The sequence below is a fragment of the Malania oleifera genome, chromosome 12, assembly GCF_029873635.1.
Source record: "Malania oleifera isolate guangnan ecotype guangnan chromosome 12, ASM2987363v1, whole genome shotgun sequence".
NCBI lineage: Eukaryota > Viridiplantae > Streptophyta > Magnoliopsida > Santalales > Ximeniaceae > Malania > Malania oleifera.
Window position 1 is genome coordinate 77,643,201 of NC_080428.1, and position 71,932 is coordinate 77,715,132.

Genomic DNA, 71,932 nt, shown 5'->3' on the forward strand with positions numbered 1-71,932 from the left:
GTATTTTTTTTTTTTTTTTAGAAAACTGAAGATAAGTTTATGAATTTTTTAAAATTTAATGAGAGATTATATGATTTTTAAAATTTTATGAGATTTTTTTTGTGTATTTAATTTTTTCGAGTTGAAGGTCTGCAGTGTGCAATTACTCCGTTGTTAATGCATGCATAAATCGGAACTCGTATGTTCTAAAGAAATGTCAGCCTCATGTATCCTTGCACTTTCCCTAAACGGTGACCCTCCTCAACTTCGAACAGTTCTTCTCTAAAGCTCCTGCAGTTCCATCAATATATTATATCAGTGCCCCCACCCCCTCAAATTTAATAAAAAAAAAATCCGACCCATAATTTTCTGGAAGAAAAATTCATTAAAAAGTTGGGCCAACAATGGCTTCTGTAGCACCGCTACACGAAGCCTTTCTTCCGTATAATTAATGCACACATACATCCAGATGGGATGATTTTATCTTCCTTCTTCACTAGACCTAGAACCTAGCAGCAGTCATTGATTAATTGTCATGGAGGAAATGTACGGCCTGCGTTGCACGAGGGGCGAGTACTACTCGCCGGAGAATCTGCTTCCGCCGCCGCCGCCGCCGCCGCCGTCGACGTCGGAGGATTATTCTTACGCCTATGCGGCGGGACCGTTTCGGCTTCCCATGTTGGGATCGGAGCAGGAGACTGCGCTGCTGTCGGCGGCGGCCTTGTCCAAAGCTGAGGCGACAGATTCCGCCAATATCAACGTCGCACCGCAACTTATTCAACGACCGGAAGATGAAGAAGAAGAAGAAAAAGAAGAGGAAGAAGAAAATCGTATGTGGAGCAGTAGTAGTGCTACTGCGACTACTACGGTGATCAAAGCCAGGATCGCCTCTCATCCTTGCTATCCCAGATTGCTCCAAGCGTACATAGATTGTCAGAAGGTCAAACAGTACTACATGCATTAATTTCTCTTTCTGCCGCAAATTAAACCCAACCAAATTATGCAACGATGAACTATGTAATTATTAATTAGGAGATAAAACTTGTATTGTGTTTTGGGTTTTCTCTTTTTAGTGTTTTCATGGATCTTCGTTGTATTACGTACGTGGCTATCTGGAAGATGAAGAGTTCTGATATATTGTATTGGCGTTACTCATTTTGTGTGAAGATCAGTTGATGGATCGGAAGAATTTATTTCAAGATTTTGAAGTTAATAGTTCTAATTAATTAATTAATCAGAATTCTGTTTTTCTGATGGTTCATTAGAGAACTGCACCACATATATATGCGTAGTTACCCACTGCTCGTTTTAGGTTCTCTTTTTTGTTTATTTATTGATTTAATTTGTTTTGGGCAATGAAGGTGGGGGCGCCGCCGGAGGTTGCCTGTGTGTTAGATGAAATCCGGCGACAGTGCGATCTTCGTAAGACAGATACTTCTGTTACCACGTGCTTGGGATTGGATCCCGACCTCGACCACTTCATGGTCTCTCTCTCTCTCTCTCTCTCTCTCTCTCTCTCTCTCTCTCTCTCTCTTGTTCTTAACTTTTTGAATTTCCCGAATATTAATTGATCGCTTTTTTTATTTCCCTGTATAAATAGGAAATGTTCTGTGAGGTGTTGGTGAAATATAAATCAGATCTAGAGAGGCCTTTGGACGAAGCAACCACCTTCTTTAATAATATCCAAATTCAGCTGCGTAACCTCTGCAACAATGGTGCCTCCACTGCAACCCCTTCTGGTCAGTCTCTCTCTCTCTCTCTCTCTCTCTCTCTCTCATCTCCATGATTGATATAATTTATTATATATATATATATAACTTATCTTTTATCTCTTTAGGTTGTCTTTGATTGTTGTGCTCTGTATGTGTGTTATATGTATATATAGAGCTATATATATAATTTTTTTTTTGTTTCCTTTGGGTTATTGGAACTTGGAAAGCCGCAGAAAAAAAAATTGTATGGGGAGAAGGACTTTGAAGGTAGACAGAAAAAAAAAAAAAAAAAAAAAAAACACACTGATTGCATCAAAGAGAGGAAAATAATGAAAGAGAATCCCTCATTTCCTGCCATAACAATCATCTTAACCTCTCTCTCTCTCTCCCCCAGCTAGTTCTAGACTACCCAGTAGAACAAACGAAGGATTTGGATGCATGTGTCAATTATAACACAAACCCTACAAGGATCAAAATATTCAAAGCCCTAGAAAGTAACAATCGATATATGTATGGCCTAGTCTTGGATTAGTGCACTAGCTAGTGTTTCCTCAGCCGGCTGCTTGCACCAAGTATAAACAGCCCCCTTCTGCTTCAGTTGGAGAATGAATAATTCGGCAAATAATATCTGCAGAACTAGAGGATTTCAAGTCTTAGTGGTTAGCTTGCTCGGAGGGAAGGCAAGAGCCCAACAAAAGGAAAATTCGAAACAACACATGGAACTTAATTAATTACAAGAGTACTATTGATGGGGTTCATTCCCCTTTCATGTGGGTGATTTGTTTTTGTTTCTTCTGTTTGCTTCCTCTTATGCCCTTTTTAGAACATCATTGGAGATTTCAACTCTGATGTTCGCAGTGTGGTGGCAATTGCAATTTTTCTTGTAATTTGCAGTGGCATATGATAAATGTTTTTTTTTTTCCTTCTTTGAGATATCGAGTAAACCAGAGTTTAATATATTATGAGCAACCCCAGATATATAAAATTAATGGCCCTGCCTACCTAATTCCTGAAGTTCGGAATGCTGGGTTTTACACACTTCCCATATGTCAATACTCTGCAAGTGCAACATGAGCATGTTCGTATATAGTATTTGTGCAGTTTAAACGAATTGAACCGTATAATGCTTCAGTTCCCTTCTCCGTTTGGCAATATTCAATTACGTTACGTGCAAGTCTTGCCTTATATAGTAATCTTAGATTCAGATCAAGGCCTGTTTCCATGGGAATTCTGATTGTATATTTGTATTAAGACAAATTTTCCTTTTTGATCAATTAAATCTCATATGGGTAAGATTTGCTTGCATTTTCTTGCTCATGTTATTTCTTTTTCTTGTAGTTAATCTTGATCCCTTCTATTCCTTTTCTTTCTTTTGAGTGCGATGGTTGAAAATTTTGGCTTGAAAAAAATGGAAGTATAATTTAAACCTTTCAAACAACAGATTCTACCTTAGTTTTGGACTTCGTGGTGACTTGTGATTTGTGATGACTTGTGATTTGTGAAATAGTAGTTCTATTATTAGCTCGCATTGTCATGATATATGGTTTCTTTCCACATTGTAACATCCTTCGGCTATTTGTTTGCATTGTTTCGAACATATTGTCGTACAATTACATGGCCTTGATTAGAACGATACGGTATATACACAAATTTTCTTATATTTAACTTTTTACCCTTTTAACATTTTTCGTATATTTTCCCCTGTTATATGTTGATTTTTCCTTTTACATAATCGGTTAAGCCATTTGGGTAAAACTTAACAGGCCTGCCTCTTCTTTCTCTACTTAAACCAATGTTTAATCTCAACCTATTGATGTATGTATTTTTAATCTACCTATTTTAGGTCTATTTTGAACATTTGAGCCATGTCCAAATTATATATATATATATATATATGTGTGTGTGTGTGTGTGTGTGTGATGGAGTTTGCTTTTTTATCCCGTCTAGTTAGAGGCATGATATGCCTTGAAAAGATTAGTTTTCCTAATTTAAAAGTCTAATGTGTCGTTTTGTCTTCGTTTTGTTTTATTACGTTTCGGTTTTATCTGTTTGTAGTAGTTTTGCTGGAACCACGGTATTCCTCCGCCATAAGTGAGGGGTTTTCTAATAAAGAAAGGAGATGCCGCCCTCTTTTACCCCCCCAAAAAAAATGTTTGTGTGATTGTAATACTAATGACCTCCAACAATGACCACCCTAGCTACTTTATAACTGTGTATCAAGTCATGTGAGGATGTTAATTGGTTATTAGGTTGCTGGGTTTTGAACTTTTGGAGACGTCGAGGATCTGGTCACATTTGCCCAAAGAATTTTTCTCTCGAAGATATATCTTCTTGAAAGTTGCTTCGAGTAATTCTGAGTTTCTTTCTTGAAAAATTTAATAATAAAAGCTGAATCAAATGCCATGAATGCAATAGTTCCTTAGCATTACATTTCACTAACAACAATATATAGGTTTTCTTATGAATATATCACTATAAGCTCTTAAGTAGAGAACTTATCGAGGTGCATGGTGCCTGCCATGGCTGCTTATTAAATAATGGACGAAAACAACCATCATGGAGACCATGTACTAATGGAATATGTTGGGACTTGCTGCTTAGACTGCTGCCATTTACATACTTGACAGACAATATTAATCAAATTAAGTGATGAGTAAGGTTGCAGAGAGCATGTAGTATAAATATTTTGTGTATATATTGTTTTTATTTGAAAGGACAGATAAACTTTTCTTGAGGTGATTCTATTGTTAAGTTCTTAACCCTCCTTTTAAGAACAAAGATTTCGTAGAAACACTATCTTTTTGACATTATATATATATATATATATATCTATATATATCTATATATATATATATATATATGTACTAAAAGAGGGCGGCACCTCCTTTTATTTATTAATTTACCCTCATTTTTGACGAAAGAATACCGTGGTTACAAGACAAACAAAAGGGAGATTACAGATAATGAAGTTAAAACTCTCCCAAAAACAATACCAATAATCAACCAAATTAGGACAACAAATTTAAACAATGCTAACTAAGGAATAAGTCTAAACAGATCTAGATAAAATTTCAAAAAAACCTTTACCTAAATTAAAATCCACCAAACAAAATTAGAGAGTTGCAGTGTATATATATATATATATATATATATATTCACGTGCTTGTCTGCCATTGGATGTTCTTATTAGGTCTTTTGCTTTTCTTTAACTAAGATCTGTTGATTCTGTTGACTAACCAGCTTCATCACATTGTTCCTCCCCCAATTGATGCATTGCTCGTTGCATTGCCTGACCTCCTTCATCTATATTAATAAAATGTATATATTAATAAAATGTATCCATGGCTATGAGATGGTTTTGCTAAGTGGGGAAATTTATTGCTGTAGTTTTGAAATTTATGTAGCATATGTATATATTGTCAGGTTTGTGACATTGTGATTTGTATATGCGAAGTAATATTTGCTTTATGTATATTGGTATTTTTTTTCACTGCATAAATTTGCCCCTATCATGTTCTATTTATAATTCACTCCTTGTTAGAGAATGGTTATTGCCCATATATACATAGACTTGTGCTTTGCTTGAATCTTGCGAGAATTCAAAATTGAAACCTCTGACACAAAGGTTTGAAGCTTCTAACCTCATATGTCTCCGAAACATTCAACAGTATTGTAACCTGTTGTTCTATTTTTTATTTTATTTTTTTCCTTTTTTGATTATTAGTTGGGAACGCAAGCCCCACATTGAATCTTAGGCTCTTAAATTTAAAATAATTATTAGGCACACTGTACGTATTCACATTGAATCTTTCTATCAGCAAGCTCACTTTTTTTTTTCATCAGTGGATACTTGGTGCACCTTTTATATATATAGTTTAAAACCTTTATTGAAGCGTTAATGGTCTTCCGCAGAAATGAATTCTTAGATCTATCCATATATGGATTGTTGACCACCTTTGAATGTTTTTCTTTCATCAGTGGGTTGTGTTTTGACATTTTATTCCTTTAAATATAGTCATAGCAGTGTTTAGCCTGTAATTATATATTAATCTTTGTATCATATTCACTTCATTACATCTTTAAAATATTTATATACAAATCATAAATTTTAATGAAAAAAATTGTTTAACTGATCATATATACAGCAATTCCCGAACATTTTTTAGAACAAAAAGTTTCAAATTAATTATAAAGAATAATTTTTTTTAATATATATATATATATATATATATATAAACGCTTTTTAGGGTTCCTATTAATTAAGTGGGAGTTTTAGAGGGGGGGGGGGAAGGGGAGGTTGCAGTTCTGCCTGTTTTGTTCAGGTCAGAAATCAGAGAGAGGCACGCCCGCGGTTGTCGCCGTGAATTAATGATGTGAGCCTGTCGCTGCCGGTCCTCTCTCTCTCTCTCTCTCTCTCTCTCTCTCTGCCACGCAATGTCACTGAGCTGCTAGTTTCTTCTGCTCTGCCCCGCCCAGTGTTACGTCAATGTCAGTTTTCAATTCAAAATGAAGTATATGTATATTTTTGTATGTTCAGTAGGTTAGTGTATATATATATATATATATATATATTTGTACGTATAGCTGTAACCTAACGTAGCTGGGTTTCTTCATTGGGGTGCAATCGAATCCTATTGAAACAATGGGTGCTGTGATTTGATTTGGCTCATCTCAAATTTGATGATTTTATGTAATTGCCGGAGGCAAGCTTGGCAGGATTGCGTGTTCTTAAAATACAAAATGTATATAAAATATAAGGTAAATGATACTGATGCCTTTGAAATTTGGTAAAAGCGTAGCATAAGGTTTCAAAAATTTGAAGTACAAAATTTCATAATTTTTTTAATATTTAATTTTTAAGATGCTTATATTATTTAAAAAATTTATCTTTTTGTATATTATATGAGTAGGTATGTATTTTTTTTATTAAATTTTGGATAAGAGGATTTCCTGAAATTTTAAGAGGATAAGTTCTGTTGAGGCGCTCAAGTTGGACTTTAAAATGTGCTAAAATCTAAGTAACTTTCAAGCTTTATTTTGAGTTTGTGCATAATTAATTGATTGAGCAATTAGTTGAATAGGGAAATGAATAGTTTTGGACCTTTCTCTACTATGTTTGTGTTATTTTCTCATGTGATGTGGTTTGGATCTCTTTACTTTTGATTGGACATGTTATGGGCAGTCATGATTGTACCTTTCTCTACTTTTGTAGAAAAATTTTGAGCTCAAAATTTTAAATTCTTTAACCCTTTGACATGTCCTTCAAAGTCTATAAAAGGGTAATGATTAAAAAGCAAAGTTGATTTAGGGCTTGTTTGTTGTGGGAAAGGAGGGAGTATAAGACGAATATTAATCAAATTTACTAATTATCTTAGTTGCTAAGAATATTTTTACATTTCAATTATCTTAGCAATGGCGGATGAGGGTTTCGTAGTATATCCATTTAATCACAGAGGGCTCGTGGGTGGGAAGAAAGAGAGTTTTGCTTTGACGGGTGTGCCGGTGGGTTCATGGCAGTGTGCATTTGTGAATGTGTGCCTTTATTATCAGTTTGATTTGATGGCCATACGTCCCATCTGCCGGTTGGTGTTGCATCCATCAACCCATCTAATCTGCTGTGCTCTGTTCTGATTCGAATTGCGTGAAGCATCGATGAAAGTAAATCTCCCATAGTAAATTTCTGTCACTGCCCGCTTTGTAATCTCTTGCCTTACCTACGCACCACCACCCACCCCTGTCCGCTGAATTCTCTCGTTTGTAGGCTATGTTTGAGTTGGGAATTTTGTGAAAAAGAAAAAAAGATGGATTATTTCTTTTAATTATTTTTCCTCTGCACCAAATATGACTATGAATCAAAATTTTTTGAAATGCCCTTGATAGTTGTGGATTTTCAATTTTAATGGTTTGTTCATTGGTTTATTATGTATTTTCTTTTTTGTTTCCCTGTTAAATGTTGACAACCAAATTAGGGTTTCATATTTTCTTTCGTTTCGTTCATATTGTTCAAGTTCAAACAAAGCTTAGGCTGTTTGGAACTCTAAAATATTTAGGAAAGGAAAGGAAAATTAATAGCTTAATTAGACTTTACAAATTTTCTTTTATATTTAACCTTTTCAGCCCAAAATATTTTCTTTTAGACCCGGTTTGGAGCATAGAAAATCTTAGGCAAAGGAAAGAAAAATGTTAAGGAATTTGCTTTTTCATGTGTGGTTATCGGTGAATGTAAGAAAAAAAACAAAAGATATTCCAAATCAATGAACGAAAATAAGATTTTAGGCACTATTTACATTTGAGTTTAAGCTTAGAAAATCTAGGCAAAGGAAAGAAAAATATTAAAGAATTTGCTTTTTTCCATGTGGTTATCAATGAATGTAAGAAAAAAAACAAAAGATATTCCAAATCAATGAACAAAAATAAGATTCTAGGCACCATTAACCTTTGATTTTTCTTGATTTCTAACCACATTAAATAAATTTTTGTTTTCAATAGTATTTGGTATAAAGAGAAAATATAGTAGAAAATAAATTTCTTTATTATTTTCCCTGTCTTTACTTTTTCCAATCAAAATCCTCAGCCCAAGCTGACCCTTAAAGCACTGGTTAAATAGTTAAGCTGATGGCAATATAGAAAAATGTTACATATTCTGTAATTACCTATATTTCCATATGGCCATATCCTACTAATTACTACCTATATGTTTTTCTAACAATCTTGAGTTTGGTTAATTGCTGAATCAAAACTAAGTCAGCTTTGATTTGCATGATATGGTTTAGTACTCCCTCAATTTAGAGCATGAAGATTGAGAATGGTCAACTTGCAAACTGTTCTTGACAAATAGATTTGGTGAAGACATTGGCAACCTAATGTTCTGTGGAGTTTTTAGTATCATAGGGCTGAGCCTGATATAACATTTTGACGAACAATGTGACAATCAAGTTCAATGTGCTTTGTTTGCTCTTAAGATTGGCATCATTGCATCAATGCTAATACAGCCAAGTGGTAACAAAACAAAGGCTAAGAGAGCAGATGACCATTATGTTTCCCTTGTTTGTCACAGCCATAGCTCTATACTTGTTGATGCAGAAACTGGCTCAGGTGCGTCCTTGCCCCACTCTCGTGATTTGTAGCAAGCCTTGTGCTATGTGTGCTGCGGTAACAGGCAGTTATCCTACCGTCAATTGATCTCACCGTCATTCATGGGGTAAGTGTGAGTTTGCATGTGCTTCTCACTATTCCATGAAATGGCCGCCTGAATGAAAGAGCATGTAACTGCACTTGAGCTCAGAGTCATCGAGAGCTTTTGACATCAAGAAAAATCTCTTGACTGGGCATGACCTTTAGATATTAAAGAAGTCAGTGCACATCATTGAAGTGGGCGACAATGATGTTGCATAAACTGGCTAAGGAAATTGTTACTGTGAGCAAGGCCAAGTAATAGAAAAACAGATTAAGCAGCCAATGTGACTTCGGTGGATATTGGTTCTGGTAAAGATCCCTGTGTGGCTTTTGAATTTCTAATTTTGTTCCAAGGAAAAGTCAGCCAAACATGCACCAAGGAAGCCAGAATCAGCCAGGATATCAAGAAAATCCTTACTATATTTCGACTTGCCAGGGTCCTTGATATGAAACTCAGCATGCACACAATACTTCAGTTGCTGAATGGCAGCCGCCAGCTGTACCATTGCTTGTGATTACAAGGTCATCAACATACATGACAGCACGATTAGAAGTTGTGCATACCAGAGAGTGTATTGAACATTAGAAGAGTAAAAATCTGCAAAAAGTAATGTAGTGGAAAATTTTGCAAACCATTGTGAAGAAGCCTCCTTTAGGTCATGACTTAGGGACTTGTAGACTAGGTTCTCCCCTTTTTGCCTATATCCACAAGGAAGACATGTTTCATGAAGGTGAATATGTAAAAAAAGGCGTTATGAAAATTAAATCTGCCTTACCATGACGACAGCTATTAAGAACCTAACAGTAGCAACTCTTGCCATAGTAGCAAAATATCATGGTCCAAGCTGTCAATTTATCTGTAGCCTTTCACTAATAGACGAGGTTTGCAATGTTAAAGCTTGATATACATTGTTGACAGCCTAATAGGTTAAATTTTTAGGTAAAATGGTAATCTAATATGGTATTAGAGCTGGTTTACGGGAGGTCTTGGGTTCTAGTCTTTTTGGCGTTTATTACATTGATGTTTATAAAAATTTTGTATTCCCTCTATTGGGTGTTATTTATCATTTGTTTATCTCTCCATGTGTTGTTGGGTTGCACGTGTGGGGGAGTATTTGAGCTTGATATTTGTTGGTCTATAACCTAAAAGCTTTTAGGTTAAGTGGTAATCTAACAACTCCCGTGAGGTACTGTTTTGATCTTCTTAACCCATTTCAAACTAATGGGGTTTCGTTAGGTGCCAAAGGAATCAGATACCAACTTTGATTCCCCTCAAGAGCTAGTAACTAACCATGCATGGCTTTACATTACTCTGTTGATTTCATGGCCGTGGTAAAGGTATGAGGCTCAATTTCAACATGGGAGGATAAAAATCTAAATGTGAGGCAGAAACATGGGTATAAGAGAGAGGTAAAGACGAATGGGGAAGCTGTAGCAGGCCTTGGAGGCAAGGGTTTAAATTGGTTAAAGACTGATCCTCACTTCATCATCAGGGGCCATGTATCATACTTGTAGCTAGGACACTCCACAGCCAATAGAGGACTGGATGTTTCCATTGAAAGACCCTTGGAAGTGCTTCTAAGTTGAGGAAGGATACCATCTATGAAATTGAATCTGTTCTTAAAATCTAGGGCCTCGCAAACTGTCTATTCCAGGTAGGAATGTGGGATAATTGTGTCCAACCAAGGCCAATGTGACATAAATGGCACTAGGGTTATCAGAATGATGCAAAGACAGTGGAGAAGGGTCATAATCATGGGAGGATACTTCAGACATGGGAAAAGGAAGGAGCAAAGGGATCAGTTTTGGATATACCATGTTAAATAGGCTTAATGGCAGAAGCACATATTCATTAATGGTAATACATAATATTGAACTTTTCATGTATGACACCTTCAAATACTACAAGAAAAACCTTGACTAATATCTTGAAAATATTATTAGCTAAGCAGATTTTTCAAGATCTTCAACTTATGAGTTTGCATGATTTGATTTGCTTGATATGCTCTAAGTGAAAGAGTTGATGGGAAGGGAGTCTACTTGAGACAGTTGATGGATAGTGCTGTATTTTAAATGTACACAAAAAAGTGCGAGGAATGAGTCACTGAATTTTATGTTTGCTGCCCTTTGAGGTTGCTGAGTCGATAATTCGTCTACCTATCCCCCAGAAAAGGAGTTTGCTGTGAAACTGAATACTATGTGTGTGCACATGCCTCAGCTTGAAGTAAAATAACAAAAAAAAAAAAAAATGGTTACTCTGTTTGTACAATATATTGAGACTGACAAATGACCCTTTGGATGATTTGAAAGTAATTTTTTTTCTTCTGTCTTGAAGTTTTCCTCCTTATGAGTCAGAAACTAAACTTGTTTTTCTTCAAAATTACATTGTGCAATTGCATGGCCAGATGAAGGTGCTGCTGTGTCATCTGATGAGGAATTTAGCGGAGTAGAGAAAGAGGTGCTTCAGTCTCAAACAAGGGATGAACATGGAGATCTTAAAGATAGACTTTTACGTAGATATGGCAGTCATATAGGTTCGTTGAAGCTGGAATTTTCGAAGAAGAGGAAGAAAGGAAAGCTACCGAGAGAGGCAAGGCAAAGACTGCTCGATTGGTGGAATGTTCACCACAAATGGCCGTATCCATCGGTAAATCTCTCTTCCTGTCAATTTATGTGTGCTCATAAACCAAACAATTACCTGTTAGCGAAGATTACACTGTTTCTTGTTTGACAGAAGTTGTTGGCTTTTGACCTAATACGATTGTCTTGTGTTTTACTTGGTTTGCCTCAATTTCAGTTTAAAATTGCAGAAAGACATGTTTTGAATATTATAAGTGGCAAAATATTGCTGAGAGCCTGAGTAGGAGTGGGGAAAGTGATCTACTCTGAGCAAAGTGCCAGTTTTTGAAGTCATGAAAATGACAAACTTTTTTTTTTTTTGTAATTAAAGGAGGGCGACACCTTCATTTATTTATTGATATACTCTCACTTTTGGCGGAGGAATAACGTGGTTACAAGTCAAACATTGGGAGATTACAGATAAAAAAAAAGATTAAAGACCTCCCAAAAACAACACCAACAACCAATCAAGATATGATTACAAATGCTAAATACTAAGAAAACAGATGGGCTAATTTCTGAATTTTAGTCAAGTTGTTCTGAGGGAGCTTATGTGTAAGCTATGCGAATTGCATATTAGATATGTTAGAATTCTTGAGGTGCAAGTGTGCAAGGGTTTTAATCTTTAACAAAGCTTTGGGATGACAATCTGCTTTTTCTGTGTCACACAGGAAGCTGATAAAATTGCGCTTGTGGAATCAACAGGCTTAGATCACAAGCAAATTAACAATTGGTTCATCAATCAACGGAAGCGTCACTGGAAGCCAGCAGAGAGCTTGCAGTTTTCTGTCATGGATATATAATATAATCTTTCTAGATAATTTGATGCCCATTGTTAGCAACTTAATTGTACATTCTGAAGTGCTATTGCTTCATGTAGGTTTATTCTGGATTGGTAAGTCTGAACTGTAGTTGCAGCTAATAACAGAACTCGAATAGTTTTGAGCTAATAACTTCTTTATATTTGTGGTATTAGAAGCAATGTTCTATCTATAACATTAGTTTTTCAAATTGTCAATCATATTGATTCTCCCACCAACATTGGTGAAGATACAGTTGTAAATGATTCTACTTGAGTTTAGATGAAGTGCTAGACTCATTTGTTGGAGAGACATTATAGTCTCTTACAATTCTACATGTCTATCTTAGAGATGTGCACCTAACACCCAAATGTTTTAGGGATAGACGGCAAACTTCAGTAGCAGACACACCAACCTCCTTAGACATTGGTAATTTGGTATGACTAGAGCCCTCAATAATATTGTTTGGGAACATATATTTTGAGATTTGAATTTGAATGCATAAATTTATAAGAAAGTTAATATAATTTTTTACTCTATTTTAGATTAGTTTATGCAATTTTGAATTCAAGAATTTAATTTCACTCAGAAAACGTGATCCTAACATTATACCTTGTGGATTTCCTCAACAAGGTATGTGCCTTTGTGGTGTTGAATGTTTGTTGTATGGTAACGAATACTTGGATAGTTAGAGTTAATTTTTGGTTTAGTTGTGTAAGACGAGGCCTTACAATTAGGTATTTTGGTAGGTTTCATACTTAGTCTCATCATTTGGAGACTTTAGATTTGTCGATGTTGAGTTAGGATGGAATCAATTCATGATTCAGTGAGAACTGTGTGATTTAATATTAAATATTGGTTAAGATTCATTTCGGACAAATTAACTAAATGTGTACCTGCTTCTTGCACAAATATTGCAATCTCTCGTGTTTTGGATATTCAAGTTAAAAATGTGAGGGTTCGTCTTCCTCGTGTAGTCAAATAGTGTAAACCTAGGATAGGTTGGGTTAAGTTGAATGTGGATGGAAGTTGTAGAGGTAACCCAGGTAATTGTGGTGGTGGAGGCGTGTTAAGAGATGAAGGAGGATTATTTAAAATAATTTTTTCCTCATTATTGGGTTATGAAATCAATAATATGGTTGAATTGAAAACGATTATTATAGGGATTAATCTATGCAAAGTTTCGGATTTGATCAAGTGAAGATTGCATGTGACTCAGCTTTGTTGGTTTAGTAGATTAATTCTGGGAAGTGTTCGACTTGAAACTTATGGGAATTGTGGGAAGAACTTGTGTTAGCATTAAGAGGCATACATCACAAATTGAAACATGTTTATAGGGAGGCGAATCAAAGTGCAGATTTCTTTACCAAGTAAGGTGAATTTGGTGTATCTTGATCATATAGTTGCAAAGATGAACTTCCAAAGCAAGTCAGGGGAATGATTTGATTGGATTTGTTGGGATTTCCTTTCTTGTGCTTGTGATGCTTTGTGCTGGTGTTTGTGAAGGTTTAAGTGGTTGGTTTATTGCTCGAAATTTTTAAGAGTTTTGTTTGTATTCTACTTATAGTTGTTTAGTTCTTATTTATTTGTTTGGTTGTTGGTCATTGGTTTATTAGTTTTGAATAAGTTGGTTAAGTCAGTTTTAAATTCTTAGGGTTTGATTTTATTTTTCACAGGTCTCAAGTTGGAGTCACGGTATTCCTCCGCTATAAGTGAGAGGTTTGCTAATAAAGATAGGAGGTGCTGTCCTCTTTTTCCAAAAAAAAAAAGAAGGTATGTGCCTTTGTGACTTTTCTACCGGACTCTTTCATTGCTTATCATCAACTTAAGGAATGATGGATCATGAACGGTTTTCCCAATGTGTGAGGATACCTAAAAATTGATACTTAAAAATTAAAACTAAAGCTTGTTGACATCCTTGATTTATGTGAACAATCTTATAGCATCAACATAAAATAGTAATTTCAATCAATTAATTTACTTGACAAACTTTGTTCTCTTATTCCTCTTAATTTAGAGAGGAATTGATTGTGAGAGGAAGAGAGGAAAAATCCTTCTCTTTGTAATTTAAAAAAAAAATATTTTCTTTAAAAAAAGAAGCAAAAAAAGATTTTCAAGCCACCTATGTTTCCTCCTTTCTTTCTTTATTATTCTTTCTATCCAACCAAACGCATATTAGGCAATTACACTTAGGACAAAAGACACTCATCTTTTATGAAATTTGGTAGAAAGGTAAACACATTTTTAAAATTTCAAAAATGTCACAACTCTAATTTTAAAGATATTACAACCACCTCGAGTTTCCCCAAAAAAAAAAAAAATTCTATATTGGATATGGAGTATTTACTTTTTATACCCGACACCGTAAACAATCAACAGCGACAAACGGATCCATCCCTTCCCGTTACATGCTTGGGTTTGGCCGTTCGGGTCGGATCGTTTAGCTGAGCCGCATAGTTACGGACGCCCGTAAGGACTTCTGCAACCATTTTATGGCTATCGTCCTTCTCCTTCCCTCCGTTTCCTTATCCTCTGGTTGGCGCCTCCCCATTTCCGGTACCGGATACTCGCGGGTCCGATGCGCTGCTAATGAACGCCAGGCGCTTTTTAGCCGAATTGCCCCCGTCTACGACAACGTATTCCCTCCTCCTCCTCCATCCTCCCTGTACCTCTGATAGTTCATAATGTTAACCTTTTTGATCTCGACACTTTGTAGTTAAACGATGTGTTGAGTTTGGGGCAGCACCGGATATGGAAACGGATGTCTGTGTCTTGGAGTGGGTAATTGAGTACTTCATTCTTCGTTCTTTTTTCTTTTTTTCTTTTTCTTCATATTACTTATTGTTAAATGTGATATTTTTTGCATTTTAGAGCGAAGAAGAGTGATTGCGTGTTGGATTTGTGTTGTGGAAGCGGGGATTTGGCGTTTCTTTTGTCTGAGAAAGTCGGGTTTGACGGCAAGGTTTGTGATAAATGATGTTATATGCTCAGCTTTGTTTAACATTTGTTTATTTTTGTAGTTAGTGGTTGCATTGTGTTTCACTATTGTTTGTTAGGTTTGTCTGTCTTCTGATTTATCTGTTGCAAAATTCGTTTACCAGACATTTCTTTTTCCTTTCACAAGATTGATGATAAGAGGGATTCCTGCAATGATCTATTTCAGCTTTCAGAAAAACTCTTTTGCCATTTTTTAAGAACCAACCTTATTGTATTGTCTGCTATTGCATTTAGAAAAGAGATTCCCCAATTTTGGTGCCCACTTTTTTGTTTTTCAAAAAATTCCTGCAAAAATATTGGTTGAAATGAGAATGTAGGAAAATGTTTTGTATCACATAACTAATCTATAACTACTTATAACTAACACATACATGTCCCATTACTAACTAATTCTAATCTCTAACAAGAGAAAATTTACTATTACTTCACTATACTTGCCTAGTGGATTAGAGAGTGAGCAAGAGAAAAATAATTTAATTAAATTGCAAGAACAGATAAAAGTAAAAAAAATTATAAATAACTTTAATAAAAATTGAATTAATATATATTATACGGCTATTGCATGTGTTTGAAGGCTAGTCTCCAAGAAAAATAACCCTGTAAATGAAAGGTACTTTAGACATTAAAGTAAATAAACAAGTTTCTTTGCTTTATCTTAACTTCACATTTTTGCATACATATTGCCCATAGCTTTTGCACGCATGGTATGCGAACTATTGAATAAATAAATTAGGTTATTTGAAATATTTATTTATTTCTCTTTAGTGATTTTTGCGTGTATTTTCCACTACCCTCTCTTTGGGTGGGTGGTCTTTACCAATAAACAAGCTTTAGATACTACTGTTAGATTACCACTTTATTCAAAAGTTTAAGCTAGTAGGTTGTGGGCTAACAATGCATATCAAGCTTTAACTCTCTCCCGCATGTGCAGCATGATAACATGGAGAGATAAACATGCGATAAATAACACCAATTATAGGGAATACAATAATTTTTTAAACACCGCATGATAAATGTTGGCAATGAGACTAGAACCTTGAACCTCTTGGTAACTAGTTTTGATGCCATGTTAGGCTACCAATTTACCCAAAAGTTTAAGCTATTAGGTTATGGGCCAACAATGTATATCAAACTTTAACAACTACAAACGGTATTAAATCCCATAGTTTAGTTTGACATGATGACATGCTTAATGGCATTTGGCATGACTAGAATGAGCTAGGCTAGTGTTTTTGATATGATAAAATATAAATCATGACTGTTTTATTTTCGTGTTTTTTATTGTGACAACTTGTAGGTGATGGGTCTTGATTTCTCAAAGGAGCAGTTGTTGATTGCTTCATCTCGACAACATAGTCTCTCAAAAGATTGCTACAAGAACATTGAGTGAGCATTGGTAAATTGTGTGGCTAATTAATATAATAATGGGCATATAATATTAGTTAAGAATTTGGAAAGATTTCTTGTGCTCAATATTTTACTTATATTTTTAGTGTCACTTGGAACTATTTGCTTTAAGCTTTTTCTGGTAGCATTGTGTTATAATTTTAGTAGACCGACAAATGGAGGTAGTAATTTATGCAATGCATTTCAGGTGGGTTGAAGGTGATGCAACTGATTTGCCATACTCTGATTGCTTTTTTGATGCTATTACGATTGGTTATGGGCTACGAAATGTGGTGCATAAACGTAAAGCCATGCAGGAGGTTCTTCGAGTACTAAAACCAGGTTCTCGTCTCTTTCTCTTTGAAAATAAGAAGTCTGGTTAAACCATAGATGTAATTTGAGTAGTATTTCTCATTCTTGCTGAGGTTTTCAGGTGCAAAAGTATCTATCCTTGACTTCAATAAAAGTTCCCAATCATTAACTGCCTCAATTCAGGTACTGGTTCTGAGATATCAGTTATGGTTTAAGTCAACATTTTGTCTCATATATGAATCAAGTCAACATTTACATGGTATTCAAAACCTTAAAAGTTTGATGGAAATTTGCAAGTCTCTTATGCATGCAATGTGATTTAAATTTGTTCATGCATTCTTACTTTAAACTTCACTCATATAATATGAAGCATCGAATGGTATTTCTTGTTCTTTATGAATACTAAAACATTCATTTTGGTATGTGATGGGGTTGCGTCAATAACTTGATTGAAATTTTCTGAATGTTTCCCTTGCAAGGAATGGATGATTGATAATGTTGTTGTTCCAGTGGCAACTATTTACAGCCTTGCAAAGGAGTATGAATATTTGAAAAGCTCAATCCAAGAATTCTTAACAGGTGCGCTCCATGTTCTTTCCAGTGTATGGATTGTTCACACACTGTAGAATAATCAAAGAGCAATGTCCAATTTTAGCATAATATTGTTATGATTCAAGTTTTATTGATGTGCTCATTCGCATGGTGCCCTCATTTCTCATAGTAAGCTCCTTCTTTGTTAACTATGTTCTTTTTCAGGCCCTTCACTTTTTATAGCCAAAAGAAGGATAAAATTCTGTTTGCATTAATATGTGTAAAAAACGGTGAAAGTTCTGGAAATGGCATTGCTCTGGAATTATGCTTTCTAACTAAATATCATTTAAAAAATAGAAAGCATTAGATGTCCTAGTCCTACAGATTTCAATAACAGTTATTGGGTAATTAAAAATGGATGGTTCTGATACAGGAAAAGAATTGGAGAGGCTAGCTTTAGAAATTGGATTTTCTGATGCCAAACATTATGAGATTGCTGGAGGCCTCATGGGTAACTTAGTAGCGACATGCTAGATGGGATCTGCGTAATCCTGGAAAGTTTGTCAGTACCTACTTGGGCCTGTCCTTGTTGAGAATGATATATGTTAAATTTAACAGCAAAATGTATGCCTGGATAGCCTAGCCTTGATGTTCTTTGTATTCTATTGAAGTTAATGAGTCTGAATATAATGTTCTTTAAGTAATATCATACAAGCTTTACTTTCCTTTTCTGCCTCTGCATATGTGTGTGCACGCATGTGGTCACTTGTCTGTGTGTGCATGTTTCTGCAGAGAGACTTGTAGGTCATTTCAAGATTCAAAATTTCAAACAGATATCAACTTAAATAGCTTCTCTCTCCTGTGCATGTAGTGCGCACATGCACATGTGCTGCAGAGCCTTGTAGGTGCATTCTATAATAAGTTTTCCTCTTTCAATGAATTGTTGGTTATTTCAAGATGTAAACAAATATCAACATTTTTATCTTATTTCTTTTTGACTGAATACACTGCACTCTGTTGAGTTCTATAGATATTAACTGGTTCAATTGGCAGGTAAGTTTTTAGCGACTATGAAAAATTTAATAGGTGCATAACTAAATAAATCCTTGGATAATCTATGTTCTTGTCTCATATGCGCTAAATGCTCTCTCAAGATATGCTTTGTTGGAACTAGCTCTGAGTCTTTAAATAATTTTATTTTCAATTTGAGATCGTAGCGAGATTTTTTGAATTAATTTTGGACCTTATTACTGCTCTCCCAGTTTCCTAATTTATTCCGTTTCGCACGCACAGCTCGCAGGTCTTCTTTTTCATATATTTTATGCAAGTTGTTTATGCTTTGTTGGAACTAGCTCAGAGTCTTCAAATAATTTTATTTTTAATCTGAGATCCTAGCTAGATTTTTCAAATTAATTTTGGACCTTATTATTGTTCCCAGTTTTCTAATTTATTCTTGCATTCTGTTTTGCACAGCTTGCAGGTCTTTTTTTTCATATATTTTATGCAAGTTGTTTATGAAAGATATTCTGTTTAAATTAATTGTTGGCTGAAAAATTAAAATTTATCCATTCATGGGAGACCAATCTTTAGCTGGTAGACAGTGGTAAGGATTTGAATGAAAAATCTTAAATATGTATGATAAAAATTTGCTTTTGGAAAATGGGGACAAGTTCTGAGTTGAGCGACAAAATGGTCAAAATTCATGTTTTGGGGAAAGAGGGAAAATAGTCCAAAGGAGTACGAATACGTGTTTCTAATAAAAATTTGACCCATGAGAATTCAAAAAGCTAAGTCCCAAACTTTAGCCGGTTCTGGGGTGCATGTGTTTGTCTCTATTTTTTTTTTTTTTTTTGGTTTGCTGAAAAAATGAGATACCTACTCCAAACCCATTTCCCCCCTAATAAAATGAAATAAAATGTTTTTTTTTTTTTTTAATTTTTTTTTTCAGAGAGCTTCCGCATCATGATTCTGCTGCTGACCCTAAACATAAAAATTGTTATTTTGTGGGACATAGCAACACTTGAGATTCGAATATTCTATGTTGGCCACACTTTTAACTTCATCTGGGGTAAAATGAACTATGGGAGATGGTTGCATTTGAAGTACATGCTGTTGCATTGAGGGGGAAACATAGGTTGTCACTAGCGTCATAAAATTGCATGGTCTCCTCACCCATGAAGGGAGGTTTCATGGGTGTTGGTAATTCATCCTTCTTGTTCCTCAACATATGTAGTGCCTTGGACATTGTTGGTCTCAATGATGGAGTCTCCTGGATGCACAGAAGTCCTATTTGCACCACCCTCAAAATCTCATTCGTAGTATAGCTGCCTGGAAGATCCTGCAACATTAGGTTTGGGTCAAATACTTCCTCTGCCGTATGCTGTTGAAAATGTTGCCACACCTGTTCACCCAACATAATAAGACCAGGGAATTGTAAGATTATGCTGATTGAAATGTCTGAAAAGATGCAAAGTTTTATGAAACTGACAATTGTGATTAGGCTTTCTTCAAAGTTTTCCCTCCTATTGTTCTGCCTTCCTGTAATTATCTCCAACAGAAGCACACCAAAACCATAGACATCCGCCCTCTCAGTTAACTGGCCATAGGCTATGTACTCTGGAGCCATATACCCTCTGCAGATTTGTAGATAGAAACCTGAGTGAAATGTCATTTAAGGTTCATGTTTTGATTTGGGTGTTCTATACGACACTGCCATGTAATTGTAAATGTACAAAATTATGAAGCTTAAAGCTTCCTGTAATTTAATCAGTTCTATTCTAAAAGAGAGAAAGGTGAAGAAAGAGGGACACTCACAGAGTTCCTGCAATGGCAGTGTTGATGTGGCTCTCATCTGCTTTGAAAGATCTGGCTAGCCCAAAATCTGCAATTTTAGCACAGAATCTTGAATCCAGTAAAATATTACTTGCTTTAATATCTCTGTGAATGATTCTAATATTGGAATTCTCGTGGAGGTGGACCAAGCCTTCCGCTGTCCCAATGATAATCTTATGCCTCTTCTCCCAGTTTAGTGTTTTACCTCTGTTTGGGTCTGTCATGTACATTGAACGAATTAAAAGAAATTACTTGCATTGAGATTGCAAAACATTCTTGTATTGCTTAGAACTCTTGTCCGGACACATTATTGGAACTCAAAATTTAAAACTGCTGTGTAATTACCAAAGATGAAGCGGTCAAGACTTTGGTTAGGTAGGAATTCATAGACAAGAAGGCTTTCAGGTCCCGAACAGCTGCATCCCAATAATCTGACCAAATTATTGTGTTGCACGCTACTTATGATGTTAATTTCATTGTAGAAATTTTGTGCTCTGTGCTTGTTGTTAAAGAACAATCTCTTCACAGCTATCTCTCTCCCATCTGCAAGAGCTCCCTGCAGTTGAGATGATCAGAAAAACATCAACTGCTCAGTTTCTATAATTAGTGTATGAATTATTTGCACCCTTGTGTTTAGTCCAGCATTGCATTTAAGTGGAGGTTACTTGCACCTGGTTTGGATTGAGCGATTCGGAGAAGGGGGAAAAAATGGAACTCTCCTTCCAAAGCAATAATTTGAATTGCATCTTATAGAATAAATGGAAAGTGAAGTATATTAAAACCTATTATGACTCTGTTTTCTGAGTTTCATGAAAATGGAGAGATTGGGAAAGGAGAGACAAGCTTTGTAATCAAAATTTGAAGACAGAAAAATAAAATGAAATAAAATATTACACTAAACATAAGACGAGGACTGTTAAACAGAATGAAAGGTCAGTGAAAAAATATTCTCTCTGTTCTTGTCCCATCAGCAATGAGTGTCCCTTCATTAAAGAAATTAGTGTCCTAGAATTTTCCTTCATTAAAAATAAGTCTTTAATTGTAGCTTCTATGCTCGTACTAAAAGAAGAATACCTTATACACGGTTCCAAATCCACCTTGCCCGAGCTTGTTGGCGTTGGCAAAATGTTCCGTGGCCTTCTCAATCACAGAGAATTTGAAATGTATGCTATTATTGGGGACGGTCTTAACCCATTTCTTGACATCATTTGAAGCTGTTGGGAAATCAGAAGAGGGCAGGGAAGATTAAAGAAACTCTTCACAGATGGGTTGCCTGCAAAAAGTCTTAGACGTATGCATACCTCTTCTCTTCTGCAATTTTCTCTGCTTGCAGATATAGACTGCCATAGCTGCCCCAACTCCTAAGATGGCAATAGAACTAAGAAAGGTCACGATTAATGCCATTGTCCCGCGCCCTAACCCTGTAAAAAGTCATCAATCCAAAATAAAGATCAAGCTAACTTCTTCAACATGAAAAAACTTGCTTTCTACAACACGCACAACTCTCATCCACCCAAATGAACCAAACTAACTCAAAACACTTACCCTGACCTCTGGATCGTCTCTTCCTTTGTTCTGGGTTGAGAAAATTTTTATCAGAGTACCTCAGAAAGCACCCAGCCTTCAAGGCTCGCCCCTCTGACTGCGGCAAACACCTAAAAACTGAAGCAGAAGCATTCTCTAAGCAAGCTCTGCAAGACTTCACACTCAACGTCCTCTAACACTGCACCAGAACATATGGAGATTCATTCCCCTCTGCTGGTGCCGCTGCCAAGTACCCATTATTCTCTGGCGCAGCTGCAACTGCATGGTGCACAGCCACCACCGTTGCATCCCGGAGTGCAGGGCTCATCTGGGTGTTGCCGCCACACACTGCCTTGTCCCCTCCTCCGTTGAACTCTTCAAAGAAGCTGTAATTTTCAGACCGCATGAAGCATCCGTCGAGGAAGATATAACCCCCAGTGAAAGGGAAGCATTTGGGAAGAAGTATGCGTCCCCGAGTGTAGCACAAAGTGCAATCCACTAAAGGGAGATCTCCATAGCATTGGACGAGGCTATAGGCAGTGTCCATACCGGAGCCATTGACTGCGACTCCGAAGCTGGAAGTTTGCAATTGTTGGCTGATGCTTTCCATCGTGGCTACGAAGCTTGGGACAAAGACATTGGGGTTGTGCTCTCTTTGGTGCCTGCAGGTCATTTGGACCTTTTGGGCTCTTGGGTCGGCTTCTACCATTGTTTCTGTTGACATCAACAGAGTGGTGATGGTGGCAAGAGGGAAGAGAATGGAGGGAGATGGGATTTGCCACGGTTTTTCCTTCATAATTGTTTGGGGAATTTTTAATTTCGATTGTGAGCAGGTTTCGCAGAAGGAATTCAGCAGAAAGGGACCAAGAAGCAGAACAAAATTAAGTGGCAATGAGGAGAGGAGTAGAAAAAAGGAAGCTTGAAAGAATTTGAGCTTCAATTTCGACCAGGAGATGAGAAATGTTCAGAGGGAAATCTAGCAAGGACCAAGCAAAGCATGGTAAATACCCTTAAAAGCAAATCAAGCAGTAGCTAACGAGGCACGATAAGCAATCCTGCTGGGCTGGAGTTACTAAATCAGGAAGCAAAAAAATAAAAATAAAAATAAATAAATAAATGATGATTCAAGCGTGTTGTGTTGGGAGGGAAAGACAATCCAATTCTCATTTTCCTCCACATTCATCGTTTCCTTGCACATTTTACCGAGCATTATGATATATTTTCTGGTGTGAAACCAAAGGGAAGTTAGCAATAATGGGCATTGACTCAATGACTCTGCGGCAGTGTCCTATTTGGACAGATGGGTGGTTACATGGGCCTCCCCCTCCTTCCCTTCTAAAAATCTCGTCTCCACATATGTGTGTATCTGGCAATGGCCGTGTACTCGTTCCTAATTTGAATCAAGGATTTTAATCTGTCGGTTGCGATGGCAATTCAGCAGTTAAGTGAGATTGGACAGGACAGTGAGCTCGAAAACTTGAACATTTAGTAGTAAAGTGAGTTGGGCAAGCCTGCATTTGGAAGCGTCATCATCAACTGGGCCAACCAGGATGATACCCCTGGTGTTTGGGCGCCCAAAAGTGGCTGCCTGCCTTCAATTTGAACAAGAGAAAATTTGATCCGAGTCCACAGAAGAGTAGGCCGACTGGGCCGCAAGATTTGAACCTGCAGCAATATGTTCATATGAAGCGGCTTAATCCCCGCAGGCTGTCCTTGCGACAATGCAAGAGACCCCGTGCTTGCTGCTGCAGGTTCAAATCCTGTCCAGCTGCGGCTGCAGTTCTTACTTTTTCCTTCCAAACCATTCTTTGAATTCTTCCTTATGATTGATTAAAAGTGCACCGATGGATGCAGCTGAGGTATCCTAATAGATTGGTAGACTTGAACATTGTTCCTACATCATCCGATCAATTAGATATATGTATATTTTGTGGGCTGGGACCTGGGGGTGAGGGGGCGGAGAATTAATGGCGGGGACGACTCTGCCCTAAGTTTGGCTAGCTTGCTTGGGTTCGAAGGGCCTAGGTTGGGTGATGCTCCTGGACATCAAAAAATAGAAAATATGGAATTCTAGTCATTTTTATGTGAGACCAATTTATTAGAGGGGGCCAAGAGAGTTGCAATTCATTTTTTTTATAATATTTTTTCTTGTACAGTAAAAAAAAATAGTTGTCTAGTATCTGTTATTGTTTCTTATTTTTAGCTATTTTTGAAAATAAAATCTATGATTATTAGTTGTTTTGCCAACTTGCGGCACAATATTTTAATATCCAAAATCAACTTTTATTGATTAGATTATTCATTTTATACATAATTTTTAACTAAGATTAAAATGAATTGATGTGAATATAAAATATAATTAAAATAAAAAAATTTCTGAAAATTGAAGGAAAAATTATATGAACTCCATTTGGTTTAACCCAAAAACAATAAACCATCCTATGATTTTATTATGCTTACTAATCTCTCTTATAATTTTCAAAACAATAAAAAATAGAACTTTCGAATGATTTTTTTTTTTGACAAAAATCAAAATCTTAAATATATTTGCAATTTTTCGGAGTGAAATCAAAATAGAATTTTTTGTATTTCTTGAATAAATTTGTACATGCCTATACAAACTATGTATAATACAATCTCTATTGTAAATATGGAAACAATCTCCTAAAAGAATCTCACTCAATAATATACAATAATTATCCCTAAATCTCTCCAATATACATGAAATTTCTACACTTTCCCTCAAGTTGGACCATAGATATTAATCATGTCCAACATGCAGATGAAATCATCGAAACTCTGTCGAGGTCCTTTGGTAAAGATATCTGCGGTTTGTTCCTTGGTAGGTACATACGTCATACAAATGATTCCTTCTTTAACATTTTCTTTAATGAACTGTCGGTCCACTTCTATATGTTTCGTCCTGTCATGTTGAATTAGATTGAGAGAGATACTAATGACTGCTTTGTTGTCACAGTTGAGTTTGATAGACAATTTCACAGGGATTTGTAAATCTTCCAAGAGTTCCGTAACCACAGTCCTTCACATATCCCTTGTGCAGTTGCCTTGAATTCAGCCTCTGCACTGCTTCAATCCACTACTTTCTGTTTTTTACTCCAAGTCACCAAATTTCCCCCCTACAAAGATGCAATATCCGGTGGTAGACCTTCTATCTTCTGTTGATCCTGCCCAATCTGCATATATGAAAACTTCTACTTCCTTACTTTCACACTTCTTGAAGAAGAGTCCTTTGTCTGGAGAGCCCTTGAGATACCTAAGGATCTTGTACACGACATCTAGGTGAGTCTTTTGGGTTAATGCATGTGTTGGCTTACCACACTAACTACAAATGTAATGTCGGGTTTGGTATGTGATAGATAGGTGAGTTTACCAAACAATCTTTGATACCTCTATTTTTCAATTGATATTTCGCAATCTTCAACTCTCTTTACTACTTCAATGGGGGTTTCACTGGGTTCGCATGCAAGCATGTCAGTTTCGATTAGGAGATTAAGGATATATTTTTGCTGAGAGACACTGATACCCTTTTTTGATCTGACAACTTCCATTCCTAAGAAGTATCACATTTGCCCCATAAGGGAGAAGATGACTTTCGTTCAAGGGGGAGCAATTGGAACTCACAAGTGGTGGAGCTTCCGTTTAAGGGGTAGCAGTTGGAACTCACAAGTGAGGGGGAGATTGTTGAGAATTCCACTTGTGAGTTTGTCGCATATTGGAAAAAAGTGATTAAATGATGGGCGCTTGATACACATTGGTGTGCACCAACTTGACCTAAAAGCGTAAATCTATTGAATCTTGGGCCCAACCATGTATATAAGCACCAATCATTTACTCACTTTTTTCAATGTGGGACAAACTCACAAATAGAATTTTCAACAATCTCCCCCTCACTTGTGAGTTCCAACTGCTCGCCCTTGAACGGAAGCTCCACCACTTGTGAGTTGCAATTGCTCCCCCTTGAATGGAAGTCATCTTCTCCCTCATGAGACTAATTCTCCAACAGTTTGCTCAAGTGGGCCTTACCACTGCGTCTTACGTGTTTTGGATTGTATTCCAGGTGGATCTCCAAACCAATCCTACCTCCTACGTCTTGACCCTATTTGGATCTATTTTGGCAGCTTAGATGATCCTTCTTAGTGTTGGTCACACACTCCCACACCTAGAGTTATGAACCGTCGATCTTGATACCATGAAATCAGAATAGAATTTTCTATATTTCTTGAATAAATTTGCACAAGCCAATACAAGCTACTTATAATACATTGTCTACTCTAAATATGGAAACAATCTCCTAAAAAGATCTCACTCAATAATATACAATAAATACCCCTTAAATCTCTCCAATATACACGAGATTTCTACATGGAGCCCTTAAATGAGGAGACTAGATGACTCTGCACTGCAACAAGGAGCAGAATACAAACTAGGTATACCTTCTGCCATGTTTTAGTTTGATTCAATTTTGAGGAACTAAGTCTTACATAGATTGATTATAGATGATGTTTCGTGGTGTTCTGTCATGTACATGTATACAACATTAATGAAATCCCATGACAACCATAGGTTGTATTCTTGTAAGAATTAGATGTATCACTCCTAGTGGTGCTTGTGAGACCATTGAAGTAGTCTACATACAATTTCTTCTACTAATTGGAATACTTTTGGATCTGGCACACCATGTTCGCACTTTAACAAAGCATACAAAAGGATTTTCCCCAATAAGATAACGTATTATTTTACTTCTTTTATTATTAATGACAGTAGACGAAGTTGTGATTCACTTCTTTCTTCTAGTTTGTTTTATGAACTCCTCGTGTTAATGTGTTTGGTGCTTTACAATTAAGGTCCCTGTGTCGTTAGAAGTCCTAAGCCAAAGCCTAAAGTAGAGAAGCCTATAAAAGATCCAAACTGAAAGCAGTGGAAAAGTGCAAATGCTTCCAACAAAACATCTTGGGAGAATTTTGGCCAAAATGTGCAGATTTGTTTATCCACATTAGAAATTCAGCACTAGCTCATATCGAACACTTCAAATTTATGCAAAACTCATAAACCCAAATGTACCAATAAAACTATAAATCATTACTTTGGAAATCTATGGCACTAGAGCATCATTTTCTCACATTTCCTAAAAGAAGTATAGAAGATGATGATGATGATGAGTTATACATCCTGAATAATTATTTAAATATATTTTAGTAAGTTACTCTTTAAGTTAATGGAGTGATGATTCCTCAATATTTTAGAAATTACAGGGGGTTTTAGTGATTGTAATAAAGCCACAAGGTGGCTCATTTTTTGATCTAAAAATTATAAATATAAACCAAATGGATATGTACAGCATCACTAGGCATACCCAGGAAAGGATCTACTAAGCAAACAATCAAAAAGCCTAAAACGGCTGAGAATGACTACAACTCAAAACATCAAAATTTGGGCATCCCTAGGAGCAAAAGTTAGGATGACAAAACAATCAAATAAACTCAGACAACCAAAGGGGAGCACTCCCCCAAATCAATCAGCAAGTTAAACAAGGCTAGAACAACTACTATTCAAACATTAGAGCTCATTAAACTAGATAGGGAAATTTATCGTAAACAACTCTGTAAACGTGAGATTGGACAGAAATTATGAATGACTTTGGAAGGGTAGCAACTCTTTCAAACTTCCTTTTGTTCCTAGCGTGGCAAAGGCTGTAAACCGTTATGGCAAGGCAAGCCTTCTTAGCAACAACCTAAACTCTTGTACCCCTGACCTCTTTATGCATCCACTTGAGAGCAGATTTAATTCTTGTCATGGCTCTTGAAATGCCCATCCAACCCCTAATGAAACTCCGCACACAGGAGGAAAACCCACATTTGTAAAAATAGATGGTCAATAGTTTCATTTTCTGAGTTGCAAAAAACACAAGATTAGTCCACACCATCCACCCAGAATCTATCACAAGTTAGCAGCTTTCCTTTTGCGCCAAGCCACAATATAAAGGAAGCTTTAGAAGGCAACAATTCTTCCATACTGTAGCATGCCAAGGGACTTTGTTACCGCTGTTTCTCTAGGAATGATAGGCTTTAGAGCCGTTAAACTGCTCATCTTCAGCCCATTGTCTCACTTGCTTCTTAGCCCCATCTAAATTTCCACAGTATTGCATAATCTCATTTTTTATCTCAATTATTCTTTTGAAGAGGGGTGAATCTTCATTTCTTGCAGAAGCACCCCATAAGTTGCCCCTTTTCAAATAGACATGGCTAATCCACTTGGACGACAGTGAGTCTTTTTTGATATGGATGTTCCATAGGGCCTTAGTAAGCAAAGTTTTGTTCTAGATTTACCCCCTTCATCCTTTGGCAGACAAACCTCATTCCAAGCCACTAGAGGCTCCCCCCCCCCCCCCGCGCGCGCGCGCGCGCAGCCAAAATAGGAAGGATCTACATAACTTGACCACATGAGCCAACACAGTCTTTGGAATTGGAAAAATGGCAAGCCAAAAACACTCAACTCCCTGAATAATAGAGTTAAGCAAACTCCAGTTTACCTGCATAAGATAGGGAGTGCCTCGACCAAGAACCAATAAGGCTAGAGATCTTGCTAATCAGAGGAGAGTAATGCATTGTGTTCACACGAGTGAAAACAAATGGGATGCCTAAGTACCTGAAAGGAAACTCCCCTTCTGAAAAACCTGTTAGTTCTTTAATGGCATCTAGATTTGACCCATTAACACTTGCAGCAAACATGTTAGACTTGAGGATACTTGCTTTCAGCCCAGAGCACTCAGAAAACAAGCCCAGGCAGTCCATAATTGATTCAACTGAAGAGTAGTCTCCACAAGGTGGCTTATTGTTTGTAACTTGGGCCGTTAGGGATGGGCACCAATTCACAAGGATGCTCAACTAAATCTTAGGGACAATAATGTGATTGGATCTTAACCTATGATCACTATCTTAGGCTTTTAATTTTATAGTACTTTGCTTTAGATGCGATTAGAATTGTGAATGAATTAGTTGAGTTGAACTTTATCAAATTTTATTAAAATTTTAATCAAACTCAAGCTTGAATTGAGCTAGCTTAAAGTGAGCTTGAATGCACTTGTCAAGTTTGTTCATCTATGCAAATGAATAAGCTGGATGAGCCCTTAGCCAAGCTTTTCATGAATGGTTAAAATCTCTATCCATGAGAGGCGAGAGGCTTTTAGGGTTTTGTTAGGAAAAAAGTGAAAAACAAACTCTTATTAATATTATCTTAGTATTTATTATTATTATTATTATTATTATTTGCTCTAATGACTTTGGGACTAGACCCTATCATTGAATTGGGGTTATGCTGTTTAAGCTAAGTGTATCTTCAGACATCCCCTATTTTTAGGCAAGTATGTATATTGCAATGTAGACAAGTTTATGACTGATTTTATTTTGAGCCTATTAAAGGAACCCGAACAAGCTTGTAATTGAACCATTTATTTAGGAGCTAAAACAAGTTGAATCTATTCATGTTGAGGATTGACATGTCTATCAAACAAGTTTTAAAATTAAGTTTGAGAATCGCTCATTTATACAATATATGAGTTTTTACTAAGCTAAACTCTCTAGTGAACATAAGCTGTTTGATCTATTTACAACCCTCAATATCATTAGTTAAAATCTTAGCTTCACAATTTTCAAAAAGCTGTTACAATTTTTTTAACAGTCATGTGACATTTGATTTATCTAGAATGAATTGAAAAAAAAAAAACTAAAAATTTATACAATAAAATAATAAACTCCATTTCATTCTCAAGTTATATTCATGCAATCCTCCTGCCCTTTTAATGTAGTATGACAATGACTAATCTGCTTGTTGAATATATAGTGTAAGACTGGATTAGAGCATATTTGCCGCAGATTGAAAGTCTAACATTGAATATGGAATTTTGAGGTATAACATTAGCAAGCCTTTCCACATTGTGTTAACCACTAAATTAGGTCGAATTCATAACACCTTCACTCCCCTTCAAAAAAAAAAAAAAAATATTCCATGCTGGGTATGAAGCTGCTATGTCTACCACACACTTGGTATCTTGATCTACTACGTGAAGGCACGTCTCTTCATCGGCTAAGAGAAGTGATACGTCCCCCCTATAGGTGACTAGAGTTCCACCCCCTTCATTCTTTGGCTGGCTGCTGCTTTGACCTTGATCTCTTTGAAATTTGTGGCAATTCCTCTTAAAATGTCCTGCAATGGCACAATAAAAACAAGTATATTTACCTTGTTGATTTTTGCCATCACGTGTCTGAGTCTGCCCTCTACTTTTGCATCTGCTTATGTCTCTACACGTACCTCTTGCATTTTCTTAAGCTCTTTCTTTGTTTTCGATGGCGAGAGCATGCGCCTGATCCATGTCTGCTTCCTTTCATCTGGCTTCTTCGTTGAGTAAAGCTGTAATGACTTGCTATATTTTCTATAATTAATGTAACAATCAACCTAAGCAGGGAGAAACTTAAATCATATAATCACAACCATATACATATACAATACAATACCAGAGTGCTAACGTGCTCCCGCAGTATAAATACACAGCTGTATCTCCCAAAATATACCTTATCTAAGACTAGAACTATACAAGGAAAACCTTCCCCCAAAAAAAAAAACTCACTCTAACCACAGGCAGCACTGAAACCCCTCTATCTGCGAGCCTGATCTACTCGCCTCACTAGATCACCTGAAAAGCATGAGTTAAATGAGATGAGGCGACGCTCCATAAGAAGAAACATGCTATTACTAGGGTGTAGCAAGTGAGTCATATACTTGGAGAATCTTATCGAAGTAAATATCATAATTAATGGAATTTGCAGAAAACTCACATGTCTATTACAGTATAACATACACCTAGGTTGTTTAACATAATCTGGTTTTTCTGAATAATCTGTTCATAATACTTCTAAAAATATCTTGGTAGGACTAATTTCTGAAAATCTGATCATACATATATAATAAAACTGAGAAAATTTCTTGGATGGATAACTGAAGTCATGAATTAATCCCTTATGACAGGGTTGTGCGGCCCGTAGGTAGGGCCCAACCTGGCTGGCTGATCAGGGTAAGTCAACTGAACTACGACAGTCAGATCGACCCCCTCAACCCATATATGATGGGGAGCCTGTCCACAACATAGGCACGGTCGACTTTTGAATACCACCTATTATTTGAATAGGGGTTGCACTCTGAACTGAATTTAGCTATAGTACCATGTTCTGTTGCTGAATATGATCCATCAAGGTTTGATACTATATATAAATAACTGATATTTCTCAAATACTGTTTTTACCATTATTTTGCAATAATTAAAATAACCATAACATCATATATTATGAGCTGGATAAACTGTAATAATTAGATATCTGAAATGTCATTATAGTTGGATAACTGAATTTTCCTAATTAACCGTATAAACTGAACGTTATGGTTTTGAAATAGGTACATTATCATATTCTGAAAAATACTGTAAACTTTATGTTTCTGTACGTATACTGAAAATCATCATATTCTGAAAATTATGGAAACTGTGTACTGGGAATAATAAACTCATGACACACAATTAAACATTAATATTCTCAGGCTATAAAATTGCATAAATAATCTGAATAATAATTTGTTGAAAAACATATAATTTATACTGAATCAAAGCAAGTTTGCCTAGCATAGCATATTTTCCTTACTTGATTCTGGCTAAAACCCCCTATTGTATCTAGTCTTACACCCGCAGGGCTTCCTACTCAACACCTTGAAAACCATATATTCTTGAACAAAATATTACTATTTCTACGTTTACTGCATTTCCTACAACTGCTAGAAAGCCAAATTTCAACAAAAAAACCTTACCTTGAATCTGGGATGAAATCCAACTTCATCCCACCGATGATCCGCTCCAGTAGATTTAGAGAAAACTTCCCCAAGAGCGTCGTGGTGGCCTCGGATTGTTGATCTGGCAGTTGACGGGGCCGAAATCGAGGAGAGAGAGAGGAGCCATAGGGGGGGGAAGAAAGAGAGATTTCGGGTGAAATTTCTGCGTAAAAACTGATTTTAACTTTATTTATACTGCGACCTTCGTCAATGAGCCACATCATCTCGCCGATGAGGTCACGAAGAAGGTTTGTCGACGAGCACTATCTCCTAGTTGACGAATTTCAGAATTTAGAAAACAACCTCTCGGTATCTTCTCATTGATGAAACATACCCTCGTCAATGAGACCATATGTTATCCTCGTCGACGAATCGCTTGTTTTCGTCGACAAGTCCTTGATTAAATTCCTGGGTTATTACACCTAAAGTGCAACGTCGTCAACGAAGCCTGCTGCCTCCTCCTGTTTCTATTTCTATTTTTCTCCCCCTTTATTATTTAAATACCATTATTCTCCGGGTCATTACAAAAGCATCATTGGCCAATGACATGGTAAGTCTGCCTTTAGGAGCTAAATTTCATAGGGATACTACCAGCGTCTCCTCACTATCTGGTAAAGAACTAAGCAGTAATAAGGCTTGAACTTCATCATTAAGCTTCAACTTTACGTTGATAAACTGGTTCACCAGGTTTTAAAACTCACAAGTGTGCTCGGCTAGGAAGGTTCTGCTTTTCAGCTTTATGCTTGTTAGTGGTCTCATAAGGAGGGCTTTATTTCTAGTCGTCTTGGGCTGATACATGTCCTCCAACTTTTTTCAGAGGGCATAGGCTTCGATCTCCTAGGCGACATGATGAAATACACTTTGGTCTATCCATTGTCTAATATAACCAATAGTTTTCTTATTTATTTTATCCCAATTTTTTTTTTTTAGAAATTGACTCGAATCTCTTAGCTTCATCTTCTAATGGATCTACCAGATCCTTGCAATTCAAGAAATCCTTCAACCCCGGTCTCCATGGAGTATAATTTGATGCCATCAATTTGACCATGGCTTGAGATCCTAAATCCTCCATGGAGTGGACTTGGGTTTTTGGTTCCTACTTACTCAAACGATATTATCGGAACGAAATCACACAAGACCGCCTTCATGGTTGTGTCCAGAACGACCCAAAATCTTATGAACAAGTCCAACCCGCTTAAAAACAGGCCTAAAATGGGCTTATTCGACCAAAAAAACTATTCTGGAGTGAGATGACTCAATAACGAAATATTACCTCTCTGACGAAATATTCCCTGACCGTTATGACGCCGTTTATACTGACATGGCGTTGATGACGTGGTAGTGGGACTTGCAGATGATGTGGCACTAAAGACATGGCAAGGGGGACCATGGATGATGTGGCAATTAGACCTGCGATGATGCGACACGTCTGATGTGGCACAATGACATGACAATCTTCTTTTACCTTCAACAAATAAGATTTGCAGCACGCTCAATTTGCAAAGACGGGGGAAGAAAATTGGATGTTGCAGCAGCCCATGTGGTTTCATTCGAAGTTAGTGTTTTACACCATTTTCACCGTTGTGGCCGTTTCGACACGAGCTACACGATGATATGACTGAATTGAGGTTTTGAGCAACTCGAAAAGACTTGCTGGAAACCCACAACACTGCTTTGATACCACTTGTTGGGATAACTGGGTTAGAAATCAGAGATAAAATCACACACAGAACAATGTCAAGATATATGTGGTTCGGCCAATTCCAGTCTACGTCTAGCGGAGAGATAACTACTATACGTATTTGGGAAAATACAGAGGAGGAGGAGGAGGAGACAATTCTCACTCAAACTCTCTTAACTCTCACAGCTTTCACTGCCTACACTAAACTCACTTCCCTCGACTCCTTCTTCATTGATATGATTTACATACACACACACACACATGGAGGGGGGAATAATCACTCAAGAAATCTGTCACAATCATACCTGAAATTCACTCTTGATTTAATGGAGAAAAATTCGCCAGAGTGGAGAAAACTTGAATGTCAGCTTCATATTTTCTGCCTTAATTAGGGCACCCAAATATTTGCAAACAGAAAGAGAGATTTTATTGTTTGAATAATGGGAGTAGATGAGAAGGTTATAGGATAGGAGATGAGCAACTCTTGAAAAAGGATGAAAGAACAATTCAAAGACTTAAGTAGCTGACAAGACGTAACCTTTGATTCATGTGAATGAAAGGAATTGAAATTACAAAAGGTTATCAATCTGAGAGTCAATTTTGGACCATCATTATATGAGATTCTTACCATTGCTTTTTCTTAATATCTCAACTTGTAACTAAGCTTTGTTAAGCTGTAATTGTATGATTTGTAGGGTATTTTCTATGTTGCTTCCTTTGCAGAAAGACTTAATACTTGAGTTAGCACTTATGGGGGTGATAACTTGAATCTTTGGTTTAAAATTTTTGAAATTATTTGTTATCTTATAGTGTCAACACTGATTTATCTATAATAATACCAAAAACTAAAAATTATTTTTTTTTTGAAAAAGCCAATCATTTAATCATCTAAAATAAGTAGACACATACTATTTTTATTGCGAAAGTTTGAAATATCTCAAAATTGCTTTGATAAGTTTTCATAATTTGAAACCATTTTGTAATCAATTCATTTCCAGTAGCTACGAATAAATTATCAACCAATATATATAATAAACCAACCATTCATCCAATAATCTTTCCTTTAATTTCTTATTAATTTTTTTTTTTATAACTTCATTGCAAAAGTGGCTTTTTGATTGGTGTAACAAATTATATAAATACCCCAATTTTGACCCCACGAAAGGTGATTTGAATCCCGCAAATTAGGGAACCCTTTTTGAAAAATCTATTGAATCCTGAGTTTTGATAAGTGAGTTTCAAAATTGAGTCTTTTTCAAAATAAGGCCCCGAGTCCCAATTTCAAAAATCAAGTCCTTTTTAAAAAAACAAAAACAAAAATCTAAGTACCGGTTACTTTTAATCAGTTTCTTTAACTTTCAAAATTGATTTTCTTTATTTTAAAAATTTGTCCCAGTATTTCAGAATTAAGTCCTGTCATTTTTAAAGAATTTTGAGTCCTTTCAATTTTAACTTTAGAACTAAGTTTTTCTAGCTTTGGTTGAGTTCCTTAAATTCCTTGATTGAATTCTCTTGTTTTTAAAATTGAGTTCCGGTCCTTTCAAAAAAATAAAAATAAAATTTAAGTACCCTTTTTTTTTTTACTCTTTTTTCAAGTCACTGTTTTTGGGTCTAGGTCTGCTGTTTCTCGGGAACTCAGAATTAAATTTGTTTACCGGTTAATTCTTACACGATTGGTCAACTGTAATACAGAATTTCAATCAAAATTGGAAAGCACGAGGTCACATTGTTTTTTTTTTAATTAAAAAGGAAAGGGGTATGTGCCCAAAATTTGGTATACAAAGGAATGCTGCAAGTTACATTTAACCGTAAATAAAATACAAAAAGTGCACATGCAAAAAGTTACAACTGGAAAATACAGGGAAACGAAAATATATAAATAAAAATGCAAAGATACAGGGAGATGAAAATGAAAAAAAAAAATACAAGGAAAGAAAGCATGTTGCAAGGAAATGTTGTAAAGAAGTGAAACACGGGTACATTCAATACATGAAACACATGCAAAATTACAAAAATAATAATAAATACAGGGAAACAGAAAAAATCAAAGCAGCTCCAGTTCCAGCTTGCCAGCTGGAATAGCTAGAAGTATTCCCCAAGCCAAAATCAAGATGTTAGCTAAAATTCAAAAAAGAAAAAAAGAATGCAAAATGAAATCATGTGCACAGGTAGGGAATGAAATTTGTTAAGAAAATATTCCTTATCAGCGAATCGCAGGAATAAAAGGGGAATTTTGTTAGAGGGTAACCTCGCTGGAGGGGCATTTTGGCGCCAAATAAGCTGCCCAGACTCCCTATAAATAGGGAGTCTCGCACAGTAGAAGAAGGCGCGGGTTTTTTTTTGGGGGGGGGGGGGGGGGGACAATCAGAGCTTTAGAGAATACTTTGCAGAAATTGAGAGAATGGGCAGTTAGAACTAGAGAAAAGGGAAAGCTCTGCAAAGATTATGAGAGAAAATTAGGAAAGAAGACCAATCAGAAAAGAGAGAGAGCATTCAGAATAGAAATTAAAAGAGAGAGATCAGAAGATTGCTGAGCAGTATCAGAGTACATTTAAAACACAGAAGCAGAGTAGCATTCAGAGCATTGGACATCTTCAGGATACAGATAAGACAAGCTTAGTCCCACCCACTAGAGAAGAAGACTGGAGGAGAGAAGAAGGGAAGGTAATTCGTCTCAGGTTTCAGGTTCATACTTCAACCTGAACTTAGGCGTAACAGGGATCAGACTCGAACCCAATTTTCCGAACCCGAGTTCGAACCTCTCAACCTAATCCCGAATCCACAACCTAAACAAAAAAGGACCCGGAGCCCATTCAATTTTAAAGCCTTGAAGCCCAACCCACTTTTTAAAACAAAAACCCACTTCTCATTTTTTAGATCAGGCCCGCGTTCCGTTTAAAAAGAAAACCAAAGCCCATATTTAATTCCAGAACCCCAGGCCTATCTTAAGAATTAACTCTGGGCCCGTTTTAAGATAAAGTAGCAGGCCCGTTTGAGAAAAGAAGTCCCACGCCCATTTTAAAAAAGAAGCCCCAGGCCCATTTCAAATTGACCCCAGACCTGTTTTTAAAATTGACCAAAGGCCTGCTTCCAAAATTTTTAACTGTGGGCCCATTTTTAAAACTACCCCAGGCCCATTTAAAAAAAAAAAAAAAACAACCCGAGGCCCATTTTTTTTTTATAAAATAAGCAACCCAAGGCCCATTTTCAAAATCACCCGAGGCCTAACTTATTTCAAAGCATGCTCGAAGCCCACACGTGTCCAAAAGCTGACACGTACCTGAGCCCAGGTGACTCACTCGAGTTCATCCGAGTTCGCCCATCTCCCTGGGTTGACTCTTACCTGTAGGTTTGGACGAGTTAGCTCGTCCCTAAACCTTGACTGACCCTAAACCCTAGCAGATTCACACACCAACACTTGAATCATGAACAGGAAATCCAATGCTCGAATCACAACCAACCAGCATTCAAGCAATACAGCACGCATCACATATCAATATATATATATATATATATATATATATATATATATATATATATATATATAAAAACAAAAAAAAAAAGGGGGGAGCACTTAGCCTTCTTGTTCATCATTTGACTTCCCTCGGGTCACGGTTTGAACCCACCTCCTCGATCTCGCGTGTTTAGATCACGGGCAAACTAGGAGAATCAGCTTCGCAGTAAGAGAGAGAGAGAGAGAGAGAGAGAGCTTCAAGGAAAGCTTTGAGTAGGAAGTTACGGGGAGTAGGGCTTCTGAAGGAAGAACTGACGGAAAATTTAGGGTTTCAAACAAAAAAGAAGAAGCGTTAGAAGATTACGGTTTTGGGGATTTTAGAGGAGAGCTGAGAAAAGATAAGGGGTTAGATAAGAGAGGGAGTTGTCGGTAGAGTTAGGGTTTCGGTGTTTCGGGTTGCAGAAAGCTTGAGGACTGAGAGAGGAGAGAGGGTTGCAGGGAGTGTGAGAGGCTTGAAAAGAGAAGAAAGATTACGAAGAGATGGGGATTTGTAGAGAAGAGAGGTGACCGAAGAAGGGAGACTGCAGAAACCGTAGGGTTTCTGAGAACGCTGGAAGAGGAACAGGGTGGAAGACAGACGAGAGGAAGAGAGGGATTTGAGAATGAAAGAACGAAAATAGTTGGGGGCGGGGGGGGGTGGGGAGAAGTAAAAATTCAGTTTAAGTATCATTTGTCCCGAAATCGCAGGATCGTGACACGTGGTTCCACCATGTCCGCTTATGGCAAGGTAATGCGTGGCTTCTAGATCGCCGTTTTGCATTGTGTTTTGTGTCTGCTGCTCAGATCGAAGCCACGTCATTTATCCAGGAAGTATCTGTTCTTGGCCGTCCGATCCCTGCCTCCCTGTAACGGTTGCGATGACACCGTGTCAGAAGTCCCATCCACGTACACTCACCCACCCGGCTGCCAACACGTGTCCATCTCACGTCACTATGATGTTCGGCTCGCAAGCCTAATCGCAGCCGTTGGATCGCCGGCTATGCGTCTCCATCCAAGCGGGACACGTGGCCCTTTGACTGGTTCCCTGAACCGGTTGACCCCCCTCCCCTTTGACCGGTTCTCCCATGAACTGGTTTATGCCCCTGAACCGGTTGACATTTCGAAGCGGTCATAGACCGGTACCTTGTATTTCTACCTATTTGTTTTTTTTTTTTGAAATATATTTGATTTAAAAATTCAAGAAAAGTGTGAGGAAATTACAAGAAAATTTAGAAAAATTAGAAGAAAATTCTAAAAATATTTTTGGGCTCAATTTTCATTATTTTCCTTTATTTTTGTACCATATTAGTTACTTGTCTTAAAATTTAGAAAAAAATAAGGGAAATTTATGAGAAGTTATAAAAAATTGGGAAAAATTAAAGAAAAATAAAAAAAAAATATATTGGAGACCAAAACTTTGTTTTTTTAAAAAAAAAAAAAAAAAATTTCATCTTAAGTTAGTTCAAAACCTCCCAAAATTTCTAAAAGTATTATCTAATGTTTAGAAAAATTCTATAATCTCTTTGAAACAAATCCAGGAGTTATTTTTGTAAGTATTTTCTCAATTTTCTTTCCCTATGATTTCAAAAAGGGGCATGGACTTTTTGGAGTATTTTATGCTTTTGTTCTGAGGGAATATGTATATTATGTAAATATTTGTGTGGTTTAGTGTTTTGCATGTATATGTGCATTTTTGCAATTTTTCAAAGGGAGTAATTTAAAAGACCATTAAATTTAATTTGAGTGATAATTTTCAATTAATTAGGTACCGTTTGAAAAACGGGCATGTAGGGGGTGCTAGTATTTTCCCCTCACGTAATCGAACACCCGACCTTTACTTTGGTAACGCAGACCAATTCTATCCGTAATTGGGTAGTAATCAAGTGTTCTAACCACACTCCAAAAGATTAGTGATGATTCCATCACACCATTTTTTTTCAAAACAATCAAAACCACATTTTCATTTCTTCCTCCCCGGGGCACCCTTGCTTCGCGAGGACATCGCGACAAATTGATGATAATTTTATAAGCTAATAAAATAAACAAATAAAGTAGCCCCTTGCTTCAATCCCTATAAAGCATAAACATTTACCAATAATACACATACCAACAAGATATATTAGGCAATGATATTAATTCAAGAGAATATTAAATTAAAAAGATGAATAATTTTTATTGTTACAAGTAAAGAAATGTTTGACCAAGTGCAAATTTGAATATATATATATGTTTATCAAATACATGTGTGTGTGTCTATGTGTGTGTGTGTGTGTGTGAGAGAGAGAGAGAGAGAGAGAGAGAGAGATTAATGAAGTTTCTATCATTTTTGATGGGGCAATTAATGTACCTATATTCACCTATGAAAATATTTTAGTACAAGTATAAAAAATTCATTAATTTTCAAACCATTGGTTATCAAATATATCCAACTTTATAATATTCATTGTTTAAATGTAGGGTTTTTTTCCTAAATGGACATAGGAAAAATACAAATCAAGTTTCAAACAAGGCAACAAGCCATAAAAAATGGTTAAAATCCAAAAATATATCCTCAAATGACTCAAAATTTTCTCCTTGTGCTTAAACTTTTGGGCTATGACAATCACCCAGGTAGAAGAATTATAGAATACATAAGCGTTCCAAGTAGTTTGTATGGAACTAATTGGGAAATTAAGATCCATGGTGTGCTTTTGTACGAAGGGAGGCTTGGTCTTCTTCCTTTTCTCTCAATATCTTTAGTACCTTCACCATTGCGGTCACATTGATGGGACCTCTTAGGTGCACAAAAGCCCAATGTGCACCATCCTTGAGGCTTCTTGCTTCTTTCACAACTTTAAATTTGGATCAAGAATTAAGTTCTTCTATGTTCTATTGTTGAAACTGCTTCCATGCTTGTCAATTCATTTGAAATAAAAAAGGAAGAAGAAAAAAGAAATAGAAAGGAGAAGGTTGATTATTTCATTTAATAGTTCAAGTTTAGGGTAATAGGCTAGACTGGGAGTGTGTTAAGATTAGAAGTTTAATGGTTAGAGTATCTTAAAACTTGGTATTCTAAAATCCCATTGTTGATGGTCTAATTTACCCTAATCCTTTTCAAGCTTAGATTTTATTTTATTTTTCTTGTTTTTGTTCTTTGTTCTTCTAATGTGTCTTATCCTAGAAAGTAAGCTTTGGTGTGTGTTTTTTTTTTTTTTTGTGGTTTAACCCATTTTTCAAAATTATAACAAATTTGTGTCTTTTACAAAAACAAAAAAAAAACATAAAAAAAACCATGCATAAATGGGAATTTGTGGGCCTCATGAACAGTGCTTATCAGATGGACCAATTTTTTGCCGAGTAGTGTCCGTCTTTTGTTCTCTCATGAGTATTGCTCACCAAATGAGCATTTTTGGATCTCATGAATGATGCTTATTAGACAGGCCAATTTTTGTTCAAGTTATGTCTTTCTCTTATTGCCTCATAAGCAGTGCTCATTAAATGAGATATTTTTGGATCTCATAAGTAGAGGGATCTCCATTATTCCATTGGCAAAAGAGGGATTAGAAGATCTAACTAAGGTTTCCTCTATTGATTGACTGCAAACTTCTCTCACCAATTTTCCAATTGACCAATTTTCTTGAATTTTTATTCAAATCTTGGGATCATTGCTCATTAATGTCCACACTGTTGGCTCATTCTACTTCCTTTGTCGGATTTGAAAATTTCAAATTACTTCATGTGGTACCACCACCTTACCCTTAGGTGTCGTTTCTGCTTAAACAACCCCTAGGCCATGTTCTACAAGATTTTTTGTTTTTTGTTTTTACTCTTGTTGTAACATAATGCTAAACATGTCTTCCGACCTCCTTTGGGAGGTTAGAAATTAGTCTGTTAGCTTTGGTATAATCCCAAGAAGGGGGGTGAATTGGTATTTAAAAATATTATCCCCTAAGTCAATTTACTACTGACAGTATTACACAAACCTAAGGGCAATCTAGTGCATATAAAATAGATCCATGTAAATATACAGCGGAATTTAAATTATAATAGAAATTTAACCAAACATGCACAATAAAACAAGAAAGGAGATGACACAAGAAATGTTATCAAAGTTCGACAAACAACCTACGTCTCCGCCTTGGCACACCTGCACAAGGATTACACTATAAACTCACTTAATGGGTGGAGCGGTACCGTTTACAATCAAGTCAATTAACGGAGCTGACCTCAACCTACATCTTACCAGAATGGTGCACCTAACTTTCCTAATCGAGTTTAAGCCAGTTCAGGACTATTCAACATGACTAGTCTCCCTCTTCAGGCCTGTGCTTGGAATACAACAAATTTAACCAATAATGTGCGTACACGTAAAATGTTTCTTACACTAAGCAGATATGTACCAATATAATTAACACACTACCAAATGATAAGATATTTGTGTCAAAATAATAATATCAATCACAATGCAGCAACAAAGATCTCAAGCATACTTCAAATATCCTCAACAAATATTTTTCTCACAATAAATCACAAGAGATATTTGAAGTTAATTTGTAAAATAGTATTTATCTTCAAGCACATTTTCAAATATCTTCAACAAATATTTTTCTCAAAATAAACCCCACAAGATATTTGAAATTGGTTTGTAAAAATGATTTGATCTTTGTGTCAAAATGATATTATCAATCAAAAGGTACAACAACAAAGATCTTCAACATGCAAGCAAATATTTCAAAATATTTCTCAAAGATAAGCACAAGAGATATTTGAAAATGGTTTGTAAAAAAATTATTTCACAAACAAAAAACAATACGAACTCTTGAGTATTGCAATAAATATGCAAAACTCAGAAGTTCTAAGAAGTTTTCCAACGGAAGGCTTATTTACGAAGCCCCCCTAGAAAAACTATAAGCTTACTATCGAAGAAAAATTAATTTTAATCAAAACAAGCAAGTGAGAGAGCAGTCTTACTAAGTGGTATTTGCAATAAAGATGAGTAAGAATGGGAGTATGAAGCTTGAGTATGAGAAATTGGTTTTTTGAAATTCAGAGGATATTTGCTAATTAAGTTTGCTAATCTCACACTAATTTTTGCAAATGAGGAGGGTTTTTTTTTTTTTTTTTAGAAGGGCAGCACCTCCATTTATTTATTGATAACCCTTCACTTTTGGCTGAGGAATATCGTGGTTACAAGACAATCAATGGGAGATAACAAAAAACAACACGTTAAAAACCTCCCAAAGAACAAACCCAACATTCGGCCAAAAACCGAGTTACAAGTCCAAACAAAATAAAACAAAACAGAACCTGCAAAACAAACCTCACACAACAAAACCAAAACAAAAAATAAACAACATAAAACATAAGCTAAAACCAAAAGAAAATTAGCTAAACATACCTCATATAAGCCGCAACCATCTTCTCCAATTTATATAAACCATTGCTAACTCTAGGGAGTTGACTACTATTTGTAAACAAACTATTCCTCCCCATAGCACCTTGTTGAGCTAAGGCATCTGCCACTTTGTTCCCTTCTCTATACCAATGATTTATCAAAAAATATACTCCCTCCAATAAACCAATAAGTTGCTCCCAAAAATCCCACAAATACCACAAGGAGCACTTCCTGACTCTTATCCAATTAACTACAATATTCGAATTACATTCAATATCGATATAGGTATGACCCAAATGTTTGCAAATTTTTATTCCCTCCAACACAGCTCTCAATTCAATTTTATTATTTGAACAAGAATCAAAATATTTTGGAAAACTAATCACAAAAGAACCTATATGGTTTCTAAGGATGCCGCCACCACCACCCGCCGGCCCTGGGTTCCCTAGGCTGCTTCCATCCAAGTTTAGTTTCAACCTCCCTTGCCTCGGTTTTAGCCATCTCACACTTTGCAAATGAGGGGGTATGTATAAACTTCCCCAAAATTATAACCGTTTAGGACATATTGGTCATTTTAGAAAAAGTTTAAGTGAGGGTAATAAAATTTAACAATGTTTTAACCTCGGAAAATTCGCCAACCCGAGAGGGTCGGTCGACCGTACTTAACGTTTGCTTGATTGATTTTCTTAGCTTGGTCGATTAGGAGTATTTTGAACTGAAAAAGATGGTTGACCATTTTGAGGGTTTGAAGGCGAATTTCCAAATCCGCGCGATTCGGTCGACTAGATCATTTTGAACTAGGAGGTTCGATTGACCAGGCTGTTGGGGCTTCTTTAGAGGATATTTGGTCGACCAAAGCGTTGGAGTTCATTTTCTGGTCAGTCGACCGAAGGGTCAACTTTTGATCCCAGGGAGGTTCGGTCGACCGTACACTTGGGAGAACCCCACGTGTCAGTTCGGTCGACCATAACGTTGTTTTACGTTTCTGGTCGGTCGACCGAAGGGTCAACTTGTTGACTCGGTGGGGGTTCGGTCGACCAAAGATCTCAGTGTAATTGAGTTCGATTGACCGAACATGCCATCCTTGGGCATTTCGGTCTTTTTCCCTTTATTGAATTGTCCCTAATTGTATAATGTTTATTTTCAAGATTATGGAGGAAATTTTTATGCAATATTTAGGATCCTAAGGACAATTTATGGTCTTTGTGAGTTAACCCCAAAAATTTGGCGTCGATTGACGAAGGTAGACCAAAGGGGATCTCTAAGGTCATTCAATAATCCTTTGAACTTATCTACCCTATCATGTAAGTAATGCATTAATTATTACAGACGATAATTAATATTACAGACCCTAAAAAATATGAAATATAAATTACAAAATAAACACTTTGGGTCTTCAGTTTCTTTCAAGTCCATGTGCATGCACCATATGAAATTTCTAATTGATCCTGCACACAAACTCATCGACCATTAAATACCAGAGTATTTGTCATAATCAAAATGAGATATGACCTATAAGGTCAAAATGGTCTAAAAGTACAATTTGCGACAAATTGTCTAGTGATGGGAAGTGAACCGGGGCAATTGATTCCCAACAATGAGTTTAGATATTGCATGATGCAACCATGATTCAACTTTAGAAAGAAAATTTTTCTAAGTTTCCCACATACGGTGCCAATTGTTGCTACCAAAATTCTTTCCATTAATCTCTCAGTCTTTTTAGCTTTTAATCTTACATTAGCTAATGTCGAGTTTAATGTCAGGGTCTCTTTTAAGCTATATAAGGTGTGTTATTTAACAAATGAAATATTAGGTTAACAAGATGAATAATCTTTTATTTATTACAAGTACATTTCTATCATTTTAGAGGGGGGGGGGGGGGTTGGGAATTAATGTACCTAGATACACCTTAAAAACAATAATACAAGTACTGAATTTCATTAATTTACAAACTGACCAACTTATAATAATCATACCCATACCCTAAACGGACTTACAAAAAATTAATCATCCAACAAATTAAGCTTTGAACAAGTCATCTGTGAAATGGTTAAAATCCAAAAATCTATTCTCAAATGACTCAAAATTTCCCCTTGTGCTTAAATTTCTGGGTTATGGTAGTCACCTTGGGCAAAAGGAATTGTAGGACATAGTGGCATTCGAAGTTGGCCCTATGGCATTAATTGGGAAATTAAGTTCCATGATGTACTTGTGTATGAAGGGTGGGTTGGTGGGTGTAGGGAGGTCTACCTCCTTTTTACTCAACATTTTTAGTACTTTCACCATCGTTGGTCGCATTGATGGGATCTCCTGGGTGCACAGAACCCCAATGTGCACCACCCTCAATGCTTCCTCTGTAACCTTGTCGTCCACCTGGTTCTCTCCCAACTTTAGGTTTGGATCAATAAGTTCCTCTACCTTTTGTTGTAGAAACTGTTTCCATGCCTGTCAATTCATCCCAAAAATAAAAGAAAGAAAAAGCAGAAGAGGGAAGGCCTTCAGTGTTACGAGTGAGTTTGTTTCATTTTATGGACTCAAGTTTAAAGCAATAGATTACAATTAGAATATATCATCTACAAAATCAATGCCTTAGGTAATCAAACTCAAAAATTGGAAATTTATATTGTAAAGATGGGATTTTGACTTCCAAAACCCTTCTTCAAATCCCATCTGTTGAGGCGTAATCTAATCACGCCTCAAAAGAAACAGAAGTCAAAAGATACCATCTTGTGTTCTAGTTTTCCAACATTTGTATAAGAAACTTGGAAAACATTTGTTCTAGTTCCCTAATAAATTGAAATTGCTTCATTTCTGAGCCCCCCTCATATTTGAAATTCTTCATTTAAACAAGTTTTGAATGGCTTGAAAAGGCAAAGTTTCCAAACTTACAGTTATGACTAGGCTAAATGAGAACTCTGTGGCTTGGGCCTTATTGTTCTGTCTACCCGTGACAATCTCCAACAATAGCACACCAAAACTGTATACATCTGCCTTCTCAGTTAATCGCCCATGAATTACATACTCTGGAGCCATATATCCTCTGTGGATTGTTAAAAAATCATTACACATAATATTAAACTTACGATTTTCTGTAAACTGCTTGCTTTGTAATTTGTCAAGGAAGTGGAAAGTGGACACAGAAAGGAGGAGAGCTCACAGGGTCCCTGCAATGGCGGTGCTTATGTGACTTTTATCTTCGTGGAAAGACCTGGCAAGCCCAAAGTCTGCAATTTTAGCCTGAAACTTGAAATCCAACAAGATGTTACTCACTTTAATGTCTCGGTGAATGATTTTGATGTTGGTATTCTCATGTAGGTACACCAATCCTTCTGCTATCCCTGTAATTATTTCATACCTCTTTTCCCAGTTCAAAATCTTGCCTTTGTTTGGATCTGTCACAATTACTGAATAAATTAAGATACTTCAAATGCGGAAAACCCCTTCATAATTTGTTTTGATATAGAAGGGTCAGTCACCAAAATTCTAGTAAACACTCTGCTTGGTGATGGACAGATATTTTAATTTGCAACTCAAAATTTGAAGTCGAGAGTAAAAACTTTAAAGCAATTACCAAAGAGGAAGCGATCAAGACTTTGATTAGGTATGAGCTCATAGACAAGGAGGCTTTCGGGTCCCGAGCAACTGCATCCCAATAACCTGACCAGATTTTTGTGTTCTACCCTGCTGATAATGTTAACTTCGTTGTAGAAATCTGCTGCCCTTTGTGTGTTGTTAAAGAATAGCCTCTTCACAGCAATCTCCCTTCCATCAGCAAGTACTCCCTGTGTAGAATTGGAGACAGCATGAAGACTGTTATATGTGATTAGGGTTTGAGTCACTTGCCTACTTGTGCTAATTGCACCGTTACATTTATATGCATGTAAATATATTTGATTTGCATACATATACTAGCCAACTTGCCTTGTAAACTGTTCCAAATCCACCTTGCCCGAGCTTGTTGGCATCGCTGAAAAATCCCGTGGCCTTCTCGAGTGTAGCAAATTTGAAGTTCAAGCCACTCTCTTGAAGGATCTTCGCATTCCAATAATTTGAAGCTGGAAAATTGTATGAATATATTTATATATATATATATATATATGTATATATATGAAATTTGCGAATTACATGTCAAATAATGTGCTGGCATATTTTTTGGACCGTAAAATAATGTAAAAAACAAAATTAATTTCAAGATAAATTGCGGACTAATCCATCTATTTTTAGTATTACAGAAAATAATTAGTTTTGTATTGTTATCACTTACTGTTATTATTTTTGCCGACGGTTGAGAATTTCACTTGTGAGTTTGTCCCATATTAGAAAAAGTGAGTGGATGGTGGATGCTTATATATATGGTTGGGTTCAAAACCCAATAAGCTTAAGCTTTTAGGTTAAATTGATGCCCACTCATGTATATCAAGCATATCTATGGACTCCTACAGTGTTAAGAAGTGGTATCGGAGTCAAGTTGAATAGTGCCAATATAAAGGTGTCAAGTTGATGTCTAAAAAAGATCTTATCTAAGTAAGTGCTCAAATACCATTACAACTCAGTCGTTTCCTTCTAGGTATTTCAATAAATGATCATATAAATGCTTTCAATAAAATTTTGGTTGATTTGTTAAATTTGGATGAAAAGGTGAAAGATGAGGATAAAACCTTATTGTTACTGAATTCTCTACGCGGTGATTATGAACATCTTACCACCATTTTATTGTATGGGAAAGATAAAGTTACTTTTGATGTTGTTTGTACTACATTAATTAATACTGAATGCAGAAAGAAGGATCAGAGAGTCTATAAGAAAATAGTAGAAGCACTAATAATAAGGGGACATTCTCAGAGTTGTAAACCTAAAAGGAGTAAATCTCATGGAAGACCTGCTAAAGATAAATGCACATTTTGTCATGAGAAAGGACATTGGAAGAAAGATTACCCTAAATTGCAGTAGAAGAATAAAGGCAAAGCACATTCTAATGTCAATATAGCCAAACATGATGGAAGTGAGTCAGATTTTTCTCTTATTGGAACATCTTTGACACATTACTTTGATAAGTGGATTTAAGATTCTGGTTGTTCCTATCATTACATGTGTCCTAATAGGGAATGATTTTCTAATTTTGAAAAATTAGATGGTGGGATTGTTTTTATGGGAAATGATAATACCTATAAAACAACTGGAATATGTTCAATATAGTTGAAATGTCAAGATGGAACTATTAAAACTTTGATTGATGTTAGGTATGTTCCAAGTTTAAAGAAAAATCTGATTTCATTGGATGCCTTAGAATTTAAAGGATTCATTATCATTTTGAAAAATGGAACCTTAAAGATTAAATCAGGTGCACTTGTGGTGATGAAAGGTATTAGAAAAAATAACTTGTATTATTTTCAAGCTAGTACAATTAATGGGTCAGTAGCTGTTGTTTATAAGAAAGATGCAGGTTCAGATACAGCCATATTATGACATATGTGGTTGGCACATGCAGGTGAAAAATCGTCACTACAATTGACTAAGCGAGACTCGTTAAAGGGTGCAAAGGTATGTAAGCTTGAGTTTTGTGAACATTGTATTCTAGGAAAACAAGTAAGAATGAAATTTGGCACTGCGACCCACCATACTGAAGGGATCTTAGACTACATCCACACCGATGTATGGGGGCCTACCAAAATTGCTTCATTGGGTGTTATACATTATTTTGTTACTTTTGTTGATGATTTTTTCAGAAGAGTTTGGTTGTATGTTGTGAAGAATGAAAATGAAGTGTGATATTTTTCTTAAGTGAAAAAAAAAAATGGTTGAAACTCAAACTGGCAGAAAGATCAAACAAATCAGATCAGATAATGGTGATGAATACACGAGTGATCCATTTGTGAAGGTATGTCAAGATGAAGGTGTTGCACGACACTTTACAGTTAGAAATACACCACAACAGAATGGGGTGAGAGATCACATGAATCAGACTTTGTTGGAGAAAGTTCGATGTATGTTGTCTAATGCTGAGTTAGACAAAAGGTTTTGGGCTGAGGCTGTTAGGTATGCTTGTCATCTCATTAACAGCTTACCATCATTTGTGATTGGGGGAAAAACACCCTATGAGGTATGGTCTGGAGAACCAGCTCATGATTATGATTCTTTACATGTATTTGGTACTGTTGCTTATTATCATGTTAAAAATCTAAGTTGGATCCTAGAACCAAGAAAGCAATATTTTTGGGGATTAGTGCAGGAGTCAAAGGATGCCGTCTTTGGTGTCTAGAGAAGAAAAAAATGATTTTTAAGTAGGAACTTGCGATGATGAAGAAAACAATACGCAAGGAGTCACCAATTGAAGAAGAGACTAGTAGTACTCAACAATAGGTGGAGGTTGAGACAATTTTGGTAAACCCAATGAGACATAAGACTACACGCTGTAACTCTCCAATTACATTGGAAAACAGTGTACAGTAAAAGGAGATTTCAATTCGAGAATCTTCACAACAATAAAAATCAATTGTTTTTCAGAGGCTAAGACGAGAAATTCGAAAACCTGCTCGGTATACTAACATGGTGGCCTATGCACATCCAATTGTAGATGATGATGTTCCTTGCACTTTCAAAGAAGTAATGAGGAACTCTGAATCAGACAAGTGGAAAAGAGCGATGAATGAAGAAATGCAGTCTTTTCATCAAAATCAAAGTTGGGAGCTAGCTCAGCTACCTAAGGGTAAGAAAACAGTTGGTTGCAAATGGGTTTATGTAAAGAAAGAAGGATTTACAGATGAAAATAATGTTCGCTTTAAAGCTAGATTGATAGTTAAGGGCTATGCACAGAAGGAAGGTGTAACGACCCGAATAAAAATGGTCTTTAAACAATAAAAGAAAGGGAAATGGAAGACGGAAACAGAAGGAAGCAATCGACTTCGTCGACGACATTGAACTTTGGAAGGACTAACGGAAAGGGGATTAACAGGGCTTTGTCGACGAATACAGGGGATTCGTCGACGAAGGCTCAAGAAAATTTGTCGACGAATACAGGGGACTCATCGACGAAGAAATACCAAAAAGGGATTTGAGCCGACTGAATTTTGTCAACAAAGGACTGAATTTTGTCGACGAAATTAATAAAGAATTCGTCGACGAAGGACGGACTCGTCGACGAAATCCCCTATTCTATATATATGGGAAAATCCATATTTTTAAGCTTCTCTAAGAAGCTAACTCTCTCTCTCCCCCCCCCCCCTTCGGTTCTCCCTCTTTCTTTCGTCGATTTCGAGCCAGATCTTCGCCGGATTGACAATCCGAAGTCACCACAATGCTCCTGGGGAAGTTCTCTCCAAATCTGCCAGAGCGGATCGTCGGTGAAAGTAAGGTGGAAACCATCCCAAATCCAGGGTAAGGCTTTCTACTCAATATTTGGACTTTTGACAGTTGAGAAAAGTGTTATACACGTAGAACTATCGAAGTTTAATATTGGGAATTTTCATTTCCAAGGGTGTTGAATTGGGAACGTAGGAAATCATCCCTAAGTTGAGGTAAGACTTTTAAGCCGAATTTGACTTAGTGGTAGTTATAGAAAATGTTACTGAACTTTAATACTAAGAGTTTTCATTTTCAGGATGTCGAGTTAGGAACCCTACGGGTGCGGAGCAGTTTTATTAAGGGCTTTTTAGGAATCAGGTAAGGGGATAAACTAAGCTAGTTTTGTTTTGAGAAAATGCATGTATTTATATATATATATAGCATCTGGATTCAGGAAAAATAAATATATTTATATATATATATGATTTATATTTGTAAAATACTGTGAAAATGATCGTATGTTGGATATGTGAAAATCCATTTGTGTGGAATGAGTGAAAATGTTGTGAAATATTGTTTTCTGGGAATGCGAATGATATGGATTTTTATGATGGAAAACCGGCATGCGGGGCCGAGATTTTATATGATTTGCCGGTGTACAGGCCGAGCTTTGTGTGTGATCTGCCGGCGTACGGGCCGTGCTATGTGGATGTGATTTGCTAGCGTACGGGTTGTGCTATGATTTGCTGGTGTACAGGCCGTGCTATGTGACTGTGATTTGTTGGCGTACGGGTTGTGTTATGATTTGCCGGCATACGGGCCGAGCTATGATAAAATGTGTAATACCGGCGTTCGGGCCGATGATTTTCATGATATGCGTATATATGCAAAATGATATGATTAATGTGAAAATTAACGATATGAGATATTCATGTATCACGATTTTAGTATAGGTATATGATATTAGAACCTAGTAAGTTTGGTCTAGGCTAGCACTTGCACGGTACCGTTGCTATGTGTCCATGGTCTTCGTGATCATGATATTTGTGTTAACGCCGCTGTACGGAGTAGTGTGAGATTGAATGGTCGATGTGGTTATTAAAGAAGTGTGTTGTGATCACCCCTGGTGTACAGACCAAGTCTGGCACACCCATCGGATCTATAGACTACTGTTTGACTTGACAGTGGTCGGCCAACCATTGTCAGGTCCCGCCTTTGGGCCACACAACCCAGTCATGTGGGGGTAATACATGACAACAGCCAGCTAACCTACCAGGATTGTTTTTATGTTATTATTACTATATGAGATGAGATATGTTTATGAAAATGCAATATGTTCTGCCATGATTTGATATATACATGTTTTCCTAGATTTGACAAACAGTTATTGAATATGTTATGTATGGTATATGTAGAACACAGAATACTCATCTTACCACATACTGGTATTAGTTTATTTCTCTTACTGAGAGGTGTCTCACCGCTAAATCTTATTAACTTTTCAGGAGCCCCATATAGGAGAGCGGGAAAAGCCCCACTGATGTAGTACTGTTTATCTGCCCTTTTTGAAGGATAAGTTTTTGTAGGGATAGTTAGATTTTGCGGGGAATGTCCCTAGTTATGGTTTTTTGGATGCATATACTGAGATATAGTGATTGTAGTAACTCTGGTGTTGTAATGCATGTTATGATGAGATGTATATGATTATACGCTTTCTACTGCTTAGGCTTCTGCTCTATATTCTGTTAAATCCCTGGTACCCACGGGTCCAGGTGGATGGTGACCTGCTGAGCTGGGATGTATGACGTTGATATTATTATTATAAAAAAAATATGGAAAATGAGCAGGTCGTGACAGAAGGTATTGATTATAATAAGGTATTTTCTTAAGTTGTTAAATATTCTTCCATTCGAATTTTGTTGACTTTGGTAGCATAATTTGATCTTGAACTAGTTTAGCTCGATGTAAAAACTGCATTTTTACGTGGTAATTTGGAAAAGGAAACTATATGACTCAGCCAGTTGGATTTAAGATTGCTGGAAAAGAAAATTAGGTGTGCAAATTGGGAAAATCGTTGTATGGTTTAAAACAGTCTCCAAGACAGTGGTACAAATGATTTCATTAGTTTATGATTAGTCACAAGTGTATTAGAAATAAACATGATTATTGTATTTATTTTCATAGACTGCAAAATTTATCTTTTATATATTTACTCTTGTATGTTGATGATATGTTGATAGCTTCAAAGAATAGGGAAAAAATCAACAAACTGAAAAGTCATTTAAATCAAGAGTTTGAGATGAAAAAACTTGGTGAAGCAAAGAAGATACTTGACATGGAGATATGGAGAGACAGAATGAGAGGAAGAGTCATTTTGACTCAGAAACAATATTTGAAGAAGGTAGTACAAAGTTTTGGCATGTCTGAGCAATCAAAACTAGTTAGCACTCCGTTTGCTCCTCACTTCAAACTTAGTACATCTTTATCTCCTAATTTAGACAAGGAACGTTAGTATATTTCACAAGTTCCTTATGCAAGTGTAGTTGGTAGTCTAATGTAAGCAATGGTGTAGTGGCCCGAATAATAGTAATTTTAATAATAAAAGGGAGAGAAAATAGAAACAAAAACAGAAGGAGCAAAATTTCAAAAATTGCCAGGCCGTAAGGATTTCGTCGACGAACACAGACCTTTGTCAACGAGAAAATACCGAGAGGGGTTCCGACTGCTCTGAATTTCGTCGACGAATACGAGGCTTCGTCGACGAATTTTGTGAAAGACTCGTCGACGAAGTGACGTGTCTTGTCGATGAATCTGGCTGTATATAAGGATGAAAATCGGGATATTTCTCATTCTCTCGCCGCTCTCTCTCTCTCTCTCTCTCCTACGACTCTCTCTCCCTTCTCTCTACGTTTCCGGCCCCACCAGTCATCGGATCGACGATCCGAAGCTACCACGACGCTTCTGGCGGAGTTCTCTACACATCTACCGGAGCGGATCATCGGGAAATCAGAGTTGGAAATCATCCCAAATTCAGGGTAAGGCCTTTTAGTCTCTTTTTGGCCTCATGAAAGTTATAGGAAATAATGTAGGTAGGAAAATACTGATATTTAGTTCTAACATATGTTGGTTTCAGGGTGTTTTGTAGGAAGCCCTGCGGGTATTGGGCTAGAGTATAGTAGGGTTTTTCAGAGATAAGGTAAGGGAAATATGCTATGCGAGGATATTTCTAAATATTATACAGTTTATTTATTTACGAAAATTATTTAATAAAGTATGGTGTGACTTATGAATATGTATGTAGTACGGGGATATGTTTTACGAATGCTGACTTTATGATTTTATGAATTTCAGTACCATGCTTTTACTTATTTATGTACTATGATTATGTGAACTTCAGTACCATTTTTACAGATTTTAGTACCATGATTATACAAATCTCAATACCATGATTATACGAATTTCAGTATTATAAATATGCAGTTCCATGTTATGATTATTCAGATTTTAGTACGTTTTGCAGCATCATGGTTATTTTAGTACTTCAGAATCATGGTAAATCAGATAGACATGTATATAGAAATATATTATACGATATTAGACCCTGTTGGACTTGCAGCTACAGAGCACGGTACCGTTGCTATAAATACTATGTTACTTTATCAGTGCAACCACCTATTCAGATAATACGTGGTAAAGTCGACCACCTAGGCCCTTGAAGAGGTTAAGCTCCCCATCCAGATATGGGTTGAGGTGGGCAGGTCAACTGACGGAGTTCAGTGATTTATTCCTGGTTGGCTAGTCAGGATAAATCCAGCCTACGGGCCGCACAACCTCGTCATGTGGGGCATGTCATGACACGGATAGCCATAGGGAACAATTTCAGTTATTATTACATACGTACGGATTTACAAAAACAGGGACTTTATTTATGTACACTAGAAGTATTTTGAATTATAATTATAATATTATATATTAAGCAATAGGGAAAAGGGGTGGTGTGTTTTATTATTGGTATTGTACTTTGCATTCAGCCATTCATGTGTATATGGAAACAAATTTCATGATATATATTGTAACTCATTTGCCACACACTAGTAATAGCATATTTCTTCTTACTGAGCGTTGGCTCATCCTAGTGTTAAAACATTTTTCAGGTGATCCAGGTAGGCGAGCAGATCAGGCTAGCAAATAGAGGGGCGTCTATAGTACCCTGTCAGAGAGTGAGTACCATTTTTGAGAACGTTTTTGTATAGCCCTCACCAGTTGAGGATATTTTGGGAATACAGTTATATTTGTATATATTGGAAAACATTTCAGAACTCTGGTATTGTATAAAATAGTTTATGGTTATGTTTGTATGATTTTCTGCTTCCTGCTGCTTAGGTTAATGTTATGGTATCAGAGTATGTTAATTACTACAGTGGAAAAAAAAATCAATTTAATAAGCAGGTCGTTACAAATGGTTTGTACAAGACCTAATATTTCACAAGTTGTTAGTATGGTGAGCAGGTATATGCATGATCCGAGTAAAGGACATTAGCATGCTGTGAAATGGATTTTACGATACATTATGAGTACTATTGATGTGCGTATAGTATTTGAGAAAAAATAATACTATTGATCAACATGTTATTGGATATGTGGATTTTGATTTTGCAGGTGATTTGGATTGGTCAACTATTGGATATATTTTTACATTTGCTAATAGTCCAGTGAGTTGGAGGTCTACCTTACAATCTACCATTACTTTGTCTACAATAGAAGTATAATACATGACAATTTTAGAGGTTGTTAAGGAAGCTATTTGGTTGCAGGGTTTACTTGAAAATTTAGGAGTTGTTTAGAAGTACATTCATGCGTTTTGTGATGGCCAGAGTACTATTCATTTGGCAAAGAACCAAGTGTACCATGCACGAACGAAGTACATCGACGTTCGGTTTCACTTTATACAAGATATAATTGATGAAAGCAAAATACTTTGTCGAGAAGATTGTTACAAATCCATTTACCAAGATTGTGACAACAATCAAGTTTAAACATTATTTGAACTTGATCAGTATCCTGCAAATTTGAATATTTTTGGAAAGCACCGATGATATGGAACTCCAAAGAACGTTCGTGACTAAAAAATTTGTTGAATTAATGGCCAAGGTGAAAATTTGTTGGTTTTTGTTTGTCCCACATCAATGGGAAGGCTGTTTGAAGTTTTCTTTTGTTTGTCCCACATTGGTGGGAAAGTTGTTTGAACCTGTGGGATGAAGCTATATAAAAAGCTCCCATCTCCATTTGTAATCACACCTGAAAGTTGTAATTTGTCTGGAAGTAGTGGATTGATCATCGGCACCATTAGACGTAGGTAATTATGTACTGAATCTCGTAAATTCTTGTCTTATTCTTTATTTTTGTCTTTTATTATTAGTTTGTGCATTACTTTAGTTTTGATTTTATGTATTCAATAGCAATAGTTGTAGTATTGGTGTTTGACATAAGTGCGGTGCTCGACACAACAATTGGTATTAGAGTGGACGGTTTATAACTCTGAGTGCGAGAGTGTGTGACCGAAGATGGATATGAATAAGGTCAAGACGTGGAAGGTAGGATTTGTTCAAAGGCCCATGTGGAATACAATTCGAGATACGTAAGATGCGGTCGTAAGGCTCACTTGAGCAACTGTTGGAGAATTAGTCTAATGAGGGAGAAGATGACTTCCGTTCAAAGGGGAGCAATTGGAACTCACAAGTGGGGGAGCTTCCGTTCAAGGGGGAAGCAGATGGAACTCACGAGTGAGAGATTATTGAAAATTCTACTTGTTTGTCCTATATTGAAAAAGGTGAGTGGATTACGAGTGCTTATATATATGGTTAGGTCCAAGACCCAATAAATTTAAACTTTTGAGTCAAATTGGTACTCACTTATGTATATCAAACACACCTATAAATTTTCCCTGTACTAACAAAGAATACATTAAAATGGCACGGGCAAGGCAAGAGGATACCTCTTCTTTTGCTCCGAATCCTCATTTGCTTCTTTGCATGAAGCCAAATTGCTACCACTAATATCAAGATAGTTATAGAACTCACAACAGAAATTGCTATTGCATTTATTCCTGCATAAGCAAAATCACTATTAGTATAACCCCACAAGCTAAAGGCCAAATTTAGTATCATTATAAATAATTATGAAAATAAAAAAATTAAAAACTAAAAAATTGAAAAACAACCTGACTTATAAAATTATTAAAAAAAATGAAATTTTGATTGAACTAATGCTCATTTTTATCATCAAACAACAATTAAAAATATGATTTAAATAATCAAAAATACAAAAAAAAAAAATACAAATTAAAAATGTTATCATAAAAATAAATAAATATTAAAACTATTCTACTTAATTATTATACTTAAGAAAAACTCACTCTTTAGTGCTACAAGACAATCTTATTATATATGAAAGTTGAAAAAAAAAAATACTTTTAAATGACTTGTTTTTTTAAAAATATATATATATATATATTATGAATATTTTTTATTTTAATTATATTTTTAACTCATATAACTATTATATTTCGATTTCAGAAAAAAACTGTGTGAAATAAAAATTTTTATTCACAAAAGCTAATTCTATAAAAATAAAGCGTTCTAGGGAGCTTGTTGCAAGAACGACATAACTTTATGCTTTTATCAAACACTTGGTACGAAAATGGATTATGCAAATCTTCTATCTTGGCAAAACGAAGGCACCAATCGTTTTACCTTCGAAACCACCTTTGCCCTTTTCGGCGTTGAGGAAATCTGTATCAGAGTACCTCATGAAGCAACCGGTGTTCAGAGCCCGCCCCTCCGACCACGGCAAACACCCTAATATCGACCTAGAAGCGTTCTCCAAACAGGCCCTGCAAGACTTCACGCTCAGCGATTTCCAGCAGTTCGCCAGCACATAAGCGGACTCGTTCGCCACCGCGGACGGCGACACCGCCGCCTGCGCTCGCGCATACCCGTCGTTCCCGGGCGCTGCCGCAGCCGCTTCCCGCACTGCCCTCGTCGCCGCCGCCTGGAACGCTGGGCGCTTCCGGGTCGAGTTTCCGCACACGGCGGTGTCTTGCGGCCCCGAAATCTCGTCGAAGAAGGGGTAGCGGCTGTCAGCCCGAACGAAGCAGCCGTCGAAATAGATGCGAGCGTCGAAGGTACTGAAGGAGCAGACGGGGAGAAGGGTGCGAGCCTGGGCGTAGCACATTGCGCAGTCAACGGGGGAGAGGTCGCCGTAGCATTGGAAGAGGGCGTAGCAGGGGTCGGGGCCCGATGTGCCGGTAGCTGCGACGCCAAAACCAGAGGATTGCGCTTGTTGGGTGAGTTTGGCCATGGATGCGACAAAGTTTGGGACATAGTGGCTGGAAAAGTTATGGTATACGGTGGCGCAAGTTAGGAGGACAAGTTCGGTTCTTGGGTTTCCCTGTGTTGCGTCCATGAAAAACAGAGCCACGAGGAGGAGGAGAAGTGTAGGCGGAGATGATGGGTAGGGAAATGTTAATGTCGATTTGGTCATTCTGGCTAGCTTGGGATGTTCTCTGGGCAAACCTGAAGATCTTTGGGGCTGATTAATATAATGTGCGAATCAAGCTGTGTCGCAGCTAGCTAGGGGAGGATGCGTGCATATCATATGGAAAAGGAAAATGCTGCTGTTGCCTGTTGGATGGACATGGCTCCCACCACCACCACCACAATCCAAACCAGAAGATGGAAATTAAATACTGACGTCTGTATTGACGTAATCCTCAAAAGTCAGAAGTCAAAAGTAATTTACCCACTTGGCCATAAATGATTTGGGCTGTTCCATAGCGTGTTTATTACACGCATGAATATGTATGGTCTCGTGTGAAAAATTAGAGTGCCTTTGTTGTTGTTATGCCTTCACTCAAAATAAAATCTTGCGTGCACAAAATCTCACACGTATAATAGGTTTTAAATAAATAACAATTCTAAATATGAGTCTCAAGTCAACTTTTTCCTAAAAAAAAAAAAGAAAAAAAAAAAAGAATCTCAAGTCAACAACATATTTACAATAAAAAAAGTAAAAAAAAGTCTCAAGTCAACAACATATTTATAATAACTTGCTTCAGTGCTTCAATCTATCTTGTCTAATTTTTTTCTTGTAAATCTTTTTTATCTTAAATTTTTTAATTAAGACAATCCTCTCAAGTGTTCCATTATCCCTTTCAATATTAATTATTATCAAAATATATATGGACAGTAAGTAATGAGACTTGATAATAGTGTGTTTTTTTTTTTTTTTGTATGTGCTTTTTTAAAAAAAAAAAAAATTAGAATTGACCTGAAATGTCTCCTAACATTGTCGTACGATTCTAGCAAATCTTAATGCTTGGAATATAAATTTAAAAAAAAAAAATATACTTATATGTGATGTTATAAAAATTCCCCTTAAACATTTATGATTTTAAGAATTAACTTAAGAATATAATATTATGACATTTAGTTTAGGACATTATTTATATATTCATATGAGTATGATACTTTCACGCATAACAATATTCTTTCTAAAATATTCTTAAGTTGGAATACTTATCTCGCGAATTAAAAACATAATAATCAAAAAACAACTAAGATGACATCATGAATGACTATATTTCATGTATTGTCATGATCTTGAAAATTTATTCAAACATGTTTGAAATAGGCCACAAACATGAGATGGAATTTCTAGATTTCTAAAATATAATTGTTTTATTTATTCAACCTTTTTCTTATGATTTCCATAGTTGAGAGCTAGGATACCAAATTTTGAATGGAAATGAACTATGATGAAATTAAGTACCGCTCCTAAGAAATGGATTTCAGTTATAAAACACAAGATAAGCACTAAAACAGTTATTTTGCAAACTAAATGGCATACTAGAGACTCTTCTCCCCTACTTTATAAAGTTAATGATAGAACTATCTCAGTCGCTAATTAGTTGTTAAATTTATGTACTTAGTCTAGTTAAGATATTTTTTGCTTTTTCCCTTTGCTTTTGATGATAATATTATTATTTTCACTTCAAACATTATATTTTATAAATAAATTTTTCCCATAATCATGAATAGAGTGAATATAAATGTGTACGTGCATGAATATGACCTAAATATAAGACAAGTTAAAGTAATATTAGTTAATCTGATAAAGTTTAAAAATATATGGAATATCTTTAATAAGAAGCTTTGATTAAAATCTTAACTTGTCTAATATTTAGGTGTTAACATCAATAGATTAAAATCTTAACATCTCAGTTGTCTAATTATAGAATATGAATTCAAGACTTGGGATTGGTTCTTATTGTATATCCAAGCACTATAGACTCTTCTCAACCCATCAAAATATAACAATAAAAAAAAAAGCGGGAGGAGGAAATCTTTCTTGTTATATATAGCTAATTAAGCACAATGAGTCTCTCAATTGACCATAAAAAATTAGAGAGAGAACTCCAATAATTTAATTAATAGATGTAACGACCCAGCCCTTAATACGGACCAGTACCGTTAATACAAATACAGAATACCTATACCTACTAAATATACATAGACAACCCGTCCTAAATAGGGACACACGAGTATAAATCATACATAATTTCGATGTAAATGTTGCGGAAAAATATAAACATCCATTGGAATTTCTACTAGACTCATACTAGAGTTTACTTGTCAAGTTTATAATTATAGACATTTACCTAACATGTATCCAATATTTACAAACCCCAAAAATATTTCAACTAAGTTCAATACATCATCAAAACACTTACGCAGACTATACCCAAAAATACAATATCCCGAATCCCTCTAGCTACTAGGACCGACGTCTTGATGGACCTGAAAAATAAGGTTAGATACAGGGTGAGCCACTTCTCAGTAAGGAGGAGAGATATTATAACAGAGTGTGATTGCATATGCTTATTTTGATCAAATTCAATACATATAGTACAAACATTTTCAATACTGTGTTGCAACAGGTATAATAAAGTAAATACCATAACTTTCTTCCATAAAAGTCTTTAAATCATGTATATGAATATTAGAACAACGATCAGCTTGGTGTGACATAATTATGCCTATTTTCCCCGTGGCACGGTTGTGCACTAATAACTCTAACATGTCCTGTTCGTGCAGACAATGTCGAGCGTCTATTTTATAGTTCGACTGCCTCTCCTGGTCTATTTCTTCACCAGTGATTACAAAGTTCTGCTAGCCGACTATCTCATGTACTCACACTGATTCACATGTGTGATTGCACTGTACTTACCAGCTACGGAACCGAGCCCTAGGAGTATATTTCAACCCCCGCACTCGAGTATCTTTCAACCCTTTTTACTGAAGTCTCTTTCAACTGCTTGGTAGCAAGATGTGTTTCCATTAATCATATGTACAATTTATAAAAAAAAAATGATAACCTGTGCAATTCCAGTATTTTCACAAATTCATATATCCATATCTGGTATAAATCAGCACACACTCTCTCGGTTTATCCTTTTTGCATAATTAGCACGGTATATAACCGAAACTTGTTTTTCAACATTTTCCAATATAACAATTTGAACTCCGTTCCCATAGTCCATATCAGTAATATCAAATATTCACAAGTTTATTTTCATCCACATGTCACACTAATTTAAACAAAAATCAGCTATATAGTATATAATACAATAAACATCATTTAAATAAAAAAAAAAAGGGGGATTCAGGCATCTCCTACATACATAATAATACAAATGAAGAAGTTTTAAAACATTTGAAGACCATACGCCAAAACCCGTATTTTTACCAAAAATCGTAAAATTGTAAAACTAGCATTTCTACCTGGTGGAATTTAGTAAATGAACAGTCAAAACATACATATCAATATAAACTAACTTTTTAGTGGATTTTTTTTACAAAAATATTGTTGTAAACAATTTCCCCTTACCTTAAACTCGAAACGAAATCATGTACAAAACGGTCCAAATCGATAACCCGGGATCCTCGAAACCTAAAAATCACAGAACATAACTTCTCTAAAATGTAGATTTCTACACAACTGCCTAATCAAAAATAGAATCAGATCCTTACCTCAATTTTTGGGGAAAACCCAAAAATCCTTAAAACGACGATCTGATCTGCTAAAATTGTTGAGTTTTCTCTTCTGATCCTCGCAAGAACCTCCGTTTTTAGAAACGGACGTCAAATGACAAAGAATCTTAGAGAGAGAGAGAGAGAGAGAAGAAAACCGTAGATTAGAGAGAGAGAGAGAGAGAGAGAGAGAGAGAGAGAGAGAGAGAGCTTTTGGGAGAAACTTAGTCTTTAAACAACCAAAATGGATATTTATAGGGCCTTTGACCAAGTCCAACTCATCAATAGGGCGGCATCTTCTTCGACGAGTCCGCCACACAGCTCGTCGACGAGGCCCTACCTTCGTCGCTGAGCCCTTTCCAGATATTTTTCTAACTCTCTCGGTATTCTCTTGTCGACGAGGCCCTGTGTAACGACCTCAAAATTCTATCTTATATATATATAGTAAACATTCCTATGCAGAGGAAACATATATCATGAACCATTTATACATAAACTGTACAATACCAGATTCTAGAATATACAGACCATACCAAAAATGCCACTCCAGTATCATCCATCCCAAAAACATACACAATTTTTCCAAAACTCACCCTATAACCAGGGTGACCAAACACTCTCTCTATCTGTGAGCCTAATCTGCTCGCCTATCTGGCTCACCTGAAAAATGTGAGAATAAAGGGGTGAGTCGACGCTCAGTAAATGGAAATATACTATCACTAGTGTGTGACAACTAAGTTAATGATACTTTTAAAATAATAACTATTTTGTAATGCAATAAACAATCTGTAAATCATATCTTTCAAACATATCTTTCCTTCTCAATTTAAAGTACACTGTATCATCTGTATTTTTCTACTTTTCATATTGATAATATCATACTATACTATAAAACTGTAAATATATAAATATCTGTACTTTATCCCTGGGACTCTGTACGTCATGATTTGACTCCTCATGACAGGGTTGTGCGGCCCGTAGGCGGGACTCTATCTAGTCGGCCCTCCAGATAAGTCATCATACTCTACACTACCTCAGCCCGGCCAAACTGCATCCTCTCCTAAGCTCTGGACTGGCTACTACCTCGTCAATACCGGCCCTCTCAACCCAGTGTACTGGGGAGCTGCATACTCTCCGAGCACGGCATGACGGTACCCACATACTATCTGAGATATGTGGTTGCACTCTATCTATATCTAGCAACGGTACCGTGCTCTGTAATCTGTATCTGTCTGTGTATCTTTCCTCAGGGATCTGATACTATATACATATTTACATATATATTCTTTTATTGTTTTCATCATGATTTCAAAATTACCATAAATCTATCTTTCTGTACTGTAAATACTATATCTCTGTGTACTATATCTGTAGCATCTTGATGCTACCTCTGTATATCTATCTGTGTACTCTGTATATATATAAACTCTGTCTGTATGTTTTGTATGTTATGGTAATAGGAAAACATGACATTCTGCAACTCTGTAATACTGTTCTGTATGAAGCTGTAATATAAATACTTATCTGAGTAACTGTATACATGTATCTGTGTAAAACTGTGATATGAATACTGATCTAAGTAACTGTATACATGTATTTGTATATATGTATATATTTGTTTCATGAACTATTCATATAAAAAGTGTATATGCATGTATATTTCTCTGTGAATGTAAATCTATATCTGTATAATCTCATATGCTGGAAAACTATATCAAATGTATATACTATTTATATCGTTGTACTCAGTATAGTATGATATTTCACAAAAACTGTATAAATTCCTTCTTCACATAAAAGTCTACTTAGGCCACACAAACATTTATGCTCATTTTCTATAAAAACTATATAATAACTGGCATGAAAATATGTTTATGAAATCTCTATTAACTCTATAAAAACTCCTAGCATAGCATATTTTCCTACCTCAACTTTGAAAAGCCTTTATAAAAATCTGGCTCTATACCCAGAGGATTCCTAACCCAACATCCTGAAAACACAATATCCCAGAACAAAATATTATTATTTTTCCACCTACGTCATTTCTTATAACTACCCTAAAGCCAGAAACTCAATAAAAGGCCTTACCTAGAATTTGGGATGAAATCCAACTTCGTTTTCTTGACAATCTGCTCTAGCAGATTTGTGGAGAACTTCGTCAGGAGCGTCGTGGTAGCTTCGGATTATCGATCCGGCGACCGGTGGGGCCGAAAATGAAGAGAGAAGGGAGAGAAAGTCGTAGGGAGAGAGAGAGAGAGAGAGGAGAGAGAGATTTCGTAAAAATGAAAATTTTCCCCGGATTCCGTATATATATAACAGGGGATTTCGTTGACGAGACCTTGTGTTCGTCGATGAGTCCTTCACAAATTTCGTCGACGAGACCCTGTATTCGTCGACGAAATTCAAGCTTCCTTAGAACCCATCTCGGTATTTTCTCGTCGACGAAGCCCTGTGTTCCTCGACGAAATTCTAAAGGCCTTCGTCAATGAGACCCTATGTTCGTCGACGAAGCTTGGCAATTTTTTTTTTGAGATTATTTTTATTTAATATTATCTCCAAAATGCAATGTCGTCGACGAATGTGGAGCGTTCGTCGACGAAGTCTACGACCTCCTTTTGTTTCTGTATCTATTTTCCTCTCTCTTTAATACTTGAATATCAATATTTTTATGGGTCTAACGACCCGGATTTTAAATGAAATTTAAATGATAAAAGAAAAGGGAAATGGAAGTTGGGAAAGAAGGGAAGCTGCCAAGCTTCGTCGACGAACACAGGGTTTCTTTGACGAAGGCTTAAGAGAATTCGTCGACGAACACAGGGCTTCGTCGATGAGAAAATACCGAGAGGGGTTCTGAGGTAGCCTGAATTTCGTCGACGAATACAGGGCCTCGTCGACGAAATTTGTGAAGGACTTGTCGACGAAGAATGGGCTCGTCGACGAAATCCTCTGTTTTATATATATGAAATCCGAATTTTAAAGCTTCTTAAAGAAGCCAACTCTCCCTCTCTCTCCCCTTCGGCTCTCTCTCTCTATCTCGCTCATCATTTTTGGGCTATTTTTACTCCGGATCGACGATCCGAAGTCACCACGACGCTCCTGGCGGAGTTCTCTTCAAATCTGCTGGAGCGGATCGTGGGAGAAAGCTAGTTGGCAATCATCGCAGAGTTGAGGTAAGGCTTTTTAAGCCATATTTGGAGTTTTGATAGTTGAGAAAAGTATTCTACGCATTAAAATATTAAAGTTTAATATTAGGAGTTTTTGTTATCAGGGGGTTGATTGGGAACATTGGGAATCATCCCTGAGTTGTGATAAGGTTTTTAAGCCAAATTTGACTTAATCGTAGTTATAAGAAATGTTATACACGTTGAAATACTAAAGTCTAATTCTGTGAGTTTTCATTTTCAGGGTGTTGAGTTAGGAACCCTGCGGGGGCGGGGAAGACTTCCTTAGGGGCTTTGCAGGAGTCAGGTAAGGGGATAAACTAAGCTAGTACTGTTTTGGAAAATGCTTATATACATATAGTTATCATCTGATTTATGGAAAATGTATACGTATATATGCTTTATATTTGCAAATTACTGTGAAAATGATCGTATGATTGAATACGTAGAAAATTTGTTTAGTGTGGCACGAGTATAAAAATGTTGTGAAATACTGTTTTCTGGGAATGTGGGTGATATGAATTTTATGATGGAAAATCGGTGTATGGGCCGAGATATTTTGTATATTTATGATTTGCCAGCATACGGGCTGAGCTATGTGATTTGCCGGTGTACGGGCTGAGCTATGTGATTTACCGGCATACGGGCCGAGCTATATGATTTGCCGGCGTACGAGCCGAGCTATGTGATTTGCCAACGTATGGGCTGTGCTATGTGTAGCTGGCGTACGGGCTGAGCTATGATAAATTGTGTAATACCGGCGTACGGGCCGATGATTTTCATGATACACGTATATATGTGAAATGATATGATTGATGTGAAAATAAATGATATGAGATATCTATGTATCACAATTTTAGTATATGTATATGATATCAGAACCTGGTTGGTTTGGTTTAGGCTAGCACTTGCACGGTACCGTTGCTATGTGTCCATGGTCTTCATGATCATGATATCTGTGTTAACGCCGCTGTACGGAGTGGTGTGAGATTGGATGGTCGATGTGGTTATTTTCAAGAAGTGTACTGTTATCGCCCCTTGTGTACGGACCAGTCTAGGTAGACCCATCGGACCTACAGACTAGACTATCGACTTGGCAGTGGTCGGCCAACCATTGTCAGGTACCGCCTTCGGGCCACACAACCCAGTCATGTGGGGGTAATACATGACAACAGCCAGCTAACCTACCAAGATTATTTTATGTTATTATTATTATGACATGAGATGAGATATGTTATGAAAATGCAATATGTTCTGCCATGTTTTGATTTATATATAAGTTTTCCCAGATTTGATAAACAATACTAAATATGTTATGTATGGTATATGTAGAACACAGATTACTCATGTTGTCACACACTGGTATTAGTTTATTTCCCTTACTGAGAGGTGTCTCACCCCTAAATCTTATTAACTTTTTAGGAACCCCGGATAGGAGAGCAGGAAAAGCCCTATTGATATAGTACGGTCTATCTGCCCTTTTTGAAGGGTAAGTTTTGTAGGGACAGTTAGATTTTGTGGGAAATGTCCCTAGGTTTTATTTTTGGGATGTATATATGAAAATACAGTGATTGTAGTAACTCTGGTATATTGTGGTATATGGTATTGAGATGTACATGTTTGTATATTTTCTGCTACTAGGGCTTCTGCTTTATGTTCTGATATATCCCTGGTGCCCATGGGCCCAGGTGGATTGTGACTTCCTGAGCTGGAATATGGGATATGTGATATTGATATTATAAAAAAAAATATGTGGAAAAATGAGCAGGTCGTGACACCCTGAATTTCTTCGACGAGAACTTAAGGGACTTTGTCGACAAGAAGGCTGCCTTCGTCGACGAACCCAGTAGAAATACTCCCTTTCTAACCGTTTATGATTTACTTCCTCATTTATGGGTTCAGGTCTCTATAGGAGAGGTCTTGTTTCAAATTTTGGATAACCAAGTTCAATACCCCTCTTAATCGAATGAGAATTTAAAAAGAAAAATTAAGAGGTTATTGATGCAATAATTGTTATGAAATCTTAAAATTAGTATATGTAAGGAAGGGTTTTTGTTTTTTTTTTAAATTTAAAGGGGAGCAACTGTAGTGACCCGAAGAATAATATTATTTTAATAATAAAGAGGGAGGAAAATGGAAACAGAAACAGAAGGAGGTAAAATTTGTCGACGAATACAGGGGTTCGTCGACGAGAAAATACCGAGCGAAGTTTTCGGGCTGCTCTGAATTTCGTCGACGAATACAGGGGTTCGTCGATGAATTTACTGAAGCACTCATCGACGAGGTGACGTGTCTCGTCGATGAATCTAGGCCTATAAATAGAGCAAACTTGGATTTTTATTCAAATTTCAGTCTCCTCTCTCTCTCTCTCTCTCTCTCTCTCTCTCTCTCTCTCTCTCTCTCTCTCTCTCTCTCTCTCTCTCTCCTACGGACTCTCTCACTTCTCTCTCCGATTTTGGCCCCGTTAGTCGCCGGATCGATGATCCGAAGCCACCACGATGCTCCTGGCGAAGTTCTCTACAAGTCTGGCGGAGCGAATCGTCGGTGAAACGAAATTGGCTTTCATCCTAAATTCAGGGTAACACCTTTTAGTCCATTTTTGGCCTTATGATAGTTATAGGAAATGATATAGGCGAAGAAATACTGATATTTTATTCAGACAAATGTTGTTTTCAGGGTGTTGTGTAGGTGCGGGTGTTAGGCCAGTATACCATAGGAGCTTTCTAGTAGTAAGGTAAGGGAAATATGCTATGTTAGGTATTTTTAAAATATTATACAGTTTATTAAATTGTGAAAATTATGTATTAAAGTATGGTGTGGCTTGAGAATATGAATATAGTACGAAGATATGTTTTATGAATTTCAGTACCATGATTTTACGAATTTCAGTATCATGATTTTACGAATTTTAGTACCATGATTATACGAATCTCAGTACCATGATTATACGAATTCTAGTATTATGATTATGCAGTTTTAGTGTTATGATTATGCAGTTCTCAGTATTATGACGTATGAATTACGGTACAGTTTATGCAGTATCATGGTTATTATGATTATTTTAGAATCATGATAAATCAGATTGTTGTATATAGAGATATATTATATAGTATCAAACCTTGTTGGACTATGCAGTTACAGAGCACGGTACCGTTGCTACAGATATTATGTTATGTTATGAGTGCAACCACCTATTTAGATAATATGTGGTAGTAGGTCGATCACCTAGGCCCTTGACGTGGACAGGCTCCCCATCAGATATGGGTTGAGGTGGGCAGATCAGACCGATGGAGTATAGTGATTTATTCCTAGTTGGCCAGTCAGGGTAAATCCCGCCTACGGGCCACACAACCCTATCATGAGGGGTTAAATTATGACACACAGTTATCCACAGGGAAAGTTTTCAATTATTATTACGTATGTACAAATTTACGGAAATAGAGAACATACTTATGTATAATAGAAGTATTTGAATAGTAACCTACAATATTGTTATGTTAAGCAACATGGAAAGGGTGGTGAATTTTATTACTTGTACTGTATTTACATATTCAGTTATACATGATTATATGAAAACAGATTTTCATAATATACTAGCTCATTTGCCACACAATAGTAATAGCATATTTCGTCTTACTGAGCGTTGGCTCATTCCAATGTTGAATCATTTTTCGGGTGATCCAGGTAGGCTCCCAGACCAGGATCGCAGATAGAGGGACTTCAGTAGTGCCCTGTCAGTGAAATGAGTATTGTGGAGGTTTTTTGTATATCCTAATATAGTTTAGGGTATTTTGGAAATAGATATATGTGTATATTTTGGGGAAACATGTGAGTACTCTTGTATTGGTATTATATATATATATTTACCTATGGTTATGTTTATTTGATTTCTGCTTCTCGCTGCTTAGGTTAATGATTGATTTTACCTTAGTATGGTATCAGAGCATGTAGGTTATCATAGTATATGTTAGCTTTAGAGGCTATGTGAGTCTAATTGCATTGTTTTGATGATAACAACCCATTAGTGGTTCTAGGTAAACTTATCTTTGCATATCAAGTCATGATTAATATAAATATAAATGCAAAGATTAAGTAAATTAGTAATAGGTTAGACATCATCAAAAAGGGGGAGAATGTTAGCCTTAGTGGCTACACCATCATTGTTTAATGTGTTTTGATGATATTAACCTATATGTTGTTCCTAGTGTTTTCCTATCTCTGCATATCATGTTTAGTACAGGTACTCGTCCATGAATTATTGGATCGAAGGCAAATGGACACGTACTCGGAATGACCCAAGCATAACCAAAGAAAGCTTAATTGTAGAATTATTTGTAATAAGAGTTGTGTGAGGTAGTATGATTTGTAACTCTTGCGAGTGTGTTTCTTGCATGATTTCTGAGTAAGAGTTGAGCAAAACACATGCATACTAGGACACATGAGTTTATAGGATTGCACTAAAGACATAAACACAAACTCACCTTTCATGGCTTTCTAAGTTAAAATAAGAGTTTGTCAAATGAATCCTAAAACTCAAATATGTTTTCAAATAGACAAGTTTTTAATATCCTAGTTTTAAGAACATTTTTATACTTAGTCCCGATTGTGTTAAAACAAGTTTAATGTCCTAAAGGTTCAAAGAAAGTCGAGTATATTTACAAAAGGACATACTAAGCATATAAGATATCAAAATGGGTTTTCAAACGTGTTTTATTAATTAAAATATCTTATATTCAAAAGGAAACTCATTTGGACAAATTTTAATCTTCATTAGACTTAATATATTTCATATAATTTTTTCCAATAATGATTTGAGTCATTAAAACACTTTTTGATAAGGAAAAACAAAATAATCGTCACTGCCATAATGCAGTCTTGAGTCCTGAACACCTTATGGTATTTTGGACATAACATTTTCTATAAAAGTTCAAATGGGACGATCTTGGTGTCCCTGGAAAGTTAAGACAAAATTCCACAACTTTCATTTTGGTGACCTTTTCTGATTCAGGGACCTTGTTGACGAAATTCAGATTTCGTCGATGAATTCTAGGCAGAAGCGCTCCAACGAGCGAAAAACGGCTAGTTTGCCAAATAAAATATTTTTTTCCCCCCCAACGGCTAGTTAATGGATCTTAAGGTTCTTGAACTATAAATACAAGCTATTAGACTTGCATTAACATGGTTTTGAAGGTCTTTGATCATTGTTAGTAAAAACATCATTTTATACAAAACTTAGTACATTGCATATTAGTTCTTCATTACATGTGCTCATTCTCTCTTGCTCACTTATTGTGTTTGATTCAATTCTTGAGAGAATAGTATGAGGTTTGAGTTGTAAATCATATTTGCTCATTGTAAGGAACATTCTTTGTAATCTTCCATCTTCTTGTGAAAGGTTCTTTGTGAACCAAGTTGTAAGGTTCTTTGTGAACCGAATCGGTAAAGGCTCTTTGTGGGCGGTAGGAATTTGTTCCCAAGTTTTTAAGGCTTGCTCCGCTGTGGAAGGAGCGATTATAGTGGATTGTGGAATCCTTGGCTTGGTGCTAAGGCGTGGACGTAGGCATGGTGCTGAACCACGTAAAAATACCGGTGTTGTTCTTTCTCTCCCTAATACTCTTTATTTTATATCTTGTGCATGATTTATATTGCGATATAATTTCTTGTATCTTGCCAAGAGTTTTTATTTTGTAGAAAAATACGTATTCTGCGCAAAAGAGTCTATTCACCCCCCCTCTAGACTATATACTCCCGGGCTGGGACTTCCAACAGTATATATATAAAAAATAAAAAAAAAAACCATGGAAATTAAGCCAGTCGTTATAGCAATTGCCACTTGCAACTCTCCAACCCTAATCAAATTATCTATATAATCAATAATAAGATTAGCAATAAAAAAGGCGATGGAAGACCGAGTTCTCAAGTTCCATTGAATTGGCAACTAACACAATGTTCAACTTGTGTGCATAGGTTATCAATAAATTATCCTTGAATCTAACACCCTCAAAATATTAAAATTATTGACAATTGTTCAACCCACTCATATCTATTTGTCCTATTGAAGATATTTCACACATTTATAGGGAAATTAGATTGCAAACTCATTTTTATGCATACCTTGTAAGGATGATCAATGTGCATACTGTACTTGCTAGTGAAAGCTTGGTTTAGAAACGATATTTCAAATTTTGAATATGTTGACACATTCGATTTGTTTATATCCTTGTGCTTTTGATAAATCAGTTTGGAGTTATTTTGTCAAATAATCTTGTTCTTTTTTTTTTCTTGCACCCAATTAATAATAATAATAATAATAATAATAATAATAATAATAATAATAATAATAATAATAATAATAATAATAATAATCGATGGGTGGAGGAGACTCACTCAATCACTGGTTGTGATTGAAACTCAGTAATGATTGCACACAAATACACTCAATTGATTTCAATCTGAAATAAAAATATTATAGAAGAATTCTAAATACACAAACTCTCTTCTCACTGGTTATTCACCATTTCTACACCATACATTACATTACACACACACACACACACACATCTATTTATAGCAATTGCGAGAACAGTATAATCAACAATGGAGGGCTGCTCAGTGAGGTTGGTGGCCGACTCTTGCCCAAATTCAACAGAGGTGGGCTTCCGGCCATCCCTAGTCAAGTTTGATTTTCAACATCTCCCCTTAAACTTGACTCTCCTTTTTCTGTCATTCTGAGCATTGTCTTCAGTCTTGCAATCTCCTTTTTCTGTCATTTCGAGCATTGTCTTCAGTCTTGCAAAAATATCATGCCTGAATGGCTTCGTAAAAATATCAGCAATCTGATTATACGTTCTGTAAGATATCAACTCCACTTCTTTATTCTTGATATGCTCCCTGATAAAATGATATCGCGTATCAATATGTTTGCTTCTTTCATGGTAAACTTGATTTTTCACAAGTGCAATTGCTAATCGATTGTCGATGTAGACTTTCGTGGGGTCATTTTGAAGAAATCCTAGATACTTTAGTACATTCTTGATTCATATACCATGATAAACAGCTGACCTGGTAGTAACATACTCAGCTTCATATGATGACAACATTACGATGGGTTGCTTCTTCGATGATGTAAACGTTGTATCTCCCATGAAGAATGTGAATCTCGTCATGCTTTTTCTTTCATTAAGATCTTTTCCTCAATCGCTATCTGAATAGCCAATAAATTTGCAATCACCTCTTGATGAATAAAACATACCATATCCTTGACATAGCAGAGTATCCTCTTCACTGCATTCAGATGGAATTGGTCAGGAGTCTCCATGTACCTACTGACAAGTCCAACTCCATAGAGTATGTCTAGTCTAGTGCACGTCAAATACCTCAATCTTTCATCCAAACCCTTGAAGTATGTGGGGTCAACATCTCGTTACTCATTCTTTTTCATTTCCATTCCCATTTCAACTAGAGTTGTCACGGGATTGCATTTGTTCATACCAAACTTCCTTAGTACTTCTTTTGCATAGTGGTTCTGGGAGATGAAGATTCTTTTCTCGCTTTGCACTACTTCTATGCCAAGAAAATGAGCCATTTGGCCAATATCCGAACTCTTTGACCATGCTCCTTTTGAAAGTGAAAAATATCTCTAGATTGTTGCCGGTGAAAATTAGATCATCAACATATAGGTAGGCAATTAGCATGCTCCCGTCTATCTCTATCTTCATGTATAGCGCATGCTCGTAGGGACACTTTTCAAATCCATTCTTCTGGAAATAGTCATCAATCCTCATGTTTCACGCACGAGGTGTCTGCTTCAAACCATAAAGTGCTTTCTTCGGCTTGTACACTCTATCTTCTTTCCCCTTCTTCACATATCCAGGTGGTTGACCAATATAGATCTCTTCTTCTAGAAAACCGTTCAGAAATGCTGATTTCACATACATCTGGTAAATCTTCCATCCATTTTGTCATGATGGTGAAATTAGTAATCTGATAGATCTCTTCTTCTAGAAAACCGTTCAGAAATGCTGATTTCACATACATCTGGTAAATCTTCCATCCATTTTGTCATGATGGTGAAATTAGTAATCTGATGGTTT

The 71,932-nt window shown here is 36.3% G+C and overlaps 5 protein-coding genes across 7 annotated transcripts; 2 read left to right on the top strand and 3 right to left on the bottom strand.

The window, feature by feature from the left end:
• Positions 1-350: 350 nt before the first annotated feature.
• Positions 351-12,482, top strand: LOC131144521 (homeobox protein knotted-1-like 2). Its single transcript, XM_058093218.1, has 5 exons — positions 351-919; positions 1,341-1,463; positions 1,580-1,718; positions 11,273-11,514; positions 12,158-12,482. The coding sequence occupies exons 1-5, from the start codon at positions 515-517 to the stop codon at positions 12,287-12,289; spliced, it is 1,041 nt and encodes a 346-aa protein (XP_057949201.1). The 5' UTR covers positions 351-514; the 3' UTR covers positions 12,290-12,482.
• A 2,237-nt stretch (positions 12,483-14,719) lies between these two features.
• LOC131145064 (2-phytyl-1,4-beta-naphthoquinone methyltransferase, chloroplastic) lies at positions 14,720-18,517 on the top strand. Of its 3 annotated transcripts, none has more exons than XM_058094115.1 (8): positions 14,720-14,922; positions 15,003-15,067; positions 15,158-15,248; positions 16,581-16,669; positions 16,878-17,011; positions 17,103-17,164; positions 17,461-17,560; positions 18,305-18,517. In XM_058094115.1, the coding sequence occupies exons 1-8, from the start codon at positions 14,779-14,781 to the stop codon at positions 18,355-18,357; spliced, it is 738 nt and encodes a 245-aa protein (XP_057950098.1). In that variant the 5' UTR covers positions 14,720-14,778; the 3' UTR covers positions 18,358-18,517. The 3 variants fall into 3 exon arrangements, with proteins under 3 accessions (XP_057950098.1, XP_057950097.1, XP_057950099.1); XM_058094114.1 differs by lacking the exon at positions 18,305-18,517 and adding an exon at positions 17,946-18,237; XM_058094116.1 differs by lacking the exon at positions 18,305-18,517 and adding an exon at positions 17,946-18,237 and having other exon boundaries at positions 14,782-14,922; positions 15,003-15,063.
• Positions 18,518-19,416: 899 nt separating this feature from the next.
• On the bottom strand, positions 19,417-22,018 carry LOC131145063 (cysteine-rich receptor-like protein kinase 2). Its single transcript, XM_058094112.1, has 6 exons — positions 21,890-22,018; positions 21,646-21,765; positions 21,419-21,558; positions 20,690-20,900; positions 20,327-20,561; positions 19,417-20,145 (listed from the first exon to the last, which is right to left on the bottom strand). The coding sequence occupies exons 2-6, from the start codon at positions 21,746-21,748 to the stop codon at positions 19,572-19,574; spliced, it is 1,263 nt and encodes a 420-aa protein (XP_057950095.1). The 5' UTR covers positions 21,749-21,765; positions 21,890-22,018; the 3' UTR covers positions 19,417-19,571.
• Positions 22,019-22,061: 43 nt separating this feature from the next.
• LOC131145065 (cysteine-rich receptor-like protein kinase 2) lies at positions 22,062-22,664 on the bottom strand. The gene has a single exon (XM_058094117.1). It carries the CDS (start codon positions 22,662-22,664, stop codon positions 22,062-22,064), a length of 603 nt encoding a protein of 200 aa, XP_057950100.1.
• Positions 22,665-44,428: 21,764 nt separating this feature from the next.
• On the bottom strand, positions 44,429-56,974 carry LOC131144597 (cysteine-rich receptor-like protein kinase 2). The gene is made up of 7 exons (XM_058093328.1): positions 56,329-56,974; positions 55,584-55,694; positions 46,229-46,362; positions 45,879-46,089; positions 45,465-45,699; positions 45,197-45,347; positions 44,429-44,752 (listed from the first exon to the last, which is right to left on the bottom strand). The coding sequence occupies exons 1-7, from the start codon at positions 56,945-56,947 to the stop codon at positions 44,429-44,431; spliced, it is 1,785 nt and encodes a 594-aa protein (XP_057949311.1). The 5' UTR covers positions 56,948-56,974.
• Positions 56,975-71,932: the final 14,958 nt, after the last annotated feature.

Bases quoted from the DNA above. Each gene is read 5' to 3' on its own strand.
- LOC131145063 (XM_058094112.1), bottom strand. From the start codon at position 21,748: ATGGCATTAATCGTGACCTTTCTTAGTTCTATTGCCATCTTAGGAGTT. The intron at 20,901-21,418 runs GTATTCTTCTTT...TCTCAACTGCAG, and splicing joins GATTTGGAACCGTGTATAAG to GGAGCTCTTGCAGATGGGAG. The intron at 20,562-20,689 runs GTAATTACACAG...TGTACATGACAG, and splicing joins TCTTGACCGCTTCATCTTTG to ACCCAAACAGAGGTAAAACA.
- LOC131145064 (XM_058094114.1), top strand. From the start codon at position 14,779: ATGGCTATCGTCCTTCTCCTTCCCTCCGTTTCCTTATCCTCTGGTTGG. The intron at 14,923-15,002 runs GTATTCCCTCCT...GACACTTTGTAG, and splicing joins TTGCCCCCGTCTACGACAAC to TTAAACGATGTGTTGAGTTT. The intron at 16,670-16,877 runs GTGAGCATTGGT...AATGCATTTCAG, and splicing joins GATTGCTACAAGAACATTGA to GTGGGTTGAAGGTGATGCAA.
- LOC131144597 (XM_058093328.1), bottom strand. From the start codon at position 56,947: ATGGCCAAACTCACCCAACAAGCGCAATCCTCTGGTTTTGGCGTCGCA. The intron at 55,695-56,328 runs GTGCCTTCGTTT...TTGCTTATGCAG, and splicing joins TTTCGAAGGTAAAACGATTG to GAATAAATGCAATAGCAATT. The intron at 46,090-46,228 runs GCAAGTTGGCTA...AATTCTACACAG, and splicing joins GATTTGGAACAGTTTACAAG to GGAGTACTTGCTGATGGAAG.
- LOC131144521 (XM_058093218.1), top strand. From the start codon at position 515: ATGGAGGAAATGTACGGCCTGCGTTGCACGAGGGGCGAGTACTACTCG. The intron at 1,464-1,579 runs GTCTCTCTCTCT...CTGTATAAATAG, and splicing joins CCGACCTCGACCACTTCATG to GAAATGTTCTGTGAGGTGTT. The intron at 1,719-11,272 runs GTCAGTCTCTCT...TTGCATGGCCAG, and splicing joins CTCCACTGCAACCCCTTCTG to ATGAAGGTGCTGCTGTGTCA.
- LOC131145065 (XM_058094117.1), bottom strand. From the start codon at position 22,664: ATGAAGGAAAAACCGTGGCAAATCCCATCTCCCTCCATTCTCTTCCCT.